Source organism: Gallinula chloropus (assembly GCF_964237585.1).
Source record: "Gallinula chloropus genome assembly, chromosome: 1".
Taxonomy (NCBI): Eukaryota; Metazoa; Chordata; class Aves; order Gruiformes; family Rallidae; genus Gallinula; species Gallinula chloropus.
The window spans coordinates 93,609,288-93,681,376 of NC_140085.1; the positions used below are offsets into that span (position 1 = coordinate 93,609,288).

Sequence of the window (72,089 nt, forward strand, 5' to 3'; positions counted from 1 at the left end):
ACTCCCTCTTCAGAGAGTAAAGTGTTTCACTTTTGAACTGAGCATGGGAATTTCATATGACTTAAAATTGAAGACTATTTTGTTTTGAAATAGCTGAATTTCTCCCCTGTGCTTAAAGCTAGCAGTCCAGCTGAGCTTTGTGATGTGTCATGTTAATGGTGAAGTCCTAATACTGGATTAAATTTGGGAAAAGCAAATATAGGATATCTCCAGAGCTGCATAGAAGAGGATAATAGTGATAATTTAAGGATTTCAAAATTTTATTATTATAATAAATTATGTTGGTTGTTTTTTTAATTAAGAAAATGCAGATTTGTCAAAGTCTGAAGTTGTGTCAAGGACAAATAAGCAGTATGATTTGGCTTGAGTATAGACTGGTTAATAATCTTTGACTGCCCTTTTATTTGGAACTTGCTCTCTTCTATTGAGTTTATCATCCGCAGCCACTCTGTCTCCTTGCAGGCATTTAGATATCAGCAGCAAATTGTGCATAAGTGGGGAGCTTCCCAAATCCAGGAGGAGAGTGGAGGAGGAATAGTTTTGCGTATGTATTGTGTCTTTCTATATGAAAAGAAAAAGCTCCCTAGATGCTAACTGCTAAAACTTATAAGGAGACTGTCCAAAACTCTTCTAAAATTAATGTTTAGAAGAATCAGCTTGTCTGATCTCAATACACAACGTAGTGACACAGGCAGAGGAATTTGTGGGACAGAGACAGATTTTGAATTTAGAAGTGAGCAAGATGTCTTGTGGTCATAATGAGGTACATTTGGAAAGCTCTTTATATGATGTATTCATAGCACTATGGTCTTATATTTGTTCTAGCCAGAATAACTATTTAAAATAATACTGAAAGCCTGCAAAACTGTTGAATATTATATAGAGTGAAAATAATTTAAGTAAACTGTGTAAGATTAGAGAACCAAATAGTTGGGGTCACGTTCCTTTAAGGATTAATGTTGAAATACTCAGGTTGGTTTTATTTTTCCATGTTAATGAATTCAGATTTTACTTACATTTAGAGTAGATAAATAACACCTTATATAGCAGTGGAATTACTGAATTTTCTATTAATCATAGGGAACTTTAAATAGAATCTTGGTTTTTATGGGTCTGCACAGCATATCTTTCAGATTGCTTACAAGCGCAGTATGATAGCAGTGAGGTGTCTGCTTCTTCAAAGTAGAGAGATTTGTTGATTGATTGCTTTCTCTAAATAAGGGCAGTTAATTATTGCCCTCATCAACTTATTGAAACCCCATAGAAAACTGCTGCACTCCTGGGTTGTAAAAGCTGCTTGGTGTTGGGAGCACCTCACTTATCACTCTTTCCCTGAAAAGTGTATGGTGAGAGAGTGGTACATAAGCAGTAATTTTGATGGGCATACACGATGTGATCTGCTGGGGTTGAAGGGTGGTCGTGCTGGTAACTGAGACCCATGATGCAGCCACCACGAGCTATGCTGCCCAGGCAGCTTCTGCTTGCGTGTGCGTGCAGGTGGAAGGGCATCCATCCATCCTACTGCTGGTGGGCAGAGCTGGGTCTCCCAGAGGTGTGCAGTTGCTGAGGTGGTCAGCTTTGAGTGGGTCTCCAGTTAAAAGGACCTCTCCTGCAGCCTGGTGCTTTGTCTCCTTCATTTAATGAAAAACATAGTCTGCAGTAAGAGAAAGATGGGATGACAAGGTCACTCTTTGATGCCAGCTCAGGATTTCATTCTGTGCATATCCCTGTGGAGGGAAGAACCCCAAATGTTGCAGAAGCTGTACTTGCTCCCAGTGGAAACAGAGGAATTGCACACAGTGTCTTAAAATTATTGGATGTTTTTAATAATCTCATTTGAAGATCAAAAGGCAAAGGATAACTTTTGGTATTAAATAAAATAAATTGAGATTAAATAAAAGAAAATGAATTGAGATTCCCATTTTGGAAACATAAGCAAGGGTAGGCCATACTTCAGACACTCTCGTTTGTGAAAGCTGATACTGTGCTGAGATACTTCACTGTGTATTTGTGATGAGGTATCAAACCTGTCTAAACACTTACTATGAAGTAAAAGACTGGAATGTGTCAATGCTGTGTATTTCTTGCTTTGTCTTTTTATTAGGTCAAGGCTCTCCTAGTCCAGATTGTATTACATGATTCATATTATAAGGCTGGATTTGGTTTTTGAGCCCTCTTACCCAGCCAAAGAAGCATTAATATCATAGAGCGTATGTGACTGAAGAAAGGACTAGAAACTTGCAGAGGTAAAGAGCCCTTTGGTGTCTGACAACTTCAGAGCTACAATTTACAGGCTGGGTTGTTTCTAGAGCACAGCTCCGCCTGGGAACCACAAAAGCTCTGGCTGCCTGAGTTACAGGGTCAGCGCTGGGCTCTTCTTGGTGGCTCTGGAGTGTCAGGGTGGGGGTCTGCCATTCCCTGCCGCAGAGCACAAGCTCTGTGTGTGCAGGGGCTGGGCTGTCCCCTTTCAGGACTGGAAGGCAGGTGAAACAGTTCTTCCCCAGCTCTGGAGGAGCTGTGCCCAGTGCTGCTGGGAGAGGAGGCAACTGGAGGGAGTAGTGCAGGAAATGTCAGGGGAGCATCCAACTGCCTTCAGGGAAACTAAGAGCAGGTGGGGGGCACGCAGACCTGTGAGCTCCCTGGGGTTCCTCTAAGAGCTCCTTCATTGAGGCCTGTGCCTCTGTAGGATGCTTCAGTGTTAAAAGGGAAATCTGCTTTCTTCTTTCAGTGCCCTGACATGGTAGGACCATGAGGAGGAGGGGGAGTTGGTGCTTCATGTTGCTGCCAGGTCTGCCATGGCTGCTCTTCAGGGTCCACCTGGGTTACCCTGAATGTGCACTGTGTGCTCTGCAGCACTTTGATGTTTAAGGGGAGCTGGCCAAAGTGAAGGCATGGCAAAGGGAGGGCTTTCCTGTTCTAAAAACTGTCCTAAGTCCCAACAAATCCAGGTACCTCAAAGCTTTCGCTAGGGTGCCAAAGCCTGTAAATTCCTGTTTTCCCTGGCCAAAGGTGTAATGAAAGCTTCTGGGCATAGATGCTGCAATAGAAATTGAAGGGAGGGGGCAAAAGGAGGCAGGAGGAAGCAAAAAATAGTGCAACAAAAGGGAGTTAAACCCCTCTCCCCCACCTCCTTCCAAATCTCAGAGATGGGGAAAGGATGTTATGAAGCAGGTTTGGTTTCTAGCAGCTTGATCTTTGCCTTTGTGTGCACTTGGCTTTGTGTGCATTGATGTCCTGTTGGTAATTATCATTCTGTTGACACCTGTATTCATGATGACACCCCTATATCACATTTTCATCGCAGCGTGAAATGTCGCTCTTTTTGCTTTTGTTTTGTTTAGTACTGTGAATGTAGCCCAGAACTGAAAAAAATAGATACTTCTCACAACACACAATGGGACATTGTTAACTTTGCAGCATAGTTACTGATCCTATCTCAGCGCTTCCGTTTCTCTCCTTCCTCCCACCCCTCTTTTTAAGCAGACAAGGTTTTCCCTCAACAAGCTGATGACAGAATAATTTCTCCACGTTGATTGTTTGCCCCACATGGTCCTGTGGAGATCTTCATACAAGTGGAAAGAAGCAGATCAAAAGGCAGCAAGAAAAAAAGGCAGAAGATTGAAAAAAGCCACCATAAAAACCCTGCTCAGGTTTCAGTCTGATGATGAACACACTTGTAAAGTATTCTGAGACCTGTCAAATCTCCCCATCTAAAATTCAGACCTATTTTAAAAAGAATTTTCATAATGAGTGTTTCTTTTCCCCCATCCACAGGCTCAGAGTATTTTCTGAAAAAGTTCTGCCGGGCAGAGGAGTTGAACACTTGATCACATGCAGGAGCACAGGATAGATGGAGTACAGCTGACTCAACAGCTACAGGGGATTTGGGTAAGTGCCCACCATGTCAGCCAACTAGAACTTACTAAAATGTTGGTAAATGTCAAATTATTAGTTACTACTTAAAGAAAATTTTTTACTTTATCACCTGTCAGACAAATTTAACCTCACTGGGAAATCTCAGTGGGAGTTTGTTGGGGAAGAAATATGCAGGGAATGGCTAATGAAAACATGAAGGCAAATTAGCAAACAACAGTGAAGAGGTGAATTTTTTAACTTCTCCCCCCTCCCACACACACAGAGCCTGGCTTAGGCCAGACTCATGCTATTAATGTGTGGGGAGGAAGGTTACAAACCCCTTGCAGTACTAAGGCTATCAATGTATGTCAAACCCGCTCATGTTACTTTCAGGAGGGGAAACAACCAACTGCTTGAAGGAGACAACGTTGTCCCACTTGTGGTGTCAGTCAGCCTGTGCCCACAATTGTTGCATTGATGGAGGAAAATTTTGATAAGCGAGACTTCTTATCTGTCTCCGCTGCAATCGAATGACACGGGTTCACTGGTTGGAAATTACATTGTCTCCTATCACAAAAGTGACTGGACATGATAATTGCACCACCTTTGTTTGTTTTAAAAGTAATAATGACAATATATTCTTGAATGAAGATAGTGGGGATTTGAAATCAAGTCTTCAGTTAAGCTGATGAACAGATACAGTTCAAATTGACATAGTTACTGTAATTGCTTTGTGTATTTTGAGGAGAAACTCTATCATGGTCTAAGAGCAGTGGAAGATAGGAATGTTGGCCCTGCTTGTATGCTCTGGATCAAAGAACATTTCTATCAATGCATGACGTTTGGTTTTCTTTCAGCTAGGTCTTGAGCAGTACCTCTAAGGCTTGTTTTAGAGGTTGGCTTGAAAATTACTTTAATTCTTGTTTTAAGTCCAAAATGGCTATGAGAGGGACTTGAAACACGGTGAAAGAAATAGCCACAAGAGAATCTTTTCTATTTCATGATAGAAATACTTTTAAAATATAAATCTGTGACCAGTGTAAGTGCTCTCTGTCTTCACAGTGCTATGAAATCTGTGGTGTTAGATACTTTCTTAGAACAAGATATTAGCAGCATTGTTTACTGCAAATTTGTTTAACATTTAAGGATTAGATAAGGCTGTACTGTACTGCAGCAGTATGCTAAAGCTTTACTGCTTAATTTCTGTTCCTAAAAGTAAGGAAATTGAAGTCATCACGACGGCATAAACTGTTGCCACTTTTTGTCAGGGAAGTCTTATTTTACTGGTAACTTTTCAGGCTGCAAACAGATGGCTGCAGTATAATCTAGTTGCTAGTGACATCAAGCATTATTTACTGAAGATTTATATTTATATTGCTCTCTTTAAAAGCGTAAAAAGAGTAATCAAGTCGAATGATACTCATTTAGATCTTTTTCTGCCCACGTGACTGCAGAGCTCTGGGGACAGGCAATAGGATTAAGAGCATCTCGCCACTAATCAGTGTGTTTGAATCCATACGGTGGTTAGAGGCAACTGAAGACCATTAGCATGTGATGACTCTTCAATGGCCTATATCAAAGGATTTGATGGCCTCTGTAAATTTGTTAGCTGATGGAACCCCCATAACGATCACTGGTTTGAGAAAGAAATCTGTAGACTGAATGTGCTTGTGCTGAGAATGTATTTGAGCTTTGGAACAACCCCTTTGTTCCAGGATTCAGGGATGCTCTTTGTACACTCTACACACGGGGACTCGAAGGGGGATGTTGCTTTTGTGTTTCAGTCCAAGATATTCCCAGACTCACTTTAGTCTCGCAGTGATTTTCAAATTGCGATGTCTCCCCTAAAAGTAAGAGTAACACAATGTAAAAAAGCTGCAAGAGAAAAATCAGCCATTATTTTCCCCTTCATTATTGGATTAATTACCCAATGTCTTCAAAACACTTAGTAGTGTTCATTACAGATACTTCTATATCCAATAGCCAGTCTGTAGGTGTGTGTCGCATGGCTGGTGGTTACCTGGTGGTCCTTGTTTTTCAATCAGGCAATTTTAACTATTAACTATACTCTTCACCACCCACCCCCTTGTTTATAGTATTTTGTAGCTGAAGTGAGAAGTGAAAAATCCCAAATTCTTCTTTTAATTTTGAGATGTGAGATATGCAGTGGCTTTAACAGAACATTTATCGGTTTTCAGTGGACTTAAATTCTTGGAGTTTTGTGCTGAATCCACTGAAGTTTCACTGAAGAACCTATCTTCTAACAAAGATGAAAGAAATTCAGAGCTAAGTGCAAAAAGTAAAATCCGTGGATTTTAATGATTAGAAGGAGGTTTTGTGTTGTGAAGAACCTCCAAATTTGGGCTAAACCAATCTTTTTGTATCACTACAACATTCTCCAAATTTTATACTGAATTTCCTTTTATTTTCCTCAGGTCTCAAACTTTTTCTGATGCAGTAGAGAATATGAAGAGTGTGAAAGTGAGAGGAGAATTGGTTCAAAATTCTTTAATTCTCAGGTCAAAAGCTTGGGCCATATATCGCTTTTCAGACCTGTGTTCCTTTCAAATCTGCTCTCACTGACAACTTTCTGCTTTTCATATCTGCACAAATGTCCTCTGGAAAACAGTGATTAGTTCATGCGGGTTGGGAGAACAGGATTTTTTTGAGCATTTTTATATCTGGAACTTTAAGCTGATTTGTGTTTTCACATTTTATTGAGGTATCTGTGAACCATAGAGCAGAAACAATTTCAAACAAAATTTTTAGCTTACCAGATACATATTTACACACTTGCATTGTACAATATGGTAGCATTTCCTTAGGTGAATAAAAGAATTGCTTGGAAGAGTTTGGACAATATTTTCTGTGAAATGAAGGTAGAAAGAGCTGAATATTCTATTGAAGTAATCTTTGTTAGGAAAGCAAAGCACGTACTCTGGCAACATTTAAAGTAAAATTCAAGTGTTCTATCACTAAGCATAACTACAGCAAAAGTAACATGGAATGGGGAGGGGAAAAGGTGGCACATCCGAAGAATGTTAGTATTTCACAAGTGGATGTAGGAAAAGTTAGAATAACTGATGTTTAGTACAGAATAGCAGATAAAGTTTACTTCATGACTTCAATGTTCTTAAGTGAGTAAGTTTAAATAGCTCTTTAAAGTCAAGATCTCTGGCTTGTTCAACAAACAGTACAGGTTTTCATGTGCCAATGACTTATTTCCCCAATAGTCTGTTTCGCTGGAAGAAGGGGGTATGCTACTTTGTATAAATATTGTGGGATTTTTGTATAGTTGTAGTCTTAATTTGATTGCTGTTTCTTTTCTTACCTTATACATATGCAGTTAATTTAGTTTCTTTTCAGACCATATTAAAAAAATCCCAGTACGTCCAAGGATTTGTTGTAACAATAAAGACACAGTGCAATATATTAAAAAATTATCATGGATGTTGTGAAGTATTAAAAATGTAGCTTTTTTCCTATTCTTTAACTTATTTTCAGTATGGTTCTGGGTTATATCCCTTGTCTTTAGGCAGGCAAAATTAAAGGTCTCAGCTGGAGCTTTGCCTATCCAGGGCAATGAGATGAAGCTCCAGATGGACCTAAGATAGTGAATATTTCTTTAAGCACACCCTTTTTTATAGGTTGAAAAGCACTGCATGGCTGTAAGGCTTCTATTATGTACCCAACACACACATTTAATTCTCACTACCAGTAATGAGATTCACAAAAAAAAGAAGACTGAGCTGTGTCTTTGGGAACCAGATCTAGGTCTTCAGCGCTTTGGTGTTTGGTAGGGTTCAGACTGTTAGTTCATTCCAATTTGTAAGCAAGCAGTGGATTGCTTCCATATAAATATTTTACAGTCTTGAATTTCAGTTGCCTATGTAGTGTGCTGGACAAAATTTGAAGTCTTTCATGTTAAAGTCTAGTGACTTTGGTGTGGTTTCCTTTTGTGGAAAATTAATATCTCTTTCTCAGCCCTCTTGGATTTCTTTTTTATCCTGTGAAAATATTATTATAAAAGGACTGGGAAATAAACCAGATTATTTAAAACTTAGAACCAAAGCAAAAGCTTTGTAAATTGCTTTTTAAAAAAGCTGTGCAAAATTTATTCCCCAGTCTCATTTTCCTTGGACACTGCAGACACCTGCTTGATTCACAAAACATCTTGACATTTGAGACTTCAGCTATGATTTAATCTTCATGAGGTAAAACGCCTGTTTGGTTCTGGTGGAAGTTTGATTATGGAGTGGCTCTAAGCTTTGACTCAACATTTAATTATAAGCTCATGTAGTATAGAGCTAATCCAGTATTCTAGATTTATAAAAAAAAAAGTGAGTGGAAATATATGACTGGCAAACACGGATCATTCTAGGACCAAATAAATGATGCTGAAAGCAACTTCATGATTGACTATGAGTTCGCATTTAATGGGTGATCTTTCTTGTGTAGTCCCTAACTGCTTTCTGTTCTGAATAGCTATGGAATAGATATTAGTTTACTTATTTAAAATAAAACTATTTTCCTATTTCGAATGTGTGAGAATCAGATGGATTTGTACGTTTAAGGGTATATTAATCTGATGTACTTAGTTTAGCATATAGGAGGAAATAATACATTATTACATTTGTTGTGTACCCTCAAATACCATAGTTTTTGGAACATACAGTCTGTTCACAGTTTAGCTCTGTCACCAGCTTTAGTCTGAAACTGCTGACCTTCAAGATACATATGTGTGCCTCTGTATAAATATTGGTAATTTATGCATGTGTGTGTATGCATCTGCATATATTTTTTTAGCTTTGCAGGTTTTGCTTGGTGTCAGAAATGGGATGACACTGTGGTGGCTGAAATCAGAAAAATCTGTAAGAAATTAAATGCTGTGTTTCACAGTCTTAGTACCAAAGATGATCCATATGCAGAGGGAAATTTTACAGTTGAAATGTCTTAGTTCTTTGCATCAGGTGCCGTCTTTGCTGTAGCTATCCTTTTGAAAGAAGGGAATAATCAGTGTTTGGTGGGCTGCTCTTCAAAGCAGATACTGTAAATATCCAAATCCTATTTTATCTGCATCAGAAAAGCCAAGGAGATAAAAGTGGAAGGCAATAGTGAAAATGTGGTCTGGATAATTTGTTTACAGTGGGATGTACAAATAGAGAAAGCTCCACTGAGGAACTTGACAGAGAGGTATTCTTCTGGTTTTGTTCACCAGGTTACTTTTAAAGGATGGCAGATGATCTAGTACAGGTCTAGTAGCAAAGCTGTTCTGGAAGACCTGCCAGTGGTAGTTAATGTGCTTCATAACTAGTCACAACTTGAGTGCAGATGCAGGAGGAAGTGTGGCAGTAAGATGAATGCAAACCAAAAAGGCAAGGAACTATTTTGTCATGAGATGATTGGGAAGCACTTACTGAACTATAAGTAATAATAAGTTGAAGATACTTTTGTAAGTAAAAGCAGTAATGCTTCTATTCCATTACTTGTAGAGACCTAATGTACAGTGCTATAGAGCATTTAAGCAGTTACTAGGTACGTATGAAAACACTTTAAAATGTTCCACCAGCTTTATTATGTGCTTATCACATCTATAATTTTCTTTCAGAAGTTTTCATTATTACTGTTAACTGTTTTTTGAGAGACTTACCCAGTCAGCAGGTAATAAGATCGCCACATTATTTTGCAGAACTGCCCCATCCGGTCAAAGAAAAATAGAGAACAAACAGTAGATTATAGCATATTCTCGTATAATACAGGATAAAGTAATATACTCAGAAGTCAGAATTGGCTTACAAATGTATTTCAATAAAAATGTAGAGCTGAATCAGTGAATGTGATTCACAGTGGAAAATTTTTAAGGATCTTTTTGGAGAGGATGGGTGAAGAAGAAGTATAATCTGTCGTGTGATAGGAGTAACGAAGAAATAATCTAGATAGGCCAAACCACTGCTTCTCCATGATACTAAATACCTAAGATGACTGCAAAATAGCTTTTCTTTCAATCATAAACATCTTAACCTGCACAAAATTTCAATGTGTTCTGACATACTGAAGTTTGTGAAAGCAAAGATAAGGGCTTTGTGAAAAGGTAACAAATTCAGGATGCTATGTTGCAACTCTTACCTTTCTGTACTCCTCAATGACATGAAGCTCATTAAGACCTGCAGCTGTGACTTAATGCTGAATATATAGATGACTGTTTCAGCAGAGATTTGTACCCTGGTTATTTCAGCATTCCTGAAGCTTCCTGTTTTTATTACATTGAAACCTGGATAGCTTGGACCATTTTTTCTTTGAATCAATTGATTTAAAAATCTACCTGAACCATGGTTTCTTGTGAAAGGATATAATTAACCATGTTTGGTAGGTCTTTCAATCCCTATCTGTCTCTTTGTTTATACCTGGCCTTTAAAGCTCTTTTTTTTTTTTTCCTAGTAATACTTAAGGTAGCTGTCAATGGAAATCCTGCACATGGATTTATTTTTTTTACCTCCACCCTCAAGGAAAATAACTGTTCCCTTGCGAAATAGAAAATACCAGATCTTGTTTGGAAGTGATCCTTTGGATGGGTGGAGGAGAAAACATTTGGAAGGAAAATTATTTATGTAATTATGGCAGGAGTTTTTGAGGTTGCTTTTGCATTTCATTGGAACTAAGCACTACACCGTGAATGTCATAAGCAAGCCATGCTAAATCACATGAACATGAAGATCCTTGAAGATGCTGAGCAGAAAAAGCCAGAGATGAAGTTTGAAGAAGATAGAAGAAAACTCTTGGAGCCTCAGTAAAACCTGATAATAGGTTTGTCAATTTGGAGTTTCACAGATAAAAAGGATCTCGTTTCCCTTGCAGTACGTTTTGGTGTCTTTGGAATCATGAGAGTTATCTTAACAGCCAACTATGTATGTTGTTAGACCAAAGAAGCACTTTTTTTGGAAAGCACCAAGAGCTGTCTGTATTCCTTGGAAAAGGCTTAAAGAATAGCAGTTGAAGACAAAGACTAATATTTCCCACATGAACCTGACTGCTGGATTATAAATCATCCTATTCCTGACATTTGCACATTATTTTCCTTTTGTTTGTGCATGGAGTTTTCATTTCATATTCAGGTGTAGGCAATAAGATCACAAACTTAATATTTTGGTAGAACTTTTATACTGCTTTAATTGGAGGAACTTTTCAACAGTATCAGTGTGTACAAATCTTCTGTTTAGGATGCCTTATAATTTTGGGGGACCAAAGTTTTAGAAGCTTCTGTTGAGAAATTAATTGCCAGAGGCCTTTAAGAACAGGCTGGAAAAGCAGGAGTGGCTGCCCTGGTTTCTGCTGGGTTGGTCAAATAGGTGAGGCTGGTCTCTCAGGGTGCTTTCTAGCCCTGAAGTTCTTGTAAAATAATGCATGTTCCTAACTTATTTAACTGAAGTCAGCACTAGTCTGCTCAACCGGTGATGTGGATCTGCACGTTGATTCATATGCAGATGAGTCAATAGCCAGAGAGCAAGTAGGACATTATTGGTTGTGTTAAAATCTAACTTGTTCTGAATACAGCTAGAGGACTAATGCTATAAATACTTAATGTCTTAATTCAGCTTTGTTCTTTAGCAATCATCTCTCCTTCCTCTGAAACACAGCAGCAGAAGTGAAGTTTAATAATTAAAATTTTAGAATTTATTGTAAGTTCTGCTTTTCATCTAAAATAATAGCTACAGCTTTGTCAGTGTCATCTTTCATTAAATTCTTTTCAAACAGGTTTTTTTTTTGATAGCAAAAAAATACTGTGGCAGTTAGAAAATTGAAGTCAGATTTAGATCTTGGGTAAATTGCCCTTGATTTGTACTATTGTAATGGACATCAGAAACCAGCTCATATACAACAGTAACAGCCGCTCCATCGATGTAGCGGTTGCATCAGCAGAGGTAAGGTCCAGTACACTGGAAAAATGCCAGTTTTCCAAAAGAAAAAAGTATTTTTTGGCTGATAGACCAGAAGGCTGCGCTGCCATTCAGTGAGAACCTGGATGGGCTAGAGAGTTGAGCAGAGGAGCCTAATGAAGTTCAACAAGGGCAAGTGTAAGGTCCTGCACCTAGGGAGGAATAACCCCAGCACCAGTGCAGGTTAGGGGTTGACCTGCTGGGAAGCAGCACTGCAGAGAAGGACCTGGAAGTCCTGTTAGCTGAGTTATCTGTGAGCCAGCAGTGTGCCCTTGTGTCCAAGAAGGCCAGTGGTATCCTGGGATGCATTAAGAAGAGCATGGCCAGCAGGTTGTGGGAGGTTATCCTCCTGCTCTGCTCTCCTCTGGTGAAGCCACACCTGGCGTACTGTGTCCAGTTCTGGGCTACCCAGTTCAAGACACACAGGGAACTACTGGAGAGAGTCCAGCGGAGGGCTACAAGGATGATTAGGAGACCGGGGTGCCTCTCATATGAGGAAAGGTTGCAAGAGCTTGGTCTGTTTAGCCTGGAGAAGACAGAGAGGAATCTCATCAATGCTTATAAATAACTAAAGGATAGGTGTTAGGAGGATGGGACCAATCTCTTCAGTGGTGCAAATTGACAGGACAAGGCACAAACTGGAACACAGGAAGTTCCATCTGAACATGAGGAAAAAGTTTTTCACAGTGAGGGTGGCAAAGCATTGGCACAGGCTGCCCAGAGAGGTTGTGCAGTCTCCTGCTCTGGAGACATTCAAAAACCACCTGGATGCTGTCCTGTGCAACCTGCTGTAGGTCATCCTACTTTAGCAGGGGGGTTGGACTACATGATCTACAGAGGTCTCAGCCAGCCTTAGCATTCTGTGATTCTTTCAAAGTGAAGTATGAGTTTTCAGAGCAAACAAACCACCACTTTCTCCATCTGAGAGTAATGGAGAGGGTGAGGAGATCATGGAAACACAGAAATCTTGTAGCAATTCAGTTAGGAATTGTATTTTCTTATGTTTACATAGTTCTTGATCGGTGTTAGCTGCAAGTGCTGTCAACCTCCACAGGAATCTAATGGAGGAGGACTAGAAGGTCAAAAATTGCTTTCACATAGAGTTTTCTATCCACTTGAAACTGAAAGGAGGTTGTGTTGTTGCTGTAGGTCACACTTTAAGTTGTGCAGAGCTCACAAAACTGCTTTTGGGTATGATAACAAAAGTTATACCTGACTTGAACATGCATGCTTAGCCAGAGGCTAGTGTTTTCTATTCTCTGGTTTTATTCCATGAATTTCTAAGCAGAATTTCATGGGAGAGGAAGGCTGGACATTTGGACATGTCTTTGACTTTTTAGCAGAGTTTAGGTCAGCGTTTTGTTGCAGTTGGTTTGTTTGCTGACAAAGAGCACTTGGGTTTGTCCTCTATGGATCTGTCTTTTAACATATGGCTTTAAATGGGGCTTTGGGAAACTGGTCCAGTTGGAGGGTGTCCCTGCCCTGCAGGAAGGCTGGGACTAAATGGTTTTTGGGGTCCCTTCAAAAACAAACCATTCTGTGATCCTGTGAAATCCCAGGTTTGTGTACTCTGTGAGCCCAGTTGGAAAACAAATGGAAGCCTTTCTATTAATTTGAGCAGACTTTAACTCAGATGACTGCATAGCCAAGAAAGATCCAGTTATGATTGAGGGTTGCTCTCAAATGTTCTCTCTGTGTGCTGTTGCCAGCTCTTCTCAGCTGCATTTTGGTGTGCTGCATCTATGGAGTTTATAAGTGTTCTTTCATGTCCACTTGGAGAAAGGTGATGATCGGCATCTCTGTATCTAGAGTCTTAGAGAAAGCAAACCTCCTAAATCTTATAGTTTTGCTTCTTTCCTGTCTAGGGGAATGGAGAGCATTGCCTTGTTTGAGGGCCATATCAGCAGAGGCATTTTCTAGGATTACAAAATGTAAAAAATTAAAAACAAACACCATAACCCAACAACCAGGAACACTTGGATTTATGGACAAAAGTCTAATATTTTGGGATATTTTTGACAAAAGCATGAATTAGACTTTTTTTTTCCCTAAATACCACAGGTATTACATCTTGGAGATTTCCTCCTAAGAGGAATAATTACTCAAGACACTAGTAATTCATGTGTTCTGATGTCCTAGTCTGGTTGCCAGATACAATTCAAGTAGATACAAGTGGCTGTGCCAACTCTGTACATAAGCTTAAAGCAATTGTATGCAAGCTTCAAAGAACAGATTTTTGGCAAATAGATATGGACTGATTTTTATTCTAAGACCTTGAGCTTGAGAATTGCTCAGTAAGCCACTTAGCTGCACGGTTTTCAAGGACTTGGCTTAAATAAAACTATTGTTCCAAGATGTCTTTCTCAATTTTTACACTGAAATGTCAAAAAAGCTGTTGGAGTTTAAAATATTTAAGCAATCCTAACCTGTCAATATATATTAGTGATTTTTTTCTATTTTTTTAAACATCATCCCCGAAGTATCTCTTTTCACCACAAGTTCTGATTAAAAACTGTAGAAGATAATAGAAATTACAGATTACTCAGAAGTAGAGGATGGGGCTCTGCTGCCTGTGGCCTCTTTCCCATAAGCTTGTGAGCTTTATCCCCAGATCCTTTGCTGGAGACCATCACCTCCCAAGTGGTTAAATGTCTGCAGTGAGCATCTTTAGTGCATTGAACAGATGTTTGTAATAACCACCTAATGTTTTGCTAGGTTTTGCAATGGAACAGGTATGGTTACTGCTCCTGCTGACGATTAAAGTGCTTTCAGTGACTGCTCAGTTCAATGGATACAACTGTGATGCTAACCTCCATAGCAGGTTTCCTGGTAAGTGTTTAATAGACTTTTTTTCTAATGGTTTCTTTATTGTCTTGGTTCAAAGTGGTGCTTATTTTTAAATACAGAACTTTAAATCTGTCTGAAGCTTGCGGGTAGGACTCCACATTAAATGAGCATTAACTATCTCTGTGACAATGAAACTCCTCTAATGTTGCGCTTTACTTTCTTCTTAATTGCACAGTGGGTCAAATTCAGCTGAGTAGTAATGAATACAACTCCCCTCCCATCAGTAGGTTTTGACCTGCTTTTGCCAGAGCTCTATCCTGTCCAAGAAATTCACCAGAGGTTGTCTTGTGCCAAATGATCTCTATAGATTTAAGAGTCTGAAACTTCTAACTGGGTTTTCTTTCATGTTTTATCTGAGTAAAATGATATAATTCTGTTCTTTAAATGAAATAAAAGTAATATATTTCTATTTTTGAACAAAATGAAGTTGCTGGCAAAATTGAGAGCCTCACTTCAACCTGAGCAGTTGGAGAGAGTTGAAGCAATAGGATGTATCTGTGTATGATATACACTCACAAATTACATTGTTCTGCAGACATCAGATGTCTGGAGCTCTTAATGAGGAATAGAAATGAAATTTCAGCATTAATGATACATGTATCAGGGTTTACTCAGATAAAGAATGTTTTTAGTCTTTGTTACCTTGCTTATCTTTCCTGCCTCAGTTTTGTTGGACAGAGTAATAATACTAAAAAAAAAAGCTGTGAACACTGGTGCACTCACATACTGTGTTTCTGAGGTTGCTATTGAATTTGAACAATGTAGTGATAAACTCTATAGTATTACTCTGTAATACCTTTCAGTGTTGTTGCTTTCTGAATAATAATAGTTTTGATTATTATTTTTTTCAGGAAGGATCAGCTCTTTTATTAAACTTAAGTCAGCAGAAAGCCTACAGTCAGTTTGTTTCCTGTGTTACCACCGCACTGCTAGGTGCTTTGTTGACATAAAGAGCAACAGTGGGTTTGATCCTTTCTCACTTAATTGATATGAATATGAAAAGCGGAGAAATAAGACATGTAAGGAAGGTCAAATATATTGTCTTCATCCCTGACAAAAATCAATGTTCAGCTGAATATTTCCCAAACTGCTTCTGTATTCCCCTTCTCAGGTAAAAGTGTTACAGGCTTGCCTCAAAAGCATGGCTGAATAGCACCCACCTGCTTCAGATCTGCATTTCATGGGTTTTCATCTAACTGTTTTTCTGTTTCAGGCTTCTGGAGAGGATTGCAGCGACTTGGGGGAAGTTTAGATACCTCTTTCTGTGCTTTCAGTTATTTTTTTTTTCTGGTCGTTTTTTGCACTAGTCCTGTGACAAGTTTTTATATTTGCAATGTGACACCCATGAATTGAATCCAGTTATTATTGTGGGTATTTAGGGGCTACTTGCTGTTCTGCCTCATAAAAAAGAGTCATCTCAGATTCCATGTCTGCCAAATCTCAGGCACTTGGGAGAAAATTTGTTCAGGTTACAAGCAAACAGATTTTTTTAAAATAAATGCTAATCACTCCAAGCTGAAAGTAAAGTCCTGCTCTTTCTTGTCTGTGATCAGTAAAGATTCAAAGGTTGGAATTTAATCAACAGTCTTAGTGTTGACTTTGAGACCTAAGAGGGAAAAAAATTCTGCTTCTTTAGCAGTGCATTTGAAATAGAGGAATAGAGGTAAAAACCAGAAAACTATTTGTCCCAAAACTGCCATGTAATGGGCTGGGGCTAGTGGAGCTGAGTAAGTCTGCTGGAGCTTTGTTGTCTGAGTTCAAGAACCCCGGGAGACGGGTGAAGGAGCCTCTGTGGAGAGAAGGGGCTTGCTCTTGCTGCACTTGTTTCCTCAGTGCTTGGCTAAGGCAGTGGCTTTGAGGCTGCTGGCTTCACTGCCTTGAGGGTTCAAATGTAAGGGGAGTGCTGAGAGAGGGCTGTCAAAATGGAGAATGTTTCAAAATGAGCATCCTCCAAGCTGAGATACTGCTTGCAGGGCATGGTTATGGACGGGACTTTCTGTTCCTTATTTGTTCCACAGAGGAACTCTTCATTATTTCAACCTGAAATTCCAAACCTGGGGTAAAAATGGACTTTCTCGCTGAGGTCTGTGCTGTGCAGATACCAAAGAAACTGTTGGGGTTTGAAGTGGTCTGCTCTTCTTTAAATTCTGTGAAGAAAAGAAGTTGTCTTTAGGAAAGATGAGAAATTAAGTCTTCCTAAAGAGCCTTGGAACTCATCTATTTTTCATTTGTTTGTGCTTTTATCATTCATTGCTTAGGTGACTCTTGCATAGGGACGGTGCTGCATAAATAGGACGATAAATAATCAGGCAGAACTTTTGTTTCTGCAGTTTGAGGGTTTGTTTTAGAGTGTAGGTATGCAATAGTCAGCAGGGATGAATGAAAAAAAACCAACCCACTTTTGGTAGACTGAAAATTCTATGACGTTTTATACCAAAAGCAAGATGTACTCTAGAGAGTATGTAATAAGGTCAGATCCTGCTGTCCTTCAGACAGTTGCCTGGAGGAAAAAAGCTGTAGTTCTGCATTGCAGTAAAGCATAGCTTTTGGAAGGCTTCTGGGGGATGGAGACAGAGCAATCTGGCCATCTTCAGATGGGAAACACAGATTTTTATTTGGGGGGCTTTTGCTATAAGTGCATATCGAGAAGTTAAAAGAAGCTAAGAAAATATTGCAGCTTTTTCACATGCACTGTGAATTTTAATTCAGTATCAAAACAGCGATTTGATCACAGAGGAGGCTCCTGCAGAGGAACTGGGTTTGAACTATAAATCTCTTTGCATGCTTCTCTTGCTAGAATGGCTTCTGTCAGCGGTGTCCTGTGGCAAACTCTTTGTCCTCGACAGTTTCTTCCCCTGTCTGCTCAGCGTGTGGAAGGCTACCAAAGCAGAAGCGGGCAGTGATGCTGCCAGCATTTGGCTCATGTTGCCACGGGTCTGTCCTAGATTCAAGATGGTCTCTGTTGCTGTAGTATCTGTGCACCTTTTGAGCTTGACTGTTCTGCGTGAGTCACCCCTCTGAGTGCTGTTGACTATAGGCAGGTAGTGATTTGGGTCAGAGGCCAAGTGCTTTGCCTGTATGGAAACTCTGTGACAAAGAGGTCATTATTTTTCAGGCCCCATTAGCTGGATGACCTAACCTTCAAACCATTGCTCCTCTCTTGCTCAGAAAACCAAAAGCTTTTACTGAAGGAATGCAAATAATATTTTTGTTTAAACGTATTCCTGTATAGGAATAATATTTATCTTTCTAAATTCACAAGGAGTGAGCTAGACATTTAGCATCTGAAGGAACATTAAATGTGTTTGCACCTGCTTTCAGATTAATTTCTGAACAAATAATGTTCTTTTAATTTCAGAATGGACTCATTTGGCATCAATATTTCCTTGTAAAGTAGTGGCCAGAAAAGGTTCAGCCTGGAAAGGTCATTTATCCTCCTGTATAGGACAAAGGTTGTTTTTGTATTGTGTGATCTCTTTTCCCTTACTGTCAAATTTTGCAAGTGGTAATGGTGCCTTAACAGGTAAAGTAATATCCTACTTTTTAAAAGCCTTAAGTGAGTTATGACATTACTGAGCTACTTTATATTGCACCCTGTAATTTGTTACTATTTGCCTGTTTGTGCATTGGTCCAAATAAATGTAAAGATGCACTTTGCCATTTGCCTTTTTGCTCTGTTCCTTCTACCTTAGTATACCCTTTAAATGGATCATAACAGTCCTCATGTAGTCAATACCAAGGCATGCTGCTGCTGGATCCTTGTGTGTTATGTTAGTGGAATTATGTGTATGTACAAACCGGGAGAATTCCATGCCAAATCACTTCAACTCCTGTCTTGCCTCCAATACCTTTCTGCCCAAATTTACACCCAGTGAGTAACAGTTATCACCACATTAGCTGAGGACTGAGTTCAGCCTGTTATTTCCTGCATTTGATTGTTTTGGCTTTAAAGCCACCATTAAAGCTGTCTAAATTAAACTGCTTGTGCTCCTGTACCATGGGGGAAGAGCTAGTTCATTGTAATGGAGATTTCATTTCCTCTCTGTTGTGACAATGCAGTGAAACAATTCATTTCAGCAGGCTTAATGGTATAGTATTGACTGAAGTTGTTCTGCAATTTTTAATAGCACTTAATCTTTAAGCAGATGTAATAAATGAGTTGTTATATAAAGGAGTAATGCCTGTGTTTAACACAAGGCAGCATGTCTTTTTGTAAAGCGCTGGGGAGAAAACCAAAATAACCCCCTGGATATCTACAGGGAGAGAAGAGCTTACAGAAAAGCGATGTTATAGCTCTAAAGCAAACCAGACTGTTGCCTGTGCCTATATCCTCACCTGATGCTTTTCTGTTCAAGTATATAAAATCTTCAGAACTGTTGAATAAAAGGTCGTGTTTATCCAGTAGGTTTTGTTGGGTTTTTTAATGTTCAAAAGCTGATCAGTTGCCACAAGTTCTGTTTTCTAGGGTTTTTTTGTATTGTCATAATGTACAGAATGAAAGATTGCAAGACACTGTAGTATCGATCACTGTCTTTCAAGAGCCAACTGATTTTCCATTAAAGCTAAATTTGATGATTCTTTAAAAAAAAATCCAAACCCTAAGTTTAAAGATAACATAATAAATTACTCTGATATACTGTTGATTGTGCTTCAAAGTCTGCACAGCCTCAGACTGCAGTCTCATACAAAGAGTACTGCAGACAAATACACCCGACTTCCATACCAGAGTGGGCTGGAAGGCAGAACCAGGCCTCTGGAGTTTCTCAGAAATCATTGGAAATTTCTGTTCTGGAAGGGTGGCTGTTTAATCTGACTCCAAATATTTAACCTCTTGCTGTTTTCAACTCTGCATTGCTTCAGTTTATGAATATGCTGCTGATTTGCTGGGGAATTTTCAAATATTGTGTGGTAGACTGTTACCATATTTTTCTCTTTAGTGACACTGTAGAGTCAAATCTGATCTTCAGAATAAGGCAGTACTGACCTTTTATATTTCAGTATTTTGCTGTGACTGGGGTCTGAAAATTGATTTGATCAGAAGTTACACCACTAGACAAACAGCTATGATAATTATATGGAGATTAGTGGAAATGCATCTTACAGTGTTTTTCCCTGTATTTTTCTTGCAGCTGAACGAGATATCAATGTTTTCTGTGGAGTACAGACAATTACTATGAAGATAAATTTTTGCACAGTTCTCTTCTCTGGTTATTCTGAGACGGACCTGGCGCTGAACGGGAAACATGGGGATGCCCACTGCAGGGGTTTCATCAATAACAACACCTTTCCAGCAGTGGTCATTTTCATCATCAATCTCAGTACTTTGGAATCCTGTGGAAACACTTTAGTGGTAAGACAAGGTCAAGGTGAAATTGTGGCATGACTGTTTATTGCATAGGATTAAGTCGAATGGCCTTGACATCATTGTACCTTTTACAGATAACGTTTACATTGTCTTGCCAAGCTAGCAATTGCACACACCAAGGAAAAGCTTGGAAAGTTGGATATTTGTAGTCTTCATTACTAATGAGAAGATGAGGTGGTACAAACATTTATCCTCTGATTAGAAAGGATCTTTTTGATTTTTAATTTATTTGTCAGTGGAAAATGAGATTTTTTTTTTTCAAGCTATTTTTAAAACTCCTGCTGAACATGCTTTAAACTTTGCTGAAGCTTTTCAAACACCCACCTGGAAAACAAAAGCAAAACATTTTTAAGTGTGGGTTAGATAAGTTATAGGCTGGGTACGTACTACTGTGATCTCATAAGAGAGGGGCTTGCTTGACTGATTGATCTTCTATGTTTGATGATAAGGCAGCGACTGAGTATCTCTGGAGAGATAGCCTGGCCAGAGGGCCCAACCTGCAGTAAACAGCCCTACTAGCAGTGCCTTAAGGTCTTGCACCTCCTTGGAAGATCTCAGCTCAATATGGAACTGCTTGGCAACAAGCAGAAGTTTTCAAGCATTTCACACACACACAAAAGGCTCTTTAACCCATGTGCTCGGTTAATGATGGAAAAGCAGAGATGTGAAACCAAAGTTCAGCTTTGCTCTCTTGGTGCACAGGCCCTCCATGTAATGGTTTTTTGCCTGATGGTGGAAACGTCAGTGTCCACATTTTATGTTGCTGTTTTGTGCATGGATAATGCACGTATTTGTAGAGCTAATCACTAAATCTAATCCTTAGCTGTGGGTGAGATTTTGGAACCAGGATCTCATCCAGAAGCTGGCTTTGAAGTCTGTTTTGTTACCAGTAGACTTTATTTCCCTTCAATCAAGCTGCCTAACACTGTGAAAGAAGCTGGGGGGAGGGAGAGGAAGCAAGGTCTCAAACCTTCTAGACCAAGGAAGAGGATAGTTGTACAGTTTGTGTGTATATCATACTGTACAAGTGGTGATGACTTGAATCAAAGTATCTATGAATAAAAGCTAAGTGTAAAAAATATATTACTTTGAGGTCTTATATTCTGTGTGGAGTTCATACTTGCACATAATGATACCTGCCAGTTGTTATAGCAAACCCACTGTTTTTGGTTGCTAATAATTTTGTGAAACTGAGCTGTAATGTTCCATGTGCTCTGTGACCTATTTGTCTTAGTCCGAGTTTTCTTTTAAAATTTCAACAAAAAGCAGTTCAGCAAGTTCAAGATTCTCTTTTCCCATTTCCCTGAAAAGCTGTAACACCTCCATGACTTGCAGCGGAAGAATTTGCCAGGAAGGCAACTTTTTCCTATTCCTGTGGAGTTGCTCCCATTGTAAACTCCCTGAACCTGCTACGTGATTATAACTCTAAGAGCTTGATGTTTAAAAAAACCCCACAAAAATTACAAAACCCAAACAAAAACCAGTCTGGTAAATCCAAATAATTGGAGCTCCCCATGAAGCCCCCCACAAGGCTGTACAGGATATAAAGATAAAGTAGCAGCTGTTAAAAATATAGCCAAAAATTCCCCGGTCTTCTTTCAGTTTGTGTGCTCTGCCACAAAGAAAAGAGGATAAAGGAGTAAGGAGCATTTTTGTTATGTTCCCCACACTGGAGTAGTACAATCCCACCCATTTCTTGACTGTGTTTCACAATAAAGACATTCAAACTAAATTTTCAATGGAAGTAAAGGAAAGACAACAGTTCAGGCAGAACTTGGGTAAAACCTTGGTCTGTCTGTAATATGGCAGACACAAGTCTTTGCTTTTTGGGGGGTGGGGTGGTGAGGAAGCTAGAGCTACAGTTAGCTATACTACCTTACTGCTCTAGCCTGTGCTGTTAGGCAAGGAATAGATCCTAGGAAAATGGATATTTTTTTTTTGTAGTTTTCTGCCATTTGGCAAATGGTTGGGTATGCTGTTGGCAAAGTGTATGGCTGCATCTGTCTTCTAGCTGGTTTTGCTGTAGCAGGAGGAACCAAAATACCCACTGTCTACCCTGTGCTACTTAGAGGAAAGCGTTATAACTCATGCACACCTAGAGATGATTCTTCCATACTGGAATGTGTCTTTAATCAACTTGTGTCTTCTAAAACTGCTGAAAGCAACTGTTTTGCTAATACAGTTATAGAAAACAGTGGAAGTCCAGTGCTGTTGTGTATGTGCCAGCTGGGAAAATAATTTGTGACACTTACCTGCTGTTTTCAAACCACCCCCTCATTCAGAGCAGTAACTACAAGGGGGGATGGGACTGGGCTGCTAACAGGAGGAAAGGGTGTTCTTGGGTTTTCTGAGGAGCTATTGCTGGCTCTGCAGTCTCTGTGAGCCTGAGCAACGCAGGACAGCATGTGTCCAGGTTATGAAGGTTGCATTGGCATTAAGGTTGTGGCACCTTTCAGCTCATGCAATTCTGACAGTGTTTCTCTGCACGTGATTTACAGTTTAGGTTGAGATGAGTTACGTAGACAGAAACACAGACTTGAAGTTCAGCTGTTTGGTTTGTTGTCTGCTTATAAACTGTTATAAACTGCATTGGTTTTCACATGTCAAAAAGAAAACTCAGGACTGACAGTATTGTTTGTGTGAATGAAACGGCTTATGCATTGACTTTATTGCATATAGAAATTAATTTTAAGCTAATGTTTTTTGAACTGTGGTAGGAAAATTCCTTCAGCTTTTCCCAGTAAGTCATGTGAATTCACTGAGAATGCTCAGAAGAAAAAGTACCTACAACAAAAGAGTGCTTCCAGGGTTCACCAGGATTTTTCAAATGTTGTTGACGTTTGTGTTTTAACAACAGGGATATCCCTTGTGAACTCTATGTGCACGATTTTGGGGAGGTGAAAAATAGAACATGTTATTAACCTAAATCAATTTTTAGAAAGATTTCCTAAAGCTGTCACTAGGTAAATGATGGGCTTTACAGCTTCAATGTCCTTGGGTATCTTTTGTTTCCCAATTAACTTTCTGATTAATAGTTGTTTTCTGTCTCCCTCAATAGGTATCCTCAGCTCGAGGTATCAATGCTTATGGAAATACCTCAGTGGTACAGATAGGTAATGTTTCAGGCTATATTGATACACCAGACCCACCAACGATTATCAGCTATTTGCCTGGGCTTCTGTACAAATTTAGCTGTAGCTATCCACTGGAGTACTTGGTTAACAATACCCAGCTTGCTTCGTAAGTGTGCTTTTCGTTTGTATGTGTTTCATACCCATGTTTATGTAAGCCCATATGTATGTCCATATATGCATAAACACACATAAATATACCCATGCCATAGTAGTATTGTCAACGTGTTGATTTTAGCTGTGCAAGAGTAAAGGGAAAGGAAAAACCACTGAAAGAAGATGCAAAGGAAAACAAAATTGTCTAGAGTTGTTGAATGAGAGAACACTTTATGAAGAGGGCCTTAGATAAAGTAAAACTTCCCTGAAAATGTAGATGTTCTGATGACAAACGTATATCAGCAAAAAAATGAAAATTCTTCCTGAAATAGTTTGTAAGCGTGTGAATATAGAGTGCAAGAGAAACCATTTCAATGGGTAAACCTTCTACATCATGAAGAGTGGGTTCCTTTTTTGTCACTTTGCCTCTTTCCTAATTATTTTTGATTCGTGTTTTGTGTCTATTGTTTTCCACATAGTTGAGGTTCTGTCAGTGCTTCCACTATAAATTCCTATTTCTGAAGTTTATAACCAAAATATGTAAATTAACACCTTGTGACATGGCTCGAGTTTTTTAATGATAAAAAGCTCTGCAGTGTGAAAGCACAAAAGTAAGATACCTTTCTTCATTATGTTTTTTGGTTTCTGGTTCTGTTGTAGGTCATCAGCTGCTATTTCTGTAAGAGAGAATAACGGTACATTTATCAGCACTTTGAATTTGTTGCTTTACAATGTGAGTATAAAACACAGCAGTATGACTTGGTCTAAATCCACCTCTGCACTATGTGGGTGCAAACTGGATTAGCAGGGCACAATATACAGTCTCTTCATTGTTTGCTATTCCCTTCTCACTCCTCCTCTGAAGAAGCAGGCCTTTCATCCGTGTGTCTTTCATCTCCATGCTCCCTTCTCCTTTTTGTTTGTCTTTGAGGACATATGTGGTGGTCTTGTCCTGTATTTATACAGTTCCTTAATTTACAGCTCTTGGCTTTCAGGTTGTGGTGCCATGTAAATAATCAGTTGTTACAACAGTCATGCTCCAGAGTGCATTGTTGTGGTTGTGTTTATTATGCACACGCACAAGTGTGTGTATATTTCTATAATGTGTGTGTGTATGTGTAGGTACATTGTATTGATACAGAGAATGCTTCATAGAATTCTATAAAAATATTCTAGACCCTCTTCCCTTAGCAAAAATCTGTCACACTTTTGTTGGGGTATTTTTGTGTTCAAGCCTCTTCACAGTGTTTTGATCATCTGTAATTGGCGTGAAGGACATGGGATTTGATCCAAGTCCATAGCCCACCACACTTGTTATCGCATTGTGTGGGCTTTCAAGATGTTAAGGGTTTCAACTCACACTTCTTCCATATGTTTTAGATAATATAACTTGAATATGCATTATTGTACAAGGTTTTGCTATGTAAATACGGATGGTGACAGTAAAATGTGAAAAATGCGCGGACCTCTACTTAACAGCATTAATCTTTGAAATGATATTTTTGTGTTGATTAAAATTTTTATTCATACATTTTAAAGACCCGATTTAAATATCAATTTTTCAATCTATCGAGCAACATTTTTGTAAATTATGAATGCAATTTTTTTGCATTATTATTCATGCCATCGTGACGCTGAATTATAATTCATGCAACTGATTTAAAAGTCAATGCTTTATGCTTTGAACATAATGAGCTATAAATATTGTAACAGGACATTTTCCAAAGGCATGCTAAAAAAAAAATAAATGTCCATGTTTGTTTGACAGAGAAAAGCTTCAAATAACTACCTATCTGTTAAAATGCAGATTGTCCTTTTCTCATTTCTAAATAAACCTGTGACCAAAAAGATGGGACAGGGTGAGGGTAGCCAGAGTTCTCAAACAGGACAAGCACTGGCCACCACGTTTGCTGTCTTTCAGGGCCCAGTTCTGCACAGGCAGGTATAAATGCTATGGGTGCTTGTTCTGAGCACCTTTTCTTCCTCAAATATCACACACCAAGCTGGGCTTTCACCCTTCCTACCCCAGTGAGTTTACAAGTTGACCATGAACAGCGGTGTCTTATCCTTCCGACTTTGGTCCTGCTACTCTAGTGAGTAGCACTTGCATGAATAACCCTGCTAGGGCTGGCAGGGTCAAGCGATGGTTGTACTCTGATGGTTCACATCCTACAGCAGGTGTACACACAGAGAGGGCTTGTCCGTTGCCTGTCAGGTTGGGACGGCCTCTTGGGACATGGGTGATCTTGTGAGCTCTGATCCTCTGGGCTCACTTGGTCCCTGCTTGAGAGTCCTGGCTTTGGAATTGGCCTTGAGGCTCCTGTCCACCTGTGTTGGTGAGGGGTTCTGTACAGATGTGGCTCTTGACTGTGTGCAACTGTATTTTCAGACTTGAGCTTATTGTTATTTCCTAACTTTGGCTCTTCATCTTTTCAGCCCACTTCAGTATTCACTCACAAGGTGATGTTTACATTTACTTTGCAGTGTTGCCGTGTGCTAGTGTTAAGAAAGACAAGAGGAACCATTATGGTACACAAGGGAGTTTAATAGCAGAACATTTTATGGGTTTTACAGAGCCTAAGTGGCTATGTGCTTTTAGGCCCTCCTGTAAATGTCTAAATGAATAAAAACTATTATTTTTTAAAAAAGAACAAGTGTGGAATGTAATAGTGAGGGACTTACTGTAGACTTTTAAACAATGTTGCAAAATGACAGAACTGCCTATTAGAGAAATGTGTAATTCCTTTTAAAGACGACAAACTTACTTTATCTCACGTGAATGGATCCTCAAGGACTTGCTGTGTGTATGCTGCAGAGATGGTTGGCATGTGCATGTGTACCTCCCAAGGCCTCTGATGTTGCCAAGATTGAATATTGTGCACACTGTGAATGTTGGTATTGCTGTCTCTGAAAAAATACTTCCCTTTTTAATCCTTCTTGTTGCTGTCAGCTGCTGCTCTTGGTCTTGCTTGCCATGCTGAACCTGGTCAAAATTCTGTTTAACAGAATTTTTCTTATGTATTGAGTTTTTTGACCCCCTCACAAGAGGTCTCAACATGCTGAGTCCTTGTGCTTTATAGATTTGCAACCTATTTGACACAGGTGATGCTGCCCCTAAGTGCGTTTTGATATGCTGAATTAACATCTGTCACTCAGACCTGTTTCATGGCATTGCTGCTAAAGTGACATTAATGGTTCAGCCTCTGAACAAGTAACCAATAAAACAGTTGTATCCGTGTAGTAGTATATGGGGAATTCCCAACTTCTGTGTTATATACACCTTTCTGGAAACAGCATTTTTTAAATACTTTAATGATAATGTTACTTGAAGACTTCAAGTCAGCTTCCATACAAACTGCATTTTGGATAATAGAATGTGCCTATTCTCTAAGACTGCAGCTTAAGATATATAAAAACTGGTGGTGTTGCTATCTCTGCTAAATCAAATACCATTAACAGCCTTTTCTAGGAAAGGGTATGCTGTGAAAAGTTTCCTGTAGGAAACTACAGTAGCTGCTATGTTTGCCTGTAGTTGCTGGGAGATACAGTGAGGTGTTGGTGAACTATACCTTTTCTTTAATCAGGCCAACCACTTCATAAAATCATAAATAGATTGCCCAAAATAGATGCATAGGACAAGGTCAGTCAAGCATTACTGATCTTTAGAGGCACACTTGTAGGCAAGAGCTCTAGCACTGCTTTTTATTTCTTCCCTGCAGAAGACAAAGTAAATTACTGTCCTATGTAGAAGTTGGGAAAACTAGCTGGGATGTCAGTCTGTGGGTGCAGATGAGTTGTTACGGTGGGATTTCTGGTACACTGAGGCAATGTTTGTTTTTCAGGATTCAACCTACAGCCAGCAGCTCCTTATTCCAAGTACAGGCTTGCCATTAAAAACCAAGATATATGCAGCTGTAAGAGCAACCAACCTTGATGGCAGGTACCATAAAGGATGTTATTTCTTGTCTTGCTTGCTATTCAGCTCTTGGTGTTCTGAATTTTTCTGACTTTGAAGCAACTGTCTTTCCCTTTGCTTTTGTATTTGAAAATACTGGTTGATGTTTGATACTGGGTGGTGAATGCATATCTTCCTGCTGTCCTCAATATGAAAACTTTCCGGAATTATACTTTAAATCCTATATTGCTGCTGTTTAAGAAAGGGCCACTGTAAGACCAAGTGAGGAACTCCTGGGCTTTTAAAAGAAATGGGGTAGTTTTGATTTCTAGTACTGTGTGGCCATGACTTCTGGGAGGAGGTGTACCGCAGGGGTTTGGCATGGTGGTTGACTGGCACGAAACCAAATGGTTTGTTTTGTATAGCTCTGCTGCTGTGGTGTTGCTGTTCAGTTTTGTAAGTTGTGGGAAGAAACAGATGATATATTGAGAATGCAGGATGACTTGTACCTGACCTGCTAAATACAGTAACTCACCTTTGATGTAACAGCCTGCATTATCAGTTTGTACACTTGCCTGTACTGTCTCTAAATCTTCTCTCACTCACCCTCCACCCCTACTCTAACACTGCCAGTTCCCCTCATCTATCACTTTGCTCCCTGTGCAGGTGGAATGTTCTGATGGACTACTGTTACACCACGCCATCTGGTAATCCTAGTGATGATCTTCGATACGATCTTTTTTTCAGGTATGTCCCGTGCAAACCCCGTGTTTTGTCGGTCCTCCCTTTAAAAAGCAATTCTAAATCTCTCCAGTAGGGGTGTTCTAAACTGCCTGGAAATTCTGAGCAATATTAGCAGGGAGGACCAAGTGCTGGGCTTACAGATAAAACGTCAGAACTTAATCTTGTTTGTGAACATAAACATAGCAGCAAGTGCAGTCATAAGAATTATGAAGGTAGAAAAACATATACCTAAAATGTCCCCCCTAGAGATACCACAAGAACCCAAGCTGAATGTCTAAACTGGCCTTTGTTTTACCAAAGGTACCCTTGTGGTGAATGACAGTAATATAAAGCATCACAGACTCCAATTGGGCAAGGCAGTTAAGCAAATGATTAAAGATAAATAGAGGCTCTGCTGCTGCTCTCAGTAATACCATTTATTTGAATTGGAACTTTGAAAATCATCTTGGCAGTATCTCAGATGAAATTTTATCAGTGATAGTTGCTGGAGAGGTACAGTCTTCATTTGGAGTTACCTGTCTGTAATGGTTAGTATACCTGATTACTTTTTGCATCAGGTCCCAAGCTTCTTTGGGCACTGGAATTAAATGATACCTTGGTTATAGCTGGGATGATGGAAAACAAAACATCGTGGTTTTGTAGGAATGCATTTCAGCACAGGACCGTACAGCCTAACGGGCAGACTGTGGCTGCCCACGTTGGACGTCAGGGCGCTGCGTTCTTTCCTAAGGAGCTAAAGCACTGAAATTGTTGCTCAAGTTATTTTCAGCTAACAGCTTCAAAATGCTGATCATACAGCTGCTCATCCTAGTTTTAATCTTCTCTACAAAAACTAGCTGTGACAAGGACCCGCAGACAACCATAATTGAAAATGGCAAGAGCCAAATGGGCCGGTTTTCGTTCGAGGTGTTTCGCTTTGTGAAGCACAAGAACCAGAAGATGTCTACGGTCTTCCTTCACTGCGTGACAAAGCTGTGCAGAGCAGACGACTGTCCCTTTCTTGTGCCAGTAAGTTTCAGTGGATGGAAGTCGCTGTTAATTATCTGGATAGAAATTAGGCATGTTGGAGTCATTCTGCATCCAAATGCTGTGGAAGTTTGAGTGGAACAGAATGAAGGTGACCTGTAGAGTGTGAAGTAAAAGTGGGGTTTCTTTTGTGTCTGAAGGGATGTAAAACAACTGCTGAAGAGTTAGGGCAATGAATGTTCTCATTTGGAGATAAAATAATACTAGACATGCAAAACACAGGTAGTTGAACATGTGAGAAATGGCCTCTCTGCCTTTTGGTCCTTAATTCATTTTTTCAAAGTCACATTTCTGTAACAGCTTCAGAGCTAATATTGTTGGTATAATCACTAAGAAAGAAGGAATCCACAATCACAGTGGATGAACGTGAATATCTTAGAATAGAATTTATGGAAAACTTAAAGCCATAGCAAGTGCAGTTATACTGACAAAGCGAATTCAAAAGTGTTTCTGACAGTAAAAAAAACCCAACTCCCTACATCCCTGTACCTTATTACCACCTCCCTTATAATTTGGGAACTGCTGTTTTGAAGTTCTTGAAGTTGTGTCAATTAAATTATTTCATTTTAACAGTGTCAGGAGCAACGACTATATTTTGGCAATTGAAACAAACATATAAAGCCATAATATTCTGTGATGATGTCTTCAGAATGCAGTATTGCTTCCTACTAAATGACTTCCTATTTAGAATTTTAAAATGCCATAAGTTCAGTATGCTTCTGACACTTTGTACATTGTTTCATATTTTTATGTTACACTTTTAAATAATTCTTTTTTTCTAATGAGAATTTATGTTCTGAGGTTTTTTAAGTTCCTTCAGGAGAAGGTGAAATTAAAGAAATGGTTGAAGTGTACTTGAGTACTCAAGATTAAGGTGTCAAAGACAAGTTAGTCATGTTAAAAATGGATTCCAGATGGCAGAGCACTGGGGAGTGTTTTAACTTGGGTCATTGCTGTTTAGCATTCCCTGGAAAAAAGCATGAACTTAACCTGAGAAACTTGCTAGAGTAGGGACTGTAGTATGTTATCTCTCTCCAGTCAAGCAAAACGTATTTGTTGGGGAAAACTGTCTGTAAACAAAGCTTTGGGAAATTAACTACTGAAAATTTAATATACTATAAGATGCATCTTGTACACAACAGCAATGTAGTTCTGTAAACGAAGTGAGGAAAAATACAACAGGAAGCCAGGCATTTATAAGATACACTTCTAGGGAATATTGCAGCGGGTTTTATTGCAAAGTAATTTAATGCATACTAAGAAATAAAATCAAAGTTGTAGTATTGCTTATAAAAGAGTTTACATTAAAGCAGGAAGCACAGAAGGGTAATAATTTCGTTCCACTCTGAAACTGTGATTGTTTTGATTAACCACTCAGATTTGCAGTAACAGAGAAAGAAGAGACGCTGGTGGGAGGACAACTTGGAGCCCTCAGAGCACATCTGGCAATGCTGTAATCTCTGCTGGCCCTATCATTACAAGAAGTGGTAGGAATGAGCAAACTTTTTCTGTGGACTGTTGAAACTTCAGAAATATGGGGGGAAATTTTTTGCTGTTTAATATAAATTTGCAGTGACTTAGAGGAAGGGTGAATTCTCCGTGAGTTTGTTGGCATTTTTTTCCCCCTACTGTTGGAGTCTTTGGTAGAAATTTTGAGCTAATGTTTCTGCCTGCCTCACATGCTTCCTCCCTACCCCATTAAAAACACTGTGGGATACTGTTATGCATATAAGACTGTTATAAAAGCCCACAGCCAGTGGGTTCACTTCTATTTTTTTGGTCAGATTTCACTGATGATAATGGAATTTAAGGTACCCTGTTCAGTGTTGCAATTTAATTTGGGCAGCTAATGAATATTCACTGTCACTTTCTATTCACCATTTCTTCCAGCTTTACCTGTGGGGTTTTTATCGAAGTGCTGCATAAAATTAATGCATGCTATGCTCAGCCTTTCAGCTATAAGAAAGTAGTAGGACAAACACACTGCAAATTCTAAACAGAGTGGTGCAAAATCTACTCTCTCAAATCCAGGTTGAAAATTCCATGATTTCAATTTTTATTGCCAAAGTGTTTTGGCTTTTTTTTTAAAAGCATCTCTAAATGCAACCTGCAGTATCAGAAAATAGTTACTGACTGCTGGTGACAAAATAATGTCAAAAGAACATGTGAGAAATGTTTAAGAAATCCTATTTACAGATATTTATAAGTAGTTGCAATTGAGCAACTGATTTCAGTGGTCATAGATTTAGGAAGCTGAGATCAGGACTGAATCTTGCCTAGGAAAAATAATTGAAGCACTTGAGAATAAAATTCTTCTTTATGTGCAAAGTGCTTGTAGCAACATACACAAGAGAGAGCAACTGACCCTCCACAATTGGGAACTGTCTAGCAAGAGACCATTTTTTGGAACAAATGCTCTCTGGTATAAGCAGTGTTTCTGCAATGAAAATGTGTATTTTTGTTCTGCATTACACATCGTCCCAGTTGAGTTGGTGGTAGCCCATTAGTCAAGAAAAAGGGAAAAGAACTAACTTCAAAGTTTCATATGTGACTATTTATGGCAAATGAGCACAATCACACACATGTGTGCTAGAGAAGCGCTGCCTTCGGCAGGGAATGGAAACTAGATAAAGCTTGTTCTATGAGCTACCCCTGTTAGGTAATGTAGTTTATGATTCAAAGGCTGTGAATGCTTTTTTTACAATTAAAAACCCAGCTTTAAATACTGCATAAAGATCTGTCCACCCATGTTTAATGACCTCAAAGAAAGGATGAATTATTTTATAAATTCTTGACAATTGCTGAGGTGTTTTTATAAAATGAAAACATGAATAAGGCTGGAAAGGGAAAAAAAAATTTTTTGGAGTATCTTCTACTTGAGATGTGGCTAAAGTTTTTTACTTTAGATGTATTTCTGCATCTCCACAGTATGTCTTTGAAGCATCCCACACCTGCTGGCAGAATGATGGTTTGATGGGAAGTAGTCTGAAAAAAATGCATTCAGTTTTGAACTCTGCCATGGATTTCCACAGTGGCATTGGGCAAGTCACTTAATCTGACTTGCACTTTGCTTTTCCTTCTGGACCAAAAAGAGGAAATTAGTATTTCCTTCCACTGTCCATTCCCACTGTGAAAATAAATGCATTAAAAATGTGAGGTTTGTGAATACTCAAGAAAAGAAAAGATAAAGGAAAAGGAAAGGCAGAAGGTCATGAGAGAGCTTGAACAGAAATATCTGTGTTTGGGTGAGGAGTTGGATTGTGGTGCTGGCTTACTCTGGTGTGATGCTGCATGGAGGCACTTTATTTTCAAAGCCAGCTCTGGTCCAGCTTTGGTACCATCAAACCTGCTGCACCTGACTCACATAGTACTTATCCCACTGCTACATCGGTGGTTGCGTGGGATGTGCAGCCCCTCGCTTCCCTCATTTAGGTTGGTGCTGCATCTGTCCCAGGGCTGGTCCTGTGCACCTCTGTGGAGGTACCCCAAGTTAGCCAGGTCTCCCCCATTACTCTAGTCAGCAGTTGCTCTGGTAAGAGCAGTTTATGCTGCTACCTTGATAGGGAGTGAGTAGTGGTACTGCAAATGAGTAATGGCCCTTCTCCTGTTCAGAGAAACTTTATACTGGTTTGTTAATCTAAAATAAGTCATTACAGGAGACATACATGGAAGAAAATGTTTTAGTCTCTGTGTATAGAAACAAAGCAGGTACCTACTTGTGAAGGTGAAATTGTATAGCTTTTGATGGATGTCTCACTTAAGCTTAGAAGACAGCTGCTCAAAACAAATGTATACGTGAGCTGTGCTTACAAATTGTACAAAAAAGTAGAAACAGTGAAAAGAAATACAGTTCTGAGATGGACAATGGTAAGTAAAACCCTGAAGACAAAACACAAATGTTTCCCTGAATGTAATGCCACTGTGTAGCTGTCAAGAGCAAGGTGAGCATGAGAAAGGGTTGTTTTTGTAGTCATTTATGATCACCAATGTCATTCTTTGGAAAATTCAGGTTAATTTTTTCCTATACATTTCTTCCTGTGATATGATTAGCAGTGAAGGTACTTCTGTACAATGCAGATTTTATGGCTGTATTTTTATTGAGGAACAGACTAGAACTGGCCTCATTTTCAATTAAGAGGTTCCTGCACTGAGGGGCATGTTTGGTGGGGTTTTTTAGGTTTTGGGTTTTTTGCCCCAGATGCTACGTACCTTCAGAATGGCATGTTTGCATTAATTATATTACATTAGTCCATTTTTAATGTTGTTGCCTTTATTCTACTGGAGATGTTAAAAGCTACTATTCAGTACTGGAAGTATAGCTGATATGCTTTGAACATAAAGTTAGGACTATTGGCTTTTGTGTTGCAAGAAAGGGTGGGGGGAGTAGGTAGGCAGAGGTATTTGTAAAATATAATGCATTTGGTTTTGTTTTATACAGATGAGACTCCAACCAACAATTCACAGCTTGGTAAGTTAATTGGAATCTCAAGATGCACAAAAGAGGGTGTGAGTGAAACAGAGCTGAGATGAACCATTTTGATTGGGAATTGGGATGTGGTTTTCCAAAATTGTTTTAGTCATTTAAATGAGTCAATACTGACGTGCTCTAAAGAGATCAATTGGCAGATCTGGAATGCTCAGTTTCATTTGTGTACCCAGCCCCACAGCACAGCAACTTCCACTTCCTGTGATGGAAATGAAATGAAACTCTGCTGCTATGACATATGATGCAGAGGGAATATTACGACTGCCAGGTGCAAAATTGGACTTAAGCAGTAAAATCTGCTTGTGCCATGCCAGGAGTAGATCAGCAAAATGTTTATTATGGTGCAGACCAGCTCAGTTCACAGCTCAAAGTCAGAAGATCTCTGCTTCAGCCCCTGTTCTCCTGGCATTTAACCACACAATGGCCTATGGATAAGCTGGGATAGAACTTGTGGTCTGCCAGTGCTACTGAAGGAAATAGGCTGCAGGGGAGATCAGGTCTCTAAGTTTTACGTTGCTTCTCCTTTGGGTACTTGAAGGACTTGTTTCTGCCTGTCTGTTACTGCTGATAATGAGGAGCAGCTAATGACTAAAAGTATGGTCAAGGTAAACTCAAGACTGGCCACTGGGTCATTCCACCTCTTGTTAATAACAGGACTGAGTGGCACAAGCAACCTGTCCTGTCCTCTGAACTCTAATACTACTTGTTCCCTTCTTTTCTCAATTTAGGTTATATAAATATGCCTACTTTTCTTTCCTGCTATGTAAACAAAGTTCTTTCTGTAATTAATTGCTCCCTGGTGTGATCTTACCCATGGATATCATTAAAAGATTAATAATAAAAAGTAAATAAGCAAATTCTTCATTTGGCACACAGAGTTCGCAGTGTTAAAGGCACCTTTCCTTCCCACCCAACGAAAGAAGCTGCTGCCTTTTTCCATCCCAGAGCAACAGATTTTCCTGTGCCTGTTGCTGTCCCAGTGGAGAGGGTGTTAGAGGTAGAGTGAGGTGGGATTACTGCTATAGTAAAGACAAGTAAGGTCAGAAGGCAGCACAGCCTTGAGAAGGAGAGGGCAACTTGATCAACAGAGCTGACCATTTTCCTGCTTTGGTGAGGAAGGAGGAATTGATGACATTGAGGGCAGGTGGCTGCTCCTGGGAGCAGTCTGGTTTCCCATGTAGAAGCTGTGTTGTCATTTCACCTCACTCTCCAGCCCTGGTAATGGCAACCACAGCTCTTAAGCAAACACGTGGGTACTTTGAGTGGCACCTACCACTCGAATGTATTTTATTTGCTGGGTTTTTTTCTCCCTCCTCCTGGAAAAGATGGTACCAGCTGTGTGTGTGTATTCCAGTATCCAAGAATTAGTCCATGAACATTCTGTTGAGCTACACTAAATAGTAAATACAGATTACCTTTTCTCTTTGAGAATGGCTAAACATGTTAAGAAGCCTCCTGCAAAAGCATATATCACGCTTAGAGTAGTTTAGATACCTCGTGCCAGATATGCTTGCTAAGGATTTGTATAACATTTGAATTGAGATTTGGATGATGATATTAGGGTAGAAAAACCTTCCGTTAACTTGGTTAGACTACAAATCCTTATACCTCTGGCTTGATGGTTCTTGGTCAGTGATAGTCTTGCCTTAAATAGCACAGGTCAAGGCTGGTCACTAGCATATGAGGGAGTATTCTTACTGTCTTTATTCCCCAGTGTGATGGGTATTGAAAGAACTAATAACTGTTTTCAAAGTATACTTAGATGAACTTCAGTAGGCAGGCGCTCAATCTGAAATACTGTTTCAGTCCTTTCATTATAATTGTTCTGTATATAGGGTGATGCAATGGGAAGACAAAAATGCTTGGCACTGCTGAGAGATTCTATCCAGACCTTACCTGTGTGGTTTTGTTCTCCTTGCAGCTCACACAAACGGACCTCCTTTCCAGCTGAACCCAGTCACCAGCGCACTGATTTCAGGCGTTGTCATCCTAGGAATCACAAGCATCTTCCTTTTTGTATGCTCCCTAACTCTTCTGCACAGAAAGTGGCCTAGCAGTTCAGTTTTGAGTGGCATCCGAAACCCAGTTTTCAACTGAAAGTGATTATTTACTTGCACTTTTTCTCTGGAGTTGCCATTCTCCTCCATGAAAAAAATACTAAGGCAACACTCCAACTGTATCCAGCTTCTATTCTAGCTATTCTCTACTTGCAGATTTGCTAGGTGACATGTAGGTAAGCAGCAGCGATATTGTTAACAATCCTAGAAAGTTATGAGACTCTCAATTGTGTTTGTGATCAGACTGTATGATGTTATGCCCATGGGTGTGCTGACAATAGAGCTTGTGTCTCCAGCTTCTCAGTAAGGTCTCCAAGCTGAAAATGCTGAAGGCAAGAACCAAGTATGCCATTCTTATACACAACCTGACAGAAACATTCATGAGTTCATTAACACCTACTAAGATGAGGATCGCTTCTATTTTGTCGTGGTACTTTTCACAAATTTGAAAAAAACAATTGTGTCTCAGGAGGAACTTGTTTTCACTTGTCTTGGCAAAAAATAACCCCAGAGAGACTTATAATAAATGACTTTTGCTTATTATTAAATTGGAAATGTTTTCCTAGATATACCCACTGATTTGTGGTGATACCATGTGAAGGACATCGTTTGGCTAGGTACCTTTGAGGTAGATGGCTTAAAGCAAACTGCAGTTGGTCCCAGGGAACAGTGCTGCGGTTCTTGAGGTGGAAGAACTTTTTTTTCCAAGAAAATCATTGAGTGAGAATCAGTGAGAGCTTTAAATCTAACTAATGCTCAGCAGAAAGCTAATTCCTTATGGAACTGTCGCATCTGCAGCCTTCAGTCAAATTCTATCCTGGGAACTGCTACAGGGGGGAAAAGTATTCCTCTTCCCCTGACTCCTTGAAAAGGGAAGCCAATATAAACAAGTAATGCCCAAACTTCCCTCATACAAAATTATGTTTGGAGCACAATTTGGCAGCTGTGTAAAGCTGTCATTAATATTAAAATTAGTAAGGGCCAATTTTGCCCCAGTTCTGCAGTTCTCACACAGGGCTTTCCTTCCTACAGGAAGAGTTGTAGATCAACACTATTTTCTCTAGCAGACCTTCTGCATGGGTTAGACCTCTTCACTGCATGGATGAGGGCAACTAGAAGGATAGCAGGCTGCAAGCAGTACTACGCTGCTGACTCTAGTTAATCTGACAAACATCAGACTCATCTGAAGTGAGTGTGGGTGACTAGGTGCCCTCAAACAGGAGCATGGAGCAGCGGCATGGCTGTGTAGAATAGACAAAAACAGTGGTACTATGGAGGCCGCTGCAGACACAACATGTATATCCCTGGGCTGGATAGACATTTGGGATTTTGGTCACACATACAACAGTTAAATTTCACTTTTGATGTACTGTATGTATTGGCCTAGAAACACCTCATTGGTATTTTATCACCCTCCTCTGTTAACCATGTCTGTTGTTTTTCGTTGTGACACAACTGGCTGATACCAACCAGGCCTCTCTGGCTCTCAAGACTAAAGGCAAACACAGACCTGTCCTCGGTTTCCTCTGATCCCCCGAATGCTGTGTAAAGGCCTGTTGTTGGCAAAGTCCACTGTGCTGTAGTGCGGTGCCTCCCTCACAACCAATACTGTGCCTGGTTTCCTCCGGTCTTAATACCTCAGAAACATTTTTTTGCACTTCAGGGGTTAGGTCTGATGACATGTAAAGCATGATTGTTTAATAAAATTGTTTGAAACGTTTCAGAACGGGTGCTTTGTCTGAACTGTATTCCCAGCCCTGTCACATTGTTACTGCTTCACATGCGTTGTCAGTGACTTCATCCTACAAATTGGAAAACTGGACATGGTTTGGTAAGATCTTTCGGTATATTGGATACATAATATATCTTTACTGGCCTTTAAAGGATGACAATAAAGTCTGGTGATTTATATCCCATTCTGGGGTTAAATAAATTCAGGTAATCTATTTTAATTTACTCATAAAGGCAACCACATAAATTCCATTAATGTAATTACTACTTCATAACCAGTGGCTTTAGCTGAAAGTTTCCAGGGATAGAATGAGCCATTTCCACCCTTAGTAAATTGTTGCAACAGTTAATTGTTGGTACTTTTTAAGAGACTCTTTCCAATGCAAAATGTGCCCAGCCTAATTTGCCAGCCATTTGAAGCTCTTCCATTGTTTGCTAGACTGAGGGAGAAGGAAGACCTTTTTAGAACACAAATCTCCCATAATTTGATTAAGACCAAAGGAAAAAAAGTTAATGTTGGGGGGGGGGGGAGGGCGGGAAGGGTCCTGATATAATATACTTGTCCTATTTCAGCATCTCTCTATTTCTGGAAAGACTTTAGTTGCTTTTATATAGAGAAAAGTAATTTACTGTGATTAAAAAAGACTTCTTGGCCTAAGTTTTTGAGAGTTGGGTAGCCTGTTGCAAAAAATGGAGTGGTTGCCTAAATATGTAACATGCAAAAAATTTTTCTTATTTTAATTAAATGTTCTGGAGTGGTTTGTTTTTGTGAAGAACCAGGTAAGATGATGTTCTTTGTGTAACTTTTCCTCATGCAAAAATAATCACATACTAGAGGGTGAGCGGTAAACTTGAGTCAGGCTGCCCAAACATTTGTATTAGGGAGAGGACTGACTGTCTCTGTAAAAAACATCCCCTTCCTGGTTTGTTTGCAAGAGGTATACAGGTGTTTAGGAACAGTTCAAGACCAGAACTACTGACCTCTTGAGTTTCAAGAAACAGGCCAGGTGGTAGTTGGGTGAATGTGTGTGAAGGTTACACCCTAGTTTTTTGAAGTGCAGGTTGTTAGGTGAGAGGGAAGGGGGAACGGGTTCAAAACAAATTGCAAGCAGCAGGCAGGGACTTCTGGCACTTGAGATGCCCAGTTTTAAACAGGGCGGTGAATTAAGAAGGCACACTGTGTTTTGGATGAAGAAACTGTCCATACACATAATGTGTGTGTGTGTCTCAAGTGTTACATGAAACTCATTGCTAAAAGAATAGCAGCTTGGCTATAATGAGATCACTTCTTCTAGGGGTGCCCGTTACATGTATCTAAATGCTCTTTTTTTCATGGAGGTCAGGTTTGTGTAGGCAAACACAGCGTGCCAGAATGCTCTTGGGTCTGTGGCCCAGACTGGGGAAGCAGACAGGAAAGAGACCAAGTGAGGCTTTAAGCTTAGGCCTACACCCAGTAGAATTTAATAAATCTATAAAGAGTTGAAAACACTTCCTGGGTTCCTGTCTTTGGAAGAAATAAATGGCATATCTAACTGGAGGTATGCAGGCTACTATTTGGGATAAATTTGGGTGATATTTGAGAAACAGTCCTTGGCAAGGGAACCTGGAAGTAAATCACATTTCCCACTTCATTTGGCAAGCAGTATTTCTTACTCCTGATATCTCTTGGGCTCTATAAATATGCCAGAAGCAGCAGCCTTGCCCTGTTAAGCTACTCATCTCTTCATCTGGAAGAGATGCAGGCAGGAGTATTTTGATAAACTAGGAAGTATTCCAAGTGTGGCAAACTGGTCCTTCCTTGGGTTACTCCCAGCTCTTATTTCAGTGCTGCTTGGACCTTCCCTGTGCCTTTCAGGAAGAAAAAGGTAGGAAGAGACTGCAGAGAGAAGCTCTGCAGAGTCATCAGGGGCTTGATTGGCTGTTTGATACACTGGCAGTTTTGGAACTGTGTCATGGCTCTTTGCCATAGTGTCTCTTTGGAAAATGGTTTTCTAACTTCTCTGTTGTTCATTAGTTAGTTAACTCTTTCCTAGTCTGTAAAAGAAAATGCTTGTACAGCTAGGAAGCATACCCTTGAGACAGTGAAATTGAGAACGTAAGGCAAAATAATTACATGGTGATGTTTAAGTGGCTGGTCTTGTGAAGAAGGTCAGGTAACTACTGTTAGCAAACCAAGGAGGGTTGCTGGCCCGGCAAACTTCAAATGCTGATAGGTCATTAATGATGGGTTTTTGGTGTTGTATGAAAGTACTTTGTGCTAAAGCAGAATCCACACCAGTCCTTGTAACCAAGGAATATAGTTTAGCCATAGCTGCAATTGTATTGCAAGCTGCTCACTTGCAATCCCCTGCTAAAAGGAAAAATCCTTGGTGCTGTGGGCTGATGAGGTGGTGGTGGTGCTACAGACATGCCAGCCTGAGCAGGCACCATGTTCTCTGTTTGCATCCTGAACTGTCTTCCTCGTGTTTAGTCTCAGGTCCCTGAGGTGCAGTTACCAAACTTGCTTTTTTGCATAAGCGAAATTTAAAAAATAAAATACTTGCTTTAGCACATTTTCCACCCCTTTCCTGGAGAAGGAATCGTGAGGCCCTGTGCTCCTGCCAGCAGTGTGCCGTGCGTCCCGTGATGATGGAGAGGCTGGATGATGTCAGTTCAGAGTGGGTGAGGCAATATCTGCCCTTGTGATTGTCTTCCTCCCTGTGCTTTAATGCCTCGATTCAAGCTGAGGTCTGCCTCTATTCAGTCAGTTTTATTAGTCTTAGCAGGTGGCAACATCTATCTGCTCAGCAGCTGTTTTGAGGGACAGGCATAGTTTTAGTGTTTGGGGTTTTTTTAAACTTTTTTACAACACACATTTTATTCACCTTTTGAAGGGGAGTTAGTGAACTGGATGGATCAGTGTAATCACTGGCTGCTTTATGTAGCAGCTTTTCCTGGTTTATTTTTTGTTTCTTCTCCAGATTGCAGTGAATAAAAATAATGATCCTGTTAATTCAAACATTAATTGTAAATGAATGTAAGGGCAAAAGTTCAGTGTGGGATCTGTGCTGGATAATTCATTTGGGCCACACCAGCATACACATTCTCCAGGTGTGTGTTCTGCACAGGCCTGTGTTGGCCCTGGAGCCAGTGCCTTGTCAGGAGGCACGTACTCATCATGCACTCACTGTCTCACTTCAGAGTCAAACCCTACTCCTGGATGTCAGGGGCTGTACAGCTGAGTCAGTGCTATGTGATGGAGTAATGCCTGTGGGGCTTCTCTCCCTCCCCCAGACATGAGTGGGTTGCACATTGCACAGCACCAGCACTGCTGTGGCCAGAGCCGTGAAATGGGTGGCCAGGACAGCTGCTCCCAGTCAGCATCATCGCTGTTTGCTGGTGTAATTAGGAGTAATCACTGAGCAACCCCCTCTCTGGGTAATTGTGTTTGCTTCCACAAGTGAAGGCAGAGCAGAGAGAGGGGGAGGTGGCAGTGCCTTGGCCTCTGGTGCAAGTGCAGCAGCCCCCACAGAGTAAGCTGTGGAGATGTCAGGCTGCAAGGAAGAGACACAGCTTTATTCCCTGTCTGCAGTCATCCAGGCTCTGAAGGCTGGTGAATAAGGTATGTGGTAGGAATTGATAACAATGTGTGGTATTTATGGGGCATGTGTGGTATTTATGGGGCAACCGCACGTCTGTTCTTGGCCTGGTACGCTCTGGGGCAGTTAGTGCGTAATACTGGCTCCCCACTGTAAACTGGGAAGGACTCTGTCATCTGAGGGAAATCTGCTTTGGTACTGGGCCTGCAACAAAATCACAGGTGGACAGCACTTGCATACATACTCTCCTCTTGTACAGCTCGCTCCTGCAGCAGGAAGAGGCTTTTTGCTTTGGTGACACTTTGATGTTCTCAGCATAGTCAGCCAGGGAAATCTTTTATCAGTGCTTGGAGAGGACTGTGCTGGTACACTACTCAGATAAGAAGCTCTCTCTGAAAGCCTTTATTAAATGCATTACACTTAATAAAGGTGGTCCTGGTCTTTCAGGCCAAATCTGTGGGTGCAGCTTGTGCCTCAGCTCTTAAATTAGGTAATGTTAAACTTGGACATGCTTTGAGTATGGTCTAGTTTCAGTCACTACTCTAATCCTTCAGTGTAGGGATTGCCACGATCTTATCGTGGTGCTCTGTCTGTTGGTTTTTGTAACTCTTTTTTCAGATTTGCAGGTTCCTTAAGTCTATTAAGTTCTCTTCAGGCTGAGCAAACTCTGTTCTCTCAGATCCCGCCCCGGCCAGGGCAAGTACTCCAACCCCTGACAATCTTTGCGCTCATCCTGGCGTGCTCCAGTTTATTTTGATGTCTTCCTTCTATTAGGAAGATGAAAAAAAGGACACACTAGATCATCTAGATATGTGGTGCAAAAAGTGGTGAGTAGCAGGGGTAGTTACTTCCCCCCTCTCTGCTGGCTGTTTGTACAGCCCAGGATACTGTTGACCCGTCTCGCTGCCAGGGCTTGCTGCTGGCCCTGTGCAGCTTGCTGTCTGCCAAATAATGATCCTGAAGTCCTCCTTAGCAGAGATGCTTGCTACCCAACCAGCCAGTTCCCAGGCTGGGGTTACTCCCACCCAGATACAGGACTTTGCAGTTTTCCTTGTTGAATTTCACAAAGTTCCTGTCAGCCCACTTCTCCAGCCTGACCCAGTTCCTTTGAATGGCTGCCTTGCTCTTGAGTGTATCAACTGATGCCAACTGATAGATGCTGTCACCTGCATACTTGTCAAGACTGCGTTTTGTCACTTTCTCCAGGTTGTTGATAAAGGCACTAAACAGGACAGGTCCCAAGAAAATTCCTGCAGTACTCCATTTGTTGCTGGCATCCAGGTGGACAGTGACCTATTGGTCACTACTTTCTGAACTGGATCATCCAACAAGATATTTACCACCTAGCTGTTCACCCATCCAGACCACAATGATGTAACTGGGGTAGAAGAATGTTGTGGAGACTATGTGGAAAACTTGCTGAAGGTGTGGTGAACGATGCACGCTGTGTGCTCTTGATAAAATGACTGAACCTGTAATCAGGTTGGTCAAGCATCTTTTTACCCTTGGTAAATCCGTGCTTGCTTTTTCCAGTCATCACCACCATGTGCCCAGAAAAGTGTTCCAAGAGCACTTGCTGCATGATTGTTCCCAAATACTGAAGAGCACTTGGGATTCAACCCAGGAGACTTGAGTGTTGTCACCTGCAAGTAGCTACGAAGCTCGTGATTGGTCTGTTTCCGATTCAGCAGTCATCATGCTGGCCTGTAGTTGCTCCCATTCATCCCTTTGTTCAGCTGAAAGGTTGTTGCTGTCACTTCACGGTTCATGTTCTGCTGATCATGCATGATAGGGGCAACAATGATGCTTGTCAGTGAAGGTTGTTTTATTTGTTTATTTCTTATCAGGTAATTACATCAGAAATCAAATCTTGACAGAAGGCTTATCTTACAAAGTAAAGCACCAAGAAACTAGTGTTTCTTCAAGCACAGCGTGTTTCCTTATTTTCCATGGAGCCTAGTTTTGTTAGTCAAAGGATGAAGAATGAACTAGATTAGTTATGAGTAGTGCATGCTGAGGAGTTTACTGCCTGGTGGAGCCCTGTCTCCTTTACTGGAGAAGTTATAGTTCCCAGTGAATGAGACAGGGAATTGGTTTAAGAGATGTTGGTCATGTGATCAACCCATGTGATTCTAGTCTGCCAACTTTGTGCTTCTGGCTCAGTCTCTTGCTGGGTATGTCTGGCTTGAATTGACAGATTTAATTGCGGTCATGCTCTGTACCTTAATTCGTAACCTTCTCCCTGAATTCTGTGTACTCAAGCCAAGGCTTTAATCCTTGGCATCATTCCTAGTACAGCTTTCCACTGCTCCAGGTGTCTGATGTGATTCTGACCTTGCCTGTTTCTTTAGGGCTCCTTGACCCTTTAACCTCTGTGCTGCCCCATCACCATAATTCTTGCTGATCCCTGGGTGGGTAGGTGCCTGACTTTCTTGTTCCTGACCTCAACCCGCCTTGACTGCAACACTTCTACTGGCTTAACCCCAAACTGTGACATGTGAGCTGTGCCAGCGCTACCCCTGCCCTGGTTCTGGGTGCCAGTGCCCTCCCTTCTGGGGTGGGAGTGGTTAAGCCAAGCTTCTCTTAGGTGGCTGTTGCTGCCTTGATTTCTGTTTACCTAGGATAGGGCACGTGGGACCTCTGGTTAGTAATGAAAGTATACAGTGACTAACAGTCTAGAAAATGAGTTCTTGTTTTGGTAAATGTCAAACTTACTGTTCCTCTGGGTACATCTTCCGCAAATAAATCCTGATGCTCAGAGTATTGAGCACGCTCTTCTGCTGTCATCACCCTGGAGAGAAGAAATACTTGCATTAAGAGGGAGGCACAAAACATTAAGCAACAGCAAAACCTTGTGCTAATATTTTTGCAGTTACCTCACGATTAAGAATAACCCAAAATCTATGTGCTTCAGGAGGGGTTTTTTTTTTTTTGGTCTATTCTGGTTTTGGCTGCAGTTGTGCAAAAATGTCACCAATAGGCTCTGATTTACATGGATGTGAATCCAGCGTGAGGGCCCTTTATGCTTAATAAAATAAAGCAAGCAAGACACTTGTGTTCTCAGAGGGCACCCCACTTATGTACTTCCTCAGCTGTTTGTTCATGTGATTTGTACGGGTTTGCTCAGATGCTGCAGAGGCTATTTGCTATTCTCATTGCTTTATGAGTGTTGTGGTGGAAGAAGTCTGGAGAGAGACTTATATCCTTCTTCTGGCTGCTGTTTCTATGATTGACTGGGTTAATTCGGCTTATAGGTGTGTTGGGGCTGCCAATAATCTCTTTTAAGGTGGGTATGGAGATCGCTTGTTTTTGCCTGCCTGCAGACAAAGAAGCTGAGCTTTGCTGCTGTTTGTGTTGTTGGGAAACAGCTTCCCCCTGTGAGGATGCCTCTGTAATGATCACCAGGCAGTGAATATATAACAGAATAGCTAATGGTACCTGTATCTGTTGATTCAGTGTGGTAAAAATGCAGTCCAGCCTCTCACAGGGTTTGAATTGCTGAAAGAAACTTTGAAATAAGTGTATTTGAGAGAGATGTAAATTCTGTGGCATAAGCTGTGTGCTTCTTTCCCTCATTCATTTAATTCTGTACATGGTTCTCTTTACTTTGAAATGTTAACTTCCTACCTGGGAAGCCCAGAAACCCATATTGACCTTCCAGTACTTTCCTTAGCATTGCTGGCACGGGGTCCCTCACCCTCCAACTTCTGCTGTGAACTCACGTGTGTCTTACAGTTCTAGTGCTTCTGAGTCACAGCTATTTCTAAAGCTGCTAGGGACAGCAGGAAAGGTATTTATGGAGGAAAACAATAAACAGCGATCTGAACTTTGTTGTCTCTTGATTTTTGTGACGTAGCCTTGGCTAAGTATTTGCCAAGGTGTAGCAGTGAAAGCCAGGATTACCAAAGTAGCATTTGGATAGATTTTTCTTTGGACAGTATCTGTGTATCCTGCCAGCTTGGCTGAAACATCTCTTCTGTCTTCCTTGTCGTTAGGGCATGCTTTATCTGTGTTTTATTGAAATCAGGTGACTTGTCTGGTCACGGTTTCCTCTGGTAAAATATAAACGTGGGTTACTAGCATAAAGAGAACATGTGGGGTGTGAAAGGCATGAGGAGAGCTTAGAAAACAAGTTGTTTGTATTCCTATTTTATTCATTTGGTCATTTGAGGAGTATTGCTAATATAACACTAAGGAGCCGGGGAAATGTTCCTGTGAGAGAAAGCACATTTCTAACGCCACGTGTCTGCTCATTTTTAAGGTGGCAGAAGCTGTTCAGGTGTGTTGGTGGTGTTCAGGTTTGGTTGATATACAAACAGGAAGGTTGGGAAGATGAGTTAGCTGGGGACTCATGCATCTCCTTGACAACCAGAATCTGGCGTCCGGTTGAGTGCTGAGTCCCACTCGCTTGAGACAAGCCTGTGCAATCCTCAACTGAGAGTTTATTTACTGGTATTGCAGCACCTGCCTTGAATAAGTGACTGCAAGAAAAGCTCATGTACAAAGTTGTGGTTTGTGAACAATGCTGTGGTAACTGCCCCCCTTCACCTCCTTCCGGGCTTGGGTAAGGCACCTTAACTTGGGTAGCTGCCAAAAGGTAAATAAAATGTAAACCCATGTCCACCTTAGTAAGTAACTTTCTCATGGTGCCTCAGGAGCAGCACCACCTGCTTTTCAGAGTGCAGAACGTGTGTCTTCTGCTGTGCTGGAACAGCATCCGTGTGTCTTGGGGAGCATCTTCCTCACGATGCACCCCAGAGGGAGAAAATGCTTAATGCTATGGATTGGACAATGACAGAAGAGCAGGAAAGAGGCAGAATTAAGACCAACAAGCAAGAATGAAAAGAAGTTGTGCAGGTGAAAGATGAAAATGAGCCAAGCCCAGATAATTTTCCTGACTCCAGACAAGAGTTCTCTGAAGGGTGTATTACAGCACTCTCCCTGTACAGGCACATCAGCTAGGTGGACACAGTCCTGGACAACAACACTTTGAAGCTTATTTTACTGACTAGGGAGTAAGGTGTAACACTGGTAAACTAGTACATATGGTGACTGATACACAGCTGCAAACAGATTTTAACAGTCATACTATTTTGTTTCTGAACCAGCATGTTTCCAAGTCAACGCAAACCAGCATGAGGGACTCACGAGCAGCTGCTGTTAGCTTACATGGTAACATCAGTAAATTTACTGAGGTGTCACGTAATGGGAATCGTTCAGGTTAGTGTACCTAATGCTGCCTTGTCAGCAGTGTGGATTGTAAACTCAGAAACTGCTGGTATTAGCACTGCCAGTAACACTGGCTGTCGGACGCTTTCTTGGACTGGTGTTGGGGGGGAATAATGCCTTTGCAGTTGTCACACTCGAGTCTTGCTGTAGGGAGAAGGCACACAGGGCTATTAAAGATCAACATTAAGGAATAACAACATGTAGTATATCAGGAATTTATATATTTGTACATAAAGAGAGGACCTAAAATTCTTGACCCTATCTTTTGCTTTCTGTTAAAAGATGTGAAGCTGCTTTCCTGTGGTTTCTGATGACAGCTCAATACCTCTTTCCTGTTGGGACTGGCTCTTCCCACGAATGGTGGGAGCAATCGGAGCCCTGCAGCTCTTATTATCCATCTTGGCATTTTATATCATGTCTGTCAATCATTGGAGTATTGAACAAGTCCATTTTGCGTTGACCAGATGAGTTCCCAGCAAATGGCTTTGTGCTGCAGAGCAGTATCATGTTTTGCTTTTATAATGCTGTACATTGTACTGCAATATGCAGAGATTTTTTTTTTTTCTTCTTATAATATGGCAACATTATCTGCTTTTTTTCCATGGACACAGGCCAAGCAGATGTCTTTTGTTGCCTGCATAATAAACTCCTCGGTGGCAGCAAGGAGGAGTAAGTTGCTTTCCTGGGGTACTGACGGAGCAGTTAACAAGCCAGCAGCAAGGGCAAATAAACCTGTTTCCTGTTACATTATGTAGTTTTGCTCTATGTAGAAAAGAGGCAAACAAACTTAGAAAGCAGGACGATGTTTTGAAGCAAACAGAACCTTTTTGACTAAAAATCCTTATGTATCTGTATGTACAGGGCTTTCATGCTCAGGCCTGTCCTTCCAAACTTCGCCCTGGAGTGATTTCAAGGTGAGGATTCCCCTGTCCTGCAGGAAAGGCAAGAAAGCTGCTGCTAGAGTTGGGGCCTTTGAGAGCAACTGTCAAATGCCAACAAGTGACAAGAAAAGAAAAAGAAATAAATATATGTTTTTTGCCTCAGTGACTTCCTAGTGAGGATCCTCAGGGTGTGGATCCCGTCTGCTTGCAGGCAGGTATGGGTCATAAATAAATCATACATCACAGGGAATGCATGTGTGGTACTGAGGGTGTTACAAGGCAGCGAGGCCCGAACAGTCTTCTGCGCTGTCATCTGAAGGGCAGCATTTAAGGGCTGTCATTGCAGGCCTCATCATCCCTATTAGCAAAGGCAACCATTGGTTCCTTGACAGATCTCAGCTGATTAATACAGTTTTATGGTTAATTACTTATTTCATTTAGATTTTTGACCATCTGCTATCCATTATCTGCCAGAATACGTGCTTTGTATCTTTATACTGAGTCATGACTCACTGACATGCTTGTGTACAGCATGTCAGGGCTGTGGTCTGCCTGCGCTCATTTTGTGCCCTCAGTGGCAAGATTTGGGCATTGCTGCTCTTGCTGTGAGGTTGCTCCATAGGGAAGCAGGTGGGTCCAGGCACTGCCTCGCATCCATTCTTCAGAGCCATGGCTTTTCAGGTCAGGTATCCTGCCTGAGGACAAGTGGGATGTAGCAGCTCTGTTAGGTTAGTGCGATGCCATAGGTTAAAAACAACACTGCTGGAAGTCTAGTAGCTCTAGTAGGTTTTTTGACTGGTTTGTTTCAGATTGAATTCCTGCAACTACCTTTTGTCTCTGCTGGTTTTCTTTGCTTTATGTTCTTATGGCTCACAAGCTGTGAGGTTATCAAAAGAAGCCAAGAAAGTTCTTCCATTCTCAGAAGGCATCTCTGTATCTATTAAACTTCAGTTTACCACTTACGCATGCTATTTAAGCAGTCTTGTTTTGTGCTGGCCTGTTTTTCCATGATTTACTGAGCACCCAAGCTCCTTTAACTTTAGAGGGAGATGGAAAAAGAATCATCTCAACACTGTCAAACCAGTAATCCCCTTGCACTCAGATTAAAGTGGTAGTCATTGACGGTGACCTTCAGGTGCTGAAACATGGACCCCTTGTGACATTTTAGACATGTTGGAATGTTCTGCCTGGTGTCTGGTTCCCACTCCATGAAGACGAGTGTCTCCTGAAGGTCGTGTGGCAGATGTCTTGCTTACACTAGTGTAAAATAAGTCTAAGCTGAAGCGCCCGAGGTGCTCACCAGCTATTCTATTCGTTAATGTCATTTTGGTTCAGCGGTTGAAGGGCAGCATGAACAGATGCTGCAAGTGCTGAGTTTCAGCTCAGTGAAGGGTACTGATGCCATGTAGATCCCTGGAAAGTCATGAAGGCTAGCAGTGTAGGAAGGGCTGTATATACTCCTGCTGGAAGACACAGAAAGCACTCATTGTTTACTTTGGAAGAGAAAACAGGAGATAATTCAGCACCAGGTACTGATGACATGAAAAAGCATGCAGAACGTTCCTGTATCTTTTTTCCTCCAGCCAGGAGCACGCCTGCGGCCTCTACCTGGCGAGGCTATAGGATGCTGCGCAGCACCTCCAGCTCACGTACTACAGCTGGAGCAAGGAGATACTTAGAGCACAATGGAAATAAATATTTGGCTGATTAAAATGTTACAGCAAGTGCCCTGACTCAGGGAATCAACTCACAGAAATTCCTACTGCGTTACCAGGTGCAGTGGTAGCAAAGCGGGATAAAATTGTCATCGGATTATGCTGCGCAAGTAACCACCCAACCCTGTGCTCCTCAGAATGTAGGCAAAGAGCCTCAGGGACTACTTCAGGTAGTAACCTCCAGTTTGGTTTCTCACGTTAGCCTGCCTTACCTCGAAGGGCAATGAATGACACATGTATGGGCTTATTGTATTTCACGTTTTTCTCATATTCTTGGTGCCCTCTGAGAATGATGGGGGGGGAAGCAGTGCAGTGCTGAGACCTGCTAATATCATCAGATGTCCTCTGCAAAGCAGGGAGCAACCTCTCTCTCCATATGAAAGGAGACAGGAATATTGTTTTATTTGTGAGATGGTGGGAGGTGAAGGCTTGGAGAACGAAAAGCCTCAGCATGATAGCATGGACTTAATCTGTGCTTAGGAATAAAAGTGAGGGTATTGTACAAAGAAAAACATCTTAGGGATAGCTGACTCAAGCCAACAAAACTCCCCAAACATTGAATGATGTATGAGAAACTCAGAAGTGTTATTTGAAGAAAGATATCTTCCCAGTTGCACTCCTTCTACTTCTTATAACAATTATCTATCAGTAGATACTGCAAAGTCAGTACCACTTTCGTGAGGAGCCATTGATGTTTGAGGAAATTGCTTCTCTCTGTTTTTCCCCTTTGCTGGAAAGTTGCCTTTTATTAGCCAAGACCTAGCAGTGATTGATTCTTGGAAGGAAGGAGTGACATTTGAATAGTTGGAACTGCAGTGACCTACTTCTTGTAATAGCTTGATAAGAAACTCCACAATGGGTTGTGCTTCTCAGCAGCTATATCTTTCAAAAACATTTGCTTTGTGGGAATTTTAATCTCATCTCCACTCCTTTGTAGCTAAATAAATGTGTGAAAATATAAAACCCTTCCCAACCAGTGGGTCTGGAGACCTGCATTTGAAACGAGTTAAATGGCACAGAATGTCAAAACGTGAGAGATGCTGTCGTGCTGCAGCTAGTTAGCTCTTCTTGGTGATGGTGTGTAGAGGTGGTGGCTTGGCTGAGGCTTGACACACCAGTTTCACTCAGACTGCTTGTTTACCTCCATCTGCTGCTGCTGCTGGCACCATTTCTGCTGCCTTCCCAGCTCCTCCCCATGTTTCCTCCCGCCCTCACACTTCTCTCCCCACTCACTAGTTTTATTCCTTTTCCTTCTCTCCTAATCTTTATGACTTCTGAGTTAATTCAAACACAGAGCAAAGATGAATCTATGGACCTTTATTGATAACTTTGTCATGTCTTTATTTTAAGATGAAAACTCATGTTCTAGGATTTGCTCCGATTAAACATGCAACCTAGAGAAATAATGCATTAAATAGTTTATGGGGAAATTACAAAAATGAAAGCTAAGCATATAAAATCTTGATGTTCTCAACTTCATGATTTTTTTTTGGGGGGTGGTGGTGGTGTGGGTGGGTGTCAGAGAATGCTCAATAAATACTCCTAGACTTAACTTCTTAGCAGTTTAAGATTTGAGTCTGTTTATGTCAATAACTTACTGCTATGTAGCAAATTTGCAGGAGGTTCAAGACAATGATATTTTGGCTGCTTTTCAAATCAATAGGAACAAATGAGACATTTCAGTAGTTATTTTTCCATTGAAGTAAAACTACATTTCACTCTGGAATAACTTTGTGGAAATAGGCAGCTACAATTAGAAGTAACTTAGATTAGCGATGATCCATTCCACAAAACAGAACAGATAAAAATCCCTTTCCCCAATAAAAAAAATCTTTCTGTTTGTGCTTGTTAATTTGGATAGAGGGGGAAAAAAAAAATAATCAATTTGGTGTTAAATCTTTTCTGTTTAGAAAAAAATCCGCCCTCCACAGAATCAAGTTAACTAATGGAAAAGCTATTTTTCTGCCAAGAGGCTGCATCGTTAAACTGGGAATTAGACAAATGAGATCCTAATGCGTTTTAATAAAAACAATATATTTCTCCCCTCACTCCAAAACCCTGTGGCCATGCATATTTTTTGTACTTTGGCTACTGGCTATGTGGAGCTCAGTTGTAATTGCTCACGTTATAACTCCTTCTGACACTTATACCTAGAGCAGACCGTGTTACAAGAAGGTAGATGTATTCTGAGTGCATGAAATATTTTGTAGTTATTCCAGAACTCTGTTCAGGAGAAATGAAGGTAATTTTTGAATGGTTCTTCAACCTCTGAAATATAAATCTTACACATTTTATGCACGTTATGCATATCTTGCTTTTCTGCATTGTTCCATTAAAAATGTGTAGTGTGAAGAACATTGGCAAGATGTAGAACTAGCATTTCTCTCTGTAACAGTTCTGTTCCTTGAGTGTACTCAGCCATATTTATTTCCTTTTGTGAGTAAGACCGAATGTTATGACTTTAATTTCTTCATTGAACGAAAAATAACTTTGAATGCCGAGCCAGATTCTTGTCTTGCCCCTGCACCTTTTTTCTTGTTTGTTTGAGCCACTTCACTCAATTCAGCATTCAGTATCCTTTCTGAGGATGAATTAGCCCAGGACAACGAGCTCACCTTAGGGTCCTGAGCTGATTTTTGGATGCTTACCAGTGGAAGGCTGTGAAATGCGGAGGAAAACGGTGAAAGGGGAACTTCCCCATCTTGTAAGTCATATTTAGTTTGTGAACCATGTTCAGACACGTATGCTCCCTATGCCATTTTTGCAAAAGTAATCTTTCAGTTTTCCCATCTGCATAAGAGAGATGCCAAGCCAAGCCATCCTTCCCAGCTGTGTAACACATACCCGCCACCCCTCTCACCTGTTGAAAATCTCTTCCTGTTTGTCTTCTGTTCCGTAAGCAGATCAGTTGTTTGATATCCCTGCTGTATTTCTGCCTTCCCTGTTTAATGTCATTGCTTTTTTGGTTTGGGTTTTTTTTTTTTTTTCACTAATGTACACAGCTTGTGTAAATTCCTTGGGATTTGCTTCCTTCCGTAACTTTACTGGTGTTTCATGCGGGATGAAACTGGAAAGATTTCAAGTAGAAAACAAGTGCCCATACTGACAGCATAATGTGGATAATAAACACTGTACAAGAAATGCTAGTGAATTTTTTAATTCCTCTGCATGCAGTTGACTTTCCAGTGGGAGGAGGGATTTAAAAACTGTTGCTGAGTGCAAAGTGAGGAAACATTGTGCAGGGGAAGCTGTGTCACTACTGTGTTCCATTTCTAGTTCATTGTTTACACCTTCAGAGAGCTCTACACATGGTAGATCAAACACATGGTGGCTCCTTGTCCTGTATCTTTCCTTACCATGTCTGCTGCAGGCAGAACCCACAGAAATCTCAGCCACAGGTTCGTGGCTGTTGGCGTGTTTCTCCAAGCAATGGCAGGGGTGTAGATGTGTCCCACTTCTTTCCTCAAGCGGGTTTGAGGTCATGGCTCTGAGCAAAAGCACCGAGATGGTGCCTTCCAAAACCCTTGTTCCTCTCTGGCTGATAGGGGCTCTGCTAAAGAAGCCTTGGCTGCTTGTGGTGGAGCGTGCTTGTCGTTGCAAATATAGTCATAGCTTGGGCCATGTAGGTAAGCAAAGTGTGCCAGTGGAGAGCATATTGAGTGCCTTGATTAGTGACGTTGGCAAGCTTGGTCATGTACAGTCAAGTAGTAAATGTGGTGCTCATCTTCCAAATATTTGTCTGAGATTCCTGTTTTTTTTCACTTGGATGGTTGTGCTACTCTAGCTGGTGATTAGAGAAGGTGATGAATTAAAGCTGAGCAGGACTGGAAGGAAAAAGGAAAATCCCGCTGTTTTACCTGTAGTTCTACTGGTGAGGTATCCATGGATTTGAATTCTTGTAGGACTGGGTAGGCAACAGCACGCGTGGCCTTCACTGTGGAGACTTATTTCCCTTTACTCATTAAGAGGCAAAAGCCAAAGATCAAATGTGCACTCAAGCCACTGCCTGCCAGTGTAATTGAGGCGTGGAGCACAGCCTTCAGCTGCGTCTGGGGCGCCTGCGTGCCTGTTGCCAAAACGCAAAGGTGCATTTTAAGCCTTCCCCACCACACGCTTTGCCCAGTTTGTGGAGGTGGTGAAGGTCAAAACCACCCTCAGACTTACGGTTGGGTTGCCACAGGGCTGCTCATCCTTTTCTTGCTCATCGAGACTACAAGTGCTGCCGATCTGATGACATTGCTGCTAAAATAGGTGACGCTTGGTGACCAGTGTGTTCCGGTGTCTCGCTGGGTGTTGGTGGGCAGGGTGGACTCCTTTAACACAGCTTGTAGCTTCTGTGTTTTTTTAAGAATCTTTGCTGCCTTATTCCCCAAGTTGTATAAAATACAGGAGCATATTTTGCACAGCTTATGCCTGTCTGTGCTGAGCCAGAGGTGAAGGCTCACAATAGGAAACAAAAGTTTCATGGTCTTGATTCAAACCAAACATAAGCATGGAAATTGCCTGCTAATTACCATCAATGCCAAGTAATTTTCTCCTATACAGTAGTTATATTTGTTTATTATGCATGTTTATTGCAGACTTCTGGCCAGTGCTCATGATCAATACCCATAAAGGAAGAGGATGTAGAAAATTCGGGGTTTGACTAGCAAAGCCCCGTCGGAAGTACTGTAGTGTAGTTCAGCCTGAGAAATACGATGTGATAGCATCGTTATCCTGCCTTAGGTTCTCAGATACAAAACTCTCTTGAGTATCTGAAAGCCTTTAATATGTGAAATACTGTGAGTATGTAAAATTGGCGTGGTTCTTTGGGATAATGTTGTAATTGCTATTTCTGTTGCTGTCTTCTGGTGTAGTTCTGAACATGAGGCTCCCGTTCGCTCCTTGTCTTTTTATTTAGGGACAGTTTTGCCAGCTCTCTGTCACTATATGTCCATTAATTCTTTTTGCTATTAAAAAATAGTCTCATTCTCTGGAGTGTTATGATTAGGTGAGATTCGTGGGCTTTGCTTAGAAAGGTCCCACTCTTTTTTAGCTGTGGAGAGGATTTTGAAAATGTGATTCCTAAGGGCTCAAAGAATGAATGTCAGAGGTACTATTTTCAAATTTTATGCATTCTGATATCTGATGTGGCTTTTCATGGCTTGAAGAAGGCATTGCAGCATTAAAGTGTCTAAGCCAGTTCCCATTTGGAAGAAAAGGTAATTATTTTGCTGCACTAGCGAAAAAAACCAGGTTGGCACTGAGGCACCTGAATCTGCATTTTTGGTGGGAAATGGGTGTCTGTTGCTGTTGTGGAACCACACAGACCTGCACCAGTGTGGAAGGCTTTTTTCCTCCCTGCTCTGATGGTTGCTGTGCCCAAATTGTGCCGGCTTTGGGAAACAGCGTCTTCACCGAGATGAACCCTAAGACTGAGACAAGGAGCCTGTAACAGGTAAGGTGAGATATATCAATTCAGTTGCTAATTTGGTGAATCTTTTTCTCATCCCAGCAACCCAATTACTCCACTTCCTAGTGCCCTCCTAACATTGTTTGGGAAAGTGTACCAGACCAAGTGAAAATCTGACCTTCAGTCACCGAACTGATGAGCAACTGTTTTGGCAACTGTGACTGGTGCCAGCAGAAGTGATTCAGGGTGCTGCCTGACTCCTTAGGGAGAAGGCTTGATGTGGAGAAGGGGTTGGATGTGGGCTTTCCTTATTGTTCACCCACCTCTGTAATGGGGTCCATAGCTGTTCCCCATACTTCAATGTGTGGCTCGTACTCTTTTCCATGAAGTGGGTCTTCCACAGCCAGAGTCTGTTTTGTTCAAAAAGATTTCATGTGCAAAGCAGTTCACAGCCTGAACTGGTTTAATCTTTGGCATTCAGAAAAACTTTTCTGAAATCCCCTGGAACTTATAAGTCTGAGTCCTCACTGTGAAGGTTTAAGTCCCTACAGCTACTGAGAGCCAGCTAAACTTGTCCCTTGAGGCACCAGAAAGAGGGTTGGTGTGGAAACCATTTAAGCACAGGGGATATAGGAATTAAGTTTTGCGTAAAGACTTCTCACTTGGACACAATTGTGCAACAAAGCATCTAAACAGTTTCCCTGAAGCCCAGGCAAAGCCACCCCTGAGCACTGTGCAGCTGTTGAGGGCAGGCATGCCCTCCAGATCCTTTGAAATCCCAACTTTCGGCTTTATTAAATCCCTTGGTGATCCTTGTGAGAAAATGCTCATGTCAGAGCAAATTATTATTACTACTGACATGATAATAAAAGGTGAAATCAGACATTGCTTAGAAAATTGAATTCCTGCCCTAAAATACCACTGTCAGGGCTGTGCATTACACAGTACCTGCGTTTGCTCATTTAAAGCAGTACGTCATCTTCAGTTCTACAGATGAGGTTGATGCTTCCCGCATCCCTCCCTCCCCCCCCAATAATTGGCAAATGACAGGATGTGATTACATGGCCATTTACAGTACTTATTAGCATTTCATTTATAACATTATCATCTAAAACTGCCTTAATTGCCCTCTGGGTGTAAACATTTAAATTTTGTAAATGGCAGCTCCATTCACTTCCCTGCCACTGAGGAATACAGTATATTACTTCTCAGAAAAGAAAACACAAATTTGTCACGGATGGCTACATCCACTGTACGTGAAGAAGAAAGAGTTTAAAAGATGCTATGGCTCCTTGGGAGTATAGACAAGGATAACAACATAATTTGCATTCAGAAATTTGCATATATGGTACAGTAGTTTGGCATGGCTTCTTTGTTTTTTATCTCATAGGAGGGATGGATTGTCATTTTTCTGTTTAGTATCCTAAAAATCACAAAGTCTAGAGCTGAAAAAAAAGTCTTTGTAGAAGCATCCGTAGCCTTGTCACTGTAGAATCATCCCCAGCAGAGTATTTATTGGTGTCTTGCCAAATCTGCATTTAAATACACCAGTTGATAGCTTGGCATTCCTTTCTGTTGGACAGTGTTCCAGAAGCAAAGCATAGGGGAATTCTTCTGTCTTGGTGTTAGTCCTAAATTTCAGTTCAGTTCTCCCTCTGTTCTTACCTGGTCTGTCACCTGTGTGCTTGTTCAGCCAAGCTGGGTGTGTTTTTAGTCCTCCTGTCCACATTTGAATCTCCTCACAGCCGCCATCGGAACCGTTTCAGGGAGCTGTTACTTTCTACCTCACGGTGCTTTTCCCACTGCTGATCCCTTCCATAATGCTCTGCCCCTGCCCTCAAGCATCATTGGCCATTTTCTTCTGAAATCCCTATGGATAACAGCTTATCCAAACCACCAAGTGATGTGCCAGATGCTGCCATGCCAGGCTATGGGTCTGATCCAGAAGATGCTGCAGCCAGAGGAAAGCCTCCGTTGATTTCTGGATTGGGATTATAATGAAGAACCAGGGAATAAGATAGCAGTTCATAGACAAATAAATAACCAGAGTAATCTCTTTTTAATTTTTTCAGCCAGGAGGCTGAAGGCATTTTGGCAGGGTGGGTAGAGCTCAACCTGGCAGTGATGGGCTGGGAGCAACACAGCAGGTGGTAATTCCCATGGGCTCTGCGGTGAGAGGAGAGCTGGGGAGAGCTGTGGGACCAGCTGGGGATGAGGGGCTGGGAGGGTTTGGTCACAACCTGTGGTGCAATACAACATCAGTTTGTTTTGTTAGGTTTTAGGTGGGAGCAAGGGGAGATGATGTCTGTGGGGCTGGTGGAATCTCAGCAGGGTTGCAACTGACTGGAAGTCATTCTGAATTTTCTCTGCTCCTGAAGCCAGCTTCCACTCCTGCTCTGAGTATGGGGAAGAAAAAACTGTGTCTGGAAAGCCAGATGGTCAGGGCTAGGCCAGAGGCATCAGCGCACCTGAAAAACAAGGGGCCTTGCTGCTGTGGTGTTAGGGACAGGAGATATCCATCAGACTCCTTTGTCGTGCCTGCCCTGCCTGCTCCCTTGCTGGCACACTGTTCTCTCAAGTAGTTGCCTGTTGTGTCAGCTTGTCTGTCTGTAGGCTCAGTGTCCAGTGTCTTCCTTCTGGGGAATCAGGTTCCTCTTCTGGTCTCACCTTGCCATTTGGATGCCCCTCTGCTCTCACCATGTGGTCGTGTGCCATTTCTTCTCCTGTTTGTGTCTCGCTTGGTTATAGCACCTTCCATTCAGGTGCAATCCCACTGGATTCCTCTGCCCCCAGAAAGCCAGCCTTGACCCCTCTTCCCCTGTACTGCTGCCCTATCTTCTCTTGCCCTTTCAAGTCATTGTCCCAGCGCTCGAGTGTTGGCCTCCTACGCTCTAGTCAGACTGGAGGAGGTGAGGCGCAAGATGTCTTAAACCCTCACAGGAGTTTTTTGGGATCGCTGCAGTCATGTCAGTTGCGGGGGCAGTGTCAGAAGCTGCTCAGTCCTCTGTTTTCCCCTAGCCCTCTTGGGCTGGACTGAGGGTAGCAGGAGTGCCCTGGCTCTGCAGACCTACTGGTAACGTGCCTGTCATCTGTCAATCTCGCTCTTCCTTGTCCTACTGCCCAGTGCTGGGGCCCAGGATTGAAGCTGAGAACGCTCCTCGGAGCCCCCAGTGCATGCTTCTGCCTTGCTTCTGGAGCTGTTGCTGGCATGCTCCATCATCCTCCCAAAGAAGCTGTCTTTCTTACCTGAAACAGAGACTAACTTCTCTGCCTGAGATGAGAAACACATGAACAGTATCTGCTCTGTTTTTCTCCTCTCCCACAGCGTATTTGGTCTTATCCAGGCTTCCTGCAGAAGCCAGATAAGTTTTTCCTTTTTTATCAAAGACGAGCAGGGCATATTTCCATGGCAGGCTGAGGAAGCTGGCCGATATCCTTCACATCAGCAAGATTAATTCAGATTTCCTGTCCTTTCTGCTTTTGTTCAAAACAACTCAATTCATTTCAGTGTCTCTTGTACCAACCTTGCAGGTTAGCTTCTTCAGATGACCTCAGGGAGAGAGGGTGTTCAGGAATAAGTTGAAAATGTTGCCCTACCTGAATATGCCCAGTGAGTATCTGAAACACTTTTTGTTTTGTTTTGTTTTTTTTTCCATAAATGAATGGAGGAATATAAAAAAAGAAAGAAAAAAACCCAACCCACAAAAACCCCGACAGAAAAAACCTTCTTTGAGATTAGGAAGGGAAACATAAGGAAAAAAATATCAAAAGGAAAAAAATATGTGAAGAAAGGGGAAAAGGAAAAACAACTCCTCCTCTCAAGAAACGGTGAAGAGCAATTGCTAGGGGTAGGCTTTCAGAGCTCATTCCTAAGGATGCAGTGCCACCTGCCAGCATTTAAGCAAAATGCATCGGGAAAAAAATGGATTTAATTCCCAATTGCACGGTTCTGTAACTGCCTGAATCGCCACATGGGCTACGGAGCCATTTAAAAAATAATAAATAATCTTCAGTCAAGGGTTTGTCTATGTACTTGTACCTTTCCATCGCACATGGTGCAAAGAAATGGAATATGTTTGCAGGGTGAAGATCCCAGGCCGGGGCCGGGCCGCACCAGGGAGAGAGGAGCCTGGACACCCCAAAGCCACTCCTGACCGTGGGGAGGGACCCTGCACTCCCATAAGGGTTATGAACCGTTTAGGGGGAAGGCACTAGTAAGGGAGGTGTTGGGAGGGGCCGATTTGTGCTACTGGAGGGATTAAAACTGCTGCGTACTGAGGGGTTATTAAAAGGGAGCGGGAGGAGGGAGTTGCTGAAACTTGAAGGTGACAAATAACAGAAAGAAAAGAAATATTGATTTAAGGTGGGTGCCCGGGGGAATGGGATGAAATTTCAAAGGGAAACATGAGTGCTGTGTATCAGGAAATGCTTCCTCATACTGAGATCTATCAAGCTGTGAATAATATCCCAGGGGAAGTTTCTTCACCCCAGGCATTCTTAAACTAGACGAGAATAAACGATATGAAATTATTCTAGAGTGAAATCTCACAGTGATAAGGGGATGAAATAGATAATCTAAGAGATTTTTATTTCTTCTCAGATGTCTTCCTCTCCCTTGTCTTTCATTATGCAGCATGGACAAGCTGTTCGGGTCTGCACATCAAGCACAGTACTACCATTACTCTGTGTGTCCTCAGGTGTCCAATAAGCATTATGTCCGTGGTCAGCACCCGAGGAAGGGTGTGTGGAGTACACCTTTGTCTTGAACTTGCTGCAAGGTGCAAGGTAAACGGCATTTTTGATCTCTCAGCCTCTTAGTTCTGTTTCAGATTAAACTTTTCAGCACTGTGGAGGGTCAATTACTGTCAAGAACCTCATCCATGCTTTGTTCAGTATATTTCTTTAGGAAAAAAAAAAAAACCCAACCATCCTGTCATTTGAGGCAGTAAATCAACTGAAACCTTACAGAGTCAAAAGCAATTTAGTAAGCACAATCCAGTTACCTCCTCCTTAAGTGTCATTGCCTGGTCTTGGTAGGGTTGTGTGGGATGTAGAAATTCAGAAATGCCTCTGCAAATTAAGCAAGCCTTACATCTCCCTGTTAAACTTTGAATGTTCTTCACTGGGTTGGCACAGAGATCAAAATAACTGTCTTTTGTTCATGACTGACTGAATATCTGTCGTGCTTATTCTTACCAGAGGCTTTGTGATGAATGGCAAACAATTAAATGATTACTTTTGAGAGCTTAATTGTCTTTTTGTGTACAAAGGTGAAAATTAATGAAAATGATGGAAGCATGCAGGTAGAAAATCGTACTGAGAGCAGAATAAACCCCTGATTTTTATTACCTGCCTAACTGAGTTCACTCCAAAACACTGTCCAAAAAAAGTTGTCTTTTCATTTTAAGTATGTATGTACAATTTAAATACAATTTAAAAGGAATCTCTCTAACTTTTGCCAAGTGATCTCAATTTAGATAACAGCCATTTACTAATGCATCCTGTTAAGGCACCATAGAGTTGAGAATAGTGTGATGAGCCTCGTGCATTAGCTGTCATCCTTATACTGAGAGCTCAGCTTCCCTCTTTCCTTCTGAAATTGACTGTCTTTGTTTTCCTTTTTCTTTTCTCTGGGAATCATTTCAAAACAGGCTGTGCTTACAGATAGTCAGAGAAGTCTTAGTTTAGGAAGGCAGTTACCATATGCTTGAAACTAGGCTCATATCAAGCTCTCTTTACTTCAAATGAGTTTTAAGAACATGTGCGTGTTTCTAAAAATCAGTGCTTGTCTGTCATTGAACTTTGGGAACTGAGTTGGTGGTTTTATTCCTGGAAAATGTGATGTTTCTCCTGCACTGAATATAAAAAGAAAAACAGTTGCTGTTATCTACATAGAGATGCCCAGGGCTACATCACTCCGAAGACCAAAGTTGGCTGACTACACAGGGTAGTGCCAACATGAAGAAGTTGCTTTATCTCTTGTGTAGGACCAGAAAAATATTCAGTGCCCTGGCTCTCAGTCCTCTGTCTGGACCAGGTGGCCAGTTAGGGTGAGCAGGTGGTGGTCTTTTCCATGAGAAGCTCTCTGGAGTTTGGCTTTTCTCAAGCCTGACACAGAGATCTCAAGCACCTTGTTGAGTGCATGGTAGAAATAGATTAAAAGTTAGCTGTGAAATCTGACCAGTGCCAGTCTCTAGGGTTCAGTGTGGGGAAGCTCATGCTTCACTTGCACTTCAGACAGAACCAGTGACCAATCCAGAGGACAGTTTAAGGGTACAAAATTTAGTGTGGTCTTCTGAACTGGTGGGTCAGCGTCACAGCAGAGTGCGTGAAGATTTCAGCTGGCCTGAGTAATCTGCCTTAGAATCTCTTTTGAGAGTGGAGCAGCTGGGAAACAAGGTGGTCCCTGATGCAAAACCAGTTTGAATTTGCTTCCCTTCAGGACAGAAGGATTGGATGAGGAGTGGTTTGACAGGGGAGGGTGGTGAGGCTAGTGCTTTGTGGATAAAGGGACAAAGGTGCTGTGAAGTGGGTGGGGAGGAAGAGCTGGGTGAAAAGCAAAGCAGCTGTAGGGGGTTGGATGATATTGCAGAAAAAAGAACAAATTGTATGGACTGATTTGTCTTCATTATTTTGCCTTCTGGGCAGAATAAGCTATGGATTGGGACACTGGGATAACGAGTGCTTGATAAATACAGAGTATTTGGTCAGACTTTCTTCTGGCTTGGTTATACTAGTGTCAAGTTATGCAGGAGACTGGTTTATTTTTAGTCTCAGCAGGACAGGAACAAAAATTAATATCCACCTTATTAATCCCTTTTAAAATAATGTATGGATGGGCTAAGCAAACTTGTATGGCTCTATTTCTTAATAAGCAAGGAAATAATTATGAAAAGTTTGTCAGCTTTATGTGGGTTAATCATCTCCATTGTTTCACTTCCATTGCGTGGTCTGCAAGAATAAATTAAACTAAATGAGCCTTTATGAAAGTCCTTTCAACAATGTTTTTGTTTAGAATTTCCCCACCAGCTCTGTAGAGCTCTTTTTATTTCCAGGTTCTCAGACTGATCTTCCAGCATCTATTGCATCTGCCTAAATGTAGAGATGAAAAGGAAAACCTAGTTCTCTTAGATATGCCCTCTGGGACTAATTACACTCATTTGACTAGACTAGCAGTCAGATCTGAATTATAGTCATGAATAAGTTAGTTCTTAATTAAAGTCATGTTTGGGTGCAAAAGGCAATGTCATACATGCAAAGAAGCTGCTTTGTAATATGCGGAAATTAGTGTTAATAATAATTTGTATATGAGATTTGGATTTCAATTCATTCTTGATATTGCTCTTTCTGGCAGTTTACCCATCCTGCTCCTGTTTCCATATTTGAGTACTCTCAAAGTAATAAAAGACAAAATATTGCTAAACTAAAATACAAAATGACCTTTTCAATTCCCATCAATATTTCAGGAGTTTTATAATTGTGAGGGCCTTATCAGGTGTTTGACAGTGTCTCGCTTCTATTTGGAACATATTGAAAAATTAACCATATCATAGCATAAAGAATTACTTTCTTCTAAAGACTATCAGACTCTCAGGAGGACAGCCCAGTCTCACTTTTTCCTGCTCGAGTCTGTGCCACTCTGTCCCATAAACTTAGGTACATACATAAATAGTAATACAGCTCATGCTAAAATACTGTTGCATTTGGGTAACTGTAAACCCTAGCTTTGCTTTGGACAATGCTGTAAAGCTTCTTATTCTTATCTATTCCATGCAGGAGATAGAGGACCCTGAAGCAGGGAAAGCTGGTCTAAGGCCAGTTCACTACACAGGGCTGAGATGTCAACATAGAAAAATCATCTAGACCACAGAATGTCTACATGGAGTAACCAAACCACTCTAGAGTAACAGCAGCTATGGCTGGGGACTGACTTTCTTTGTAGCCTGTCCTTCTTGGTGGTCTGGGTCTTGAAAAGCAAAGTGTCACCTGTTTAGCATGAACAGGTAACCTGAGCTGCAATGTAGAAGCTTAGCAGATTTCTTTCTTACAATACATTTTCTGCCAACTGCTGTATCTGAATGCATTTGGTGACAAGGAAGCTTCTACATATTTTGTGATCATTTGTCATTCATTTTTTATTTCTGAGAAAATGTTCTGAGAAAGTTGAAGTACTTTTGATATTCTCTAAGGAACATGTTGTTTCTTGAAGATGCTATCTTTTACTAATCCCATGCAACTTCTTTTTTCACACTTTGATCAGTTCATTTAAAAAAATGAGGAGTTGGAGAGACAGAGAACTTGAAGTAGAAGTGAGCCTTTTTGGCATTGTCCTGCATGAATTATTTTTGCCTTAAGATTTTTTTCCCCAATAATTCTGCTCTTTGTATTAGACACACTATGTATATTGAGAACAATCCAGGCAGGCAGTGGGGGTACTTGGTCGCAGAGGAGGACAGAGACGCAGTGCACATTTTTATGTCTGTTTGCCTGCTCAGATGGATGGGTGAGTCTGGCTTTCCCCTGAATAGTGCTGAAGATCCTGGGTTTGACCCTGGCAAATGAAGGGTGTGCATCTCAGGAGGTCATCTTGGAAGATGGATCTGGTGCGCAGTTGTGCTTGGGCAGAGGTCAGGCTCTGGTGTGTGTTTAACCCTACAGCCATTGCGTCACTGCCAACGCATCACTGCCAGCGCTGTGCTCATGGACGCGGCTCCGTAGTGCTCAGAGGGCTCTCAACGGCCTCTTGAAAACACTCAGTGGCCAAAACGCTTAGGGCAAGGGTGTGTAAGGCGACCTGGTTTTAGGAAGAGTTGTTTGTTCTACAGGTGTGCAATGGCATGCAAACAGGGCAAACTGTGATGGGTTTGACTGGCAGCAAGGGCAATCTAGGCTAGACATGGAGAGAAGCTTTCCAGCAGTTAAGCACCTTATTAAATTCTATTTCCTAATGATTTTAAGAACTAATAAGTCAAATCAGGGATGACTTTGGTTAAGTTGATCTGTGCTTGGCTAGAAAATAGATCAGAGAACTTCCTGAGGTGTTGATGCTTGGTTAAATTGTTCAAGGAAATTATCCACTGGATACCAAGGATAGCTCTTCACACAGGTTTGGATTGAAGATGTAAAGTATCTCAAGAAAGCTGTATATATTTTAGGACTTGATCTAATAAATAGAAAAAATAAAAGTATCTAAAGTAAGGGACTATTTGAAGGGATATTTTGGACTTTTACCTTTTATTGTTTTTTCCTGGAATAAGATAACTTGGTAAAGTGAAGGAGGAGATTGTGAAAATTTATATGAAAATACTTTTCGCCCCCCCACTGAATCTTTTTAACCCATGAAACTCCCTGCTTCTGGGCATTATTACTGAGGTATTGAATTTGACTGGAGGGGCTTCTGCTTAGGTTAATGTCTGTAGTGAGGATAAAGTAAAATATTAAATATCTGAGCCCTTCTGCTTCAAGATATTAACTAATCTCAAGTGCCTTGATTTTGGAAGAAACACCCTCTATGGGAACACTGCCGTGTGACTCCCTGTGAGGATTTGAAGCACCTGTTGTTGGTACCTGTCAGAGACAACATATGGGTTTAACAGACTTACTGCCTCATTCAGCCTAGCAATTAATTCCCTCTGTAGGAATTATCCAGTAAAACTCAGACCAGATTGAAGTCCTGCCACTTTTCTTTTGTCTTAGATATCGCTTATTTCCTTCTAGGGAAAAAGCAATAATTGCAGCTGGAGAACTTGAATTGCGAACACAGGTAACATTCTGTAAGTGAATGACTTATCCAAGTTATTATTTAAGAAGTCCAAGAGCTACTTAGACATAAAAAATCCCTGTGAGTTAGAAATTAACTACAGGGCATAGGTGTGCTAAGGTGCAAAAGGAGTCCAGAGAGTTTGTGTGGATGCATTGTGCTGTCAGGGAAGTGCAGTTGCCCCTCTCCCTTGTCCTTGCATGTGATGATGTTTACATGAGTTACTAGAATTTGTTTCAAATTTTCTTTTTGTGTTTATTTCTGGATTGTCAAAAAGCCAGTAATATATTTACTCTTATTTACCTAGATGTATCCATGTCTGGTTCAAGGTGCTTTGTTCCTGTTGGCAAAGTCAGAAGCATTGTAATTCCCGTTCATGTGAATAAACCTAAAACACAACTTAGGGGATGGTATAATTAAAACACATTTATGCTTGTTTTCCAGCCTTGGTCTGCTGAACAACAATTACTTTGAAAGATAGGTCCTATGGCTGATTTTTTTTCTTTTTTTAATATTTCTTTTCCAGTACTCCTTTTATTCAGCCATGGGCTTGCAGCAGAAAGATGGAGGGAGCTGAGAGGTACATAGCGCTTTGTGTATTTCTCAGTGAAATGAAAAAGAATACAATGTGCCTGATACAATAATCTTCAGGTATACAAAGCTGCAAAGAGTAAGGGCCTTGGATGGAAAAAGTTCTTTGTGAAATAAGACTAAAATAACGGCCTGATATTTCACCAAGGGAAATTGAGACTGGGTATTAGAAAAACTCATATTTAGTACAAAACACTTCTTGAGGAATACATGGGCTTCTGTTACTGAAAGTCTTTAAAATAGGTTAGACTGTCTGTTTGGGAAATGCTTATGAGACTTGATCCTTCTCCACGCAGAGCAATGCATGAGATGGCCTCTCAGAGTCCCTCTAGCCTTCACTAATGATGTACACCTTCATTGTATTGTGTTCCAACCATATGTACAACTTCGTCATGTTGCGTTCCAACCATATAGGTTGGACTCTTAAAACGTAGTCACACAGCTATGACAGTGATGGAAGAAGTGTAAGTATGTGCCACTAAGATACTGTTGCTCTTGTGGAAATGCCAGCCCCTACCAAATGCTGTCAAACAGCAGAGCTTGCAGTGGAGCAGGGGATGACTGTTAACTAATTATATCAGTGATAACTACAGGGTTCACACACAAACAAGCGTACCACATGCCATCTGCTTCATTGATGAAGGTATAAACGCTTCATGCTGGTACAGAGCTTTCATCTGAGGATCTCAGTGTTCCACAAAGTGGAAATAGAAAGTGACATTATCCTAATTGCACAGTTAGATGAACAAGACTACCACCTTTCTTAATTGCATGCCAGTATTGTAGCATGGCATCTTCCTGAGGTGTTCCTTACTTAGAGCTTGTCCATGCGTGAAGGATGTTTTGCTTACACCTTCTGGGGATACTTGGAGGTGAAATTGTTTGGATGTACCACAGGGCGCATACATGTGCCTGTGTATAAGCACATACTTATTTTACTAGCAGAAATTCTGTACGTAGTGGATGTGATGTAGTTTAGCTGTTAGGAGATACCCCCTTTGTAGAAGAACGGGCGCATACAATACAGCTGATTTTATATGTCTGCACCACTAGTAATGCCACAGAACTGCCATATTTACATGGATGGGTGTTAGTTTATGCCCTCAAGAATGAGTTTTACTCCCACCTAATAGCACCTGTGAGTAGTTCTGTGTAAAGCACCACCATTACTGAACTAGTGTGTTTTCACCCATTTTGCATGGAAGCAAGTGACTGATGATGTAAAGAATGGAGAAAGGGGCTTTCTGCTTTGCTGCATGATTTCTACCAACAGAGATGTAGTATACTTGGGAACAGACACATGTACACCTCCTCCCCATCCCAAATATTTATAGAAATAATTTCCTAGCTGTTTCACTGTACATTTAGGACTCTAATGTGGAGAGAAGAAGTTGTGATTTTACTGGGCACCAAGTAAATGCAGCAGAGACGTCATGACTGAATGTGTGTTGACGACGAACTTGCATCTGCTCCAGTTCCTTTTCAATATCTGTCTAAGCCAAAGTGCATGTAAGATATCAGAGTGCTGCATGGAGGCCACATAAATCCATATTTGGCCCCTAATAACATCTTCCAAAACTTCCTTTCAGTAAGTCATTTCTCTTCCTGCTCTCATTTTTTAAATCCACTCTGCAGGTGAGATAAGAGGATTCTTTTTGCCCTTAAATTATGGCAGTTACAAGTAATCTTTGCCGTCTCTGTACATATGGGGCTTTTTTTTGTTAGTTTTTTGTCTTTATTTTTTTTTGTGAAGGAAAGCCAGTATTTTGTGTTCATGGAAAGAGAGGAGATTAGCTGCACTAGATCGCGACGTACGAGTTAACCTGAGGCAAACACAGCTGAGCAGTAGCAATACAAACTTCCCCTCGGCTCCTGTGCGAAACATCTCCAGTGATAAACCCTCCAGGGCCATTAAATGGAAACCAAGTGTCCTTTTTAAAGTTTCCTTTTTTATTAAAAACAGTAAATATAGCTGAACATCTGATAGTAAATAATTTCCCCCCACCCCTCTGCTGATAAAGGATGGTTTTGAAGGGCAGCAGGTACTTGCTCTCAGAAGAAACAATTTCAAGATGGTTTGAGGCAGCAGCTGCACTTGTGATCAGACAGGTCAGTGACATTAATATTGTTTCAATGCATATTTAAAGACTCTCTGACCTACATACAAATATTTTCAGGATGTGCACGTTCTTATTCTAGCTGGCATCTTCTCTGTGACTGGACTGCCCCACACCTTACTCTGCAGACAAAGATGCTACCTCCCCTGTTTTTAGACTATGGAGATAGTTTGGAAGATGTCTAGGCAAATTATTCTGTGGTGGATTTTAAGTGGGAAGCAACGGTTCAATTGTCTTGAAGCCAAACTTGAGTTAGGTTCACCAAATACAAGAATCTGTATTAAAAAGAGGTAATATCTTAGAGGAGAGGTGCCATTCGGAGAAGGGTGGTAATGGTGGCAGCATATACTCTGTTTTGTTTTGGCAGTGTAGGCAGGGACACTTGGGGACACAACAGAGTGAGCGTTGAATCGCATCTTCCCAGTCTAGATCAGAGGCTACAGGGTAGTCTGGGAGAAGCGTCCCTGTTGCAGCTGTTCTGCTTGTATGGATGCCAGAAAAGTATGAGCAGTAATTAGGCTGTTCTCTAGGACACCTTTGTTATAGCCCATGCTCTGCATCGAACAGAGAGAATCTGCTGAGACATCTCCAGCAAATGTCAATTACTAAGCTACGTGGGCAGGGCCATACAGCCATTTTCTCAGGCAATCTGTGTCACTCAAGTCTTTGTCTTATTAAGCAGGCAGGAAAACTTGTGGCTTGATGAAAATTTGGAAAAGAACTGAAGATTTCCAACTGAAGATTTTTTTCCTTCCTCAGGAGAATGGTATTTCAACGGTGGTGGGAGGATTTGGGTTTGTCTTCAGTCTTGTAGAGTGGCAGGGGTGGGTAACCAGCCTACCTACCTCTGGGGCTAAGCAGCAGTGCTGGTAACTCTTTAATAACCTTCCCTCTCCAGGTGCTTGAATGTATAGTAGAGATGTATGCGCTTGTTCAGATGAAACAGGAACTTCTCTTTTGAAGTTTGTCTCTGAACCACGTCAGAGTTTTTCCAGGGAGTATGAAAGTGTTGTCCTCTGCTTTGTGGCAGAACTTAGAGGAAGAATTGAGTGGTCAAGGACATTGCTTATTCAGAAGAAAGCTGGAGACAAGGACGGAAGAGCTTGAAGAATGATCAAGGGAAGATGAGACGCATCTTCAAGGGTATGCAGTAAAAGATTCTTACTTTTAGTGGTTTGATTCCAGCAACATTTTACTTAATCTTTATTTGTAGGGCTGATTGACAGACTTAGTTGATAGAGACAAGGCTGGAAATAAGAAGACTCTGAGCTGCTTCTCTCTAGAAAGAAAGGAAATAATCATTGCAGTCATTCCTATTTCAGGCAAAGCTGGAATTGTGCTTCTGATCACAGAATCACAGAATTGTAGGGGTTGGAAGGGACCTCCAGAGATCATCGGGTCCAACCCCCTGCCAGAGCAGGGTCCCAAAGACATATCGCATAGGTAGATGTCCAGACAGGTCTTGAATATCTCCAGAGAAGGAGACTCCACCCCCCTCACAGGTAGCCTGTCCCAGGGCTCTGTCACCCTCACTGTGAAAAAGTTCTTCTGCATCTTGGTGTGGAACTTCCGATGCTCCAACTCGAGGCCATCGCCCCTTGTCCTGTCCCCACAGACCACTGAAAAGAGGCTGGCTATTTTCCTTTGTCTCCCACACTTCAGATATTTACAAATATTTATCAGATTCCCTTTCAGTCTTCTTTTCTCAAGGCTGAACAGCCCCAGTGATGCTCTCTGAAGGGAAGTTGGCAGTCAGAAGCACAGGTGGGATGGTGTTCCCTTGTTGCTCTGGTGCAGGTCATGAGTTTGCATTGCAAAATAGCTGGGAAAATGTTAATTTTAAAGGATAAGCTGTGATGTTGGAAGAACAAGTACGAAATAATACATAAGCTGCATTGATCAAACATCAGCCTGTGCTTTGATTACCAAGGGCTCAGGTAGGTCTCTACTACTTAGGGAAGTTCCTCTGCCTCCCCAAGAATAACACAAGAAGCTTCCCCATTAGGCAAAACTAATGCTGCAGGAACTTGTGAAGTGTTCATTAAGTACAGTAAATGCAGGAACTTTGTAAGTGACTGAGTGTCACTTTGATGGATAGACTACAGTAGGTTATACTCTATAAATCCTCATGATCTCTATGTCCATTGTCATTCAAAATGAATTATTATGCCTTGCTAAAGAGCTACTGAAAGTCTTAAAGGTCTGCATGCTGTGCACTGTCATGTCCTGGGTTACTGGGCCATGTAAGTGATGCTGCACAAGCCAGTGCGGAGTTGGGGAATGAGGAAGCTTATTGGGCGCTCACAGGGATGGACCTGGGCCAGATGCACTGGAAACACTCTTCCTGCATGTGGGGTCCAGAGATTGCTGAATGGCTGTGAGGGGTATCTGGTCTCCAGGGCTTTCTAAGGACTCCTCAAACACTGGTATCTAGACTGGTATAGACTCATTTTAATGTGCAAAGAGAAGAGGGGAAAAATAGAAAGAAATTACACTTTTTGAGAAAAGGAAGGATTGAAAATGCAATGGGATTAAAGCAGAGCCCAGTTCAAATTTTTACATTCACTTGGCTTTCACTGTATTAAAGCTTAGGCACAATTAAAAAGGACTTTGAAGAACTAGGGGATTCTTTAGTAGTTGTGAAAGGGTAGGAGGATAACAAGGCAAACATGCTGTCTGCATTCATTTGTAAGTGGAACTGAACTTCATTAGCTTGGTCTGAGAATATAGCTAACTTTATTCAGCTTTTGACAAAGATATTGGGAGTCATGTATGATCTCATTTAAGCTTTGTCATTAGATTCCATACCTCATCCATGCCCATGGCTATGACTAGGATACAAATGGGCTTACTCATTTTCTAATTGCTTTCATTTGACTATGGATGGAAAGCAAGCGGGACAGACGTGGGTGCAATGTTCCAGGATCAGAAAGAGACGTTTGTTGATCATGTCACTGTATAATACCACAGTGTATAAAAGCATACAGTATTGAAAAAACTAGCCACCTAATTTCCTGGAATCAGTACTAATTAAAAAGCAAATTGGAATGGGGAGCAGCTGAAGAATATCCAACTATTTCTATGATCATAACGGCTCGTAGTAAAGGACAGATGAGTAAATGTTGTGTTTGAATTGGCAAACATTTATTGTACAGCTTCAAGGCTGCTGAGAAAGAGATTCAACTTTTTTTTTTTTAAACAACAGCACATTTATTATTCTTCCTGCTATTTAGTACACAATAGCCTTGATAGACAAAGTACAATAATAAGGCTGCTGGATTGTGTAGAAAATAAACCTACAGTGACCAGTTGCTAAAACTTGCATATCTGAGTGTAACATTTTAGTTCACTGAATTGCCCTCCTTGCTCCATTTTCCAGCATCTGTAGGTGGTGGCCCTGCAAAATGCCTGTGTTTTGATTGGCATCAGCACAAAGCAAGGAAAGAGGGCTCTTAACTGAGGAGAGGCTGGGTTCCTGTCTCCAACGCTTGTATGTGTGGTACAAGGGGTTGGAGGAAGAGGAGTGCAGTGGAGGCCCTGAGTTAGAAGCAATGTGCAGATATTGTTGAGGGTACTACTCTGAAACCCGTGCTTTTCTGGCATCTCCACCTGCTTTGGTTGATGCTAAAGCTGTGTGAAAAAGTGTTACCCATCTCTTAATATTTGTGTCTCTGGGGTGAACAGTGATGGAGAGTGTATGCTACAATAGCTATTTAACCTGGATCTTTGACTGTGGCTCTGCAGAACTGATTATGTTGTCTTCCTTAATCTCCTTCACATTATTTTTCAGATTGTGACTGTGAAAAAGCTAGCAGTTTGCCGGAGTCAATTTTCAAGAAAAGCCAGTGACAGAGTAAGAATTTCTGCCAATCATCTTAACTTGCACTGAAAGCCTACAGTTTCTCAGGTGGCAAAAGCACGATATTGAGGAAAAAAATGGCAGCCATCAAAACATGCTCTTAACAGAAATATTCCTCTTGCTTTTGTGGCTCCTTGTTTCACATAGAAATGCCCACGTTTGGAAGGAATGACTTGGGCATTGTCCTATGCTTTACACTGTCAGTCTAACCACCCTTCCCCTGCAATCGCTTGTCCCAGCCACTGACTTTTCAAAAAGTACTTTTCATTTGGTGGCTCTCTTGGCATGGTTCTTCCTCTGGTACTGCTGATTGTTGCTCCTTACTGCTGAAGAGGTAGACAACTGAAGCGCCTTCCTGAAGAAGAACCTTCCTTATGGTTTTACCAGGCAGACAGAAGAAATCAGAAGAGGAATGTGACCTTGCATTTCTGGTAGCTTTGCCCAAAAAGGCAGTGAGGGAGGTCTCTAGATTTCTTTCATGAAAAACTCATCTATTTATTCATAGCTCTCTTGAGAAGAAAGGATGAAAGAACAGAAAGGTACTGGTCTGACAATAATGGAACATTTGTTCCAGGAAAAGCAGGTTTCCTCATAGTTTCAAAGGTACCTTCTCATCCTCTTGCCTTACTAGGAGTTTGTGTAAGGTGTGCTGTGAACTGTAAGCAAAATATCGTGCTTCTGTGCCCCTAAATGTGCACTGCAGGTACTTGTTACATGATTGGTATGCAGTACGTGCTGGGGATCAGAAAAAAGGAGCATGTGTGTAAGAAGTAATAGTTCTTCGGTAGGATAGGACAGTGTGGGGTCAGGTTTTGCCTTCTCTTACAGACAAATCTTTACTGAATTCAATATGGGTTGACAAGCATTATTGGTATTGGGAATTGGCCTTGGCTAGCTCTGAGGCTGCAATAACTCTTGTGGCACGGTGATTTAGCCCTCTAGTAGCAGCACGTGGCACAGGGGTTTGTGCTATGAGGGTTCCTGCATAGTGGGCATGATGCTGGTCTTGGAAAAGCATGCTCGATAGCTCAGGACTTGCTCTCCTCAAGTTTCTGTAGCTTCTGGGAGAACTTGCCTGCAGTGTTCACAGCCTCCATGCTCAAAGCATAAAAATTGGGTGCTGTTTTACGACATTCCAATTGTTTTCAATGCTGTGGAAATTAGACGCTTAGAAATAAATAAGCCGGCCGTTAGTGCTGTGTTTTCTTTGGTTTTAATGGCTTGTACTAATTAAGTGGGTCCTGTCTAGTTTCACTTGAGTGGGAGTGACACAGGCACAAAGATCACAGGATGGCATTTACATTACTCTGTTTCCTTAAACAGAAAAAGGTTCCGTTTAGCAAGAGACACCTCTGAGGAAAACAATGCCAGAGGAAACAAAAGTATTCCTGTGCTTGCTGAGAGCAGGGCTTCAATACAGTAGTCTAATTAAGATGGTTATCTGCTGGTAAACAAACATAGCTGACTTCTGTACAGTGGGCAGGGAAGCTAAGGAGAAAATGTATTGATTGAGTCTGGAAGAAGAGCTACAGCTCAACAATGCACCAGATAAACACATATGCTTTCTCTGTCTCTTTCACATTGAGCAGATCTGATTGTGTTGGGGAAACTTTTTTTTTTCTCATTTGTGGCTTTCTTTTTTTTCCATCAGGCTTTTCTGTGAAAGACTTTGCAACGATGGATTTGCAACTTGGGTCAGCCAATTCAGCTCTTCAGTGAATCACTTGGTTTAATTCTTTATTCTTTAATTCTGTCAGCTCTGAAGACACTGTTGGTGCTGTCTTGGTTGAAATTTGTCTG

At 41.2% G+C, this 72,089-nt stretch overlaps 1 protein-coding gene across 1 annotated transcript; it reads left to right on the forward strand.

Moving 5' to 3' along the window:
* Window positions 1-14,509: 14,509 nt before the first annotated feature.
* ZPLD1 (zona pellucida like domain containing 1) lies at window positions 14,510-35,476 on the forward strand (the record flags this gene model as incomplete). The annotated part of the gene is made up of 10 exons (XM_084271231.1): window positions 14,510-14,618; window positions 19,766-19,986; window positions 23,060-23,241; window positions 23,889-23,961; window positions 27,071-27,168; window positions 27,790-27,870; window positions 28,704-28,875; window positions 30,272-30,380; window positions 33,332-33,361; window positions 35,301-35,476. Exons 1-10 carry the CDS (start codon window positions 14,513-14,515, stop codon window positions 35,474-35,476), a joined length of 1,248 nt encoding a protein of 415 aa, XP_084127357.1. The 5' UTR covers window positions 14,510-14,512.
* Window positions 35,477-72,089: the final 36,613 nt, after the last annotated feature.